Raw genomic sequence first — 60948 nt, forward strand, 5'->3', positions numbered from 1 at the left:
TGCAGATAGAAGAAGATTGTCAGGAAGTGGAAACAGGAAGAGATTGAGGTGGAAAGACAAGAGAAAAGGAGAATGTGTGTGTGTGTGTGTGTGTGTGTGTGTGTGTGTGTGTGTGTGTGTGTGTGTGTGTGTGTGTGTGTGTGTGTGTGTGTGTGTGTGTGTGTGTGTGTGTGTGTGTGTGTGTGTGTGTGTGAGGGGATGGTGCCCTAAATGTGTGTTCATCTGGGTTAATTCTCAAGGACAGAACTATTAAAGATTAACAACGAACCCCCATGTTTTATTGAGACAAGTGGCATTCAAGGCCATATGGCTCTAAACACAGACCTACTTAAAATGTGTGTGTGTGTGTGTGTGTGTGTGTGTGTGTGTGTGTGTGTGTGTGTGTGTGTGTGTGTGTGTGTGTGTGTGTGTGTGTGTGTCTGCAGGCCTTTATTTTGTCCAGACAAAAAGATCTTATTTTCTGAAAAGCCATGTCGTGACTGTAGGCATGGCGTTTTGCTGCAGTGCTGCAATGCTGCAGTCGTACCTCAATTAGATCGGCCTCACTTTATGTCCATTATGTTGGGAAATACAGTATCTGCACATATTCAATATTAGAGTGTGGACAGAAATAGATCAATAAAAACTTGCTGGGACATTAGTCTTTATATCTAAGGTTGTTACAATACAGTCCAGAATTTTAAAATCTCCATACAAAACTACTATCAAAAACAATACTTGATACCAGGGCAAAAAGTACAAAAATGACTATACATATGTTTGCATAGTGTGGAAACTCTTTCACAATCTTGGGTAGTGCTATAATAATGATAATAATAATACTAATACTACATTTGTATTGCACTTTACATTCAACACTCTCAAAGTTGAATGATGTATAAGGGAGACAGAGTGGTGTAGTTGTAGGATGGACACAGGGTGGAGAGTTGGTTTATGTAATTGATGATTGATTGGATCAGTATGAAAGAGCAGTAGGACAAGACAAGCATAGTGCTTCTTCCTACTCCTTTTCAAACATTTAATCACAAATGTATGTTGCTTAATTGTTAAACATTAACAGTGGCTACCTTATTGTTGTTTACAGAAAAAAAAAGGATTCTATTTTATTCTATTGTATAATTCTCCCGGTACCACTCAAATATGTAATACTCTCAATCTGTGTTTTCTTCCGTCGTTACTCCTTGACATCTTACTCAGTAACAGTTCCACCTCGTCGTTCCTCCAAGAAAAAAAAATCTCTATTTTTCACCATTGTTGTTCTTCTTCTAAAGTTACTTTCTGTACTTTCAACGTCAATGATCTTCAACTGCAGAATAACATTTGGCAATCTGCTTCCTGTTTACACCAGCACGTGTGGCATACAGAGCCATCAGTGGGTTAATATTACCTACATTACTACATTATTATTTACAGGTGGGTTGATATACCTTGATATACCTTAACGTGATTTGCATTTATTACAGCTCATGTTCAGAGTGTGGTGAAAATTGTCTGTGTTTTATGATAAGGAATGGTTGGTTTATCGTTTGAAAAATGTAGTTATCTAGCAGTATGCAGTGTCTAACTCTGACCAGCAGAGAGTGCATTCGCTATACTGTGTGTTCAGGGACAATGGAAGTCTCGCGTGAATATGTTTAGAGAATAAGAACACACACGAGTGTGTGTGGCGAACTGTGACGATTAAATACATATTTTGCTCTTTGCAGGTAAGAGGGGAGTTAGAATTGTGTTATTGATGGGTGAACATCTTATGTGGTAGTTTATAATCGCATTTGGACTTAATGTGGTATGGTTTATGAATGTTATTTGTTCAGCTAACGTAACTTTCTAAAACGGCTAGCCAGTAGTTAGCACTGGTTGCCTAGTTACCTTGAGCGAGTGGGAGACTGGAGAGAAGAACTATGAGATGGACTAAAGAGCCCGGACTGCTTATGTATAGTTCATAGATAAATAAATAAGTAAGTAAAATGGGAACATCATTGATTTGGGTTATGTGACAATGTTTGATACACTTGATTGTCTGACTGGATTGGAGAAACAAATTGATTATTGGATGTACATGATGAAACTGGTCTGGAATATCAATGCAACAGACATGATTATTGTTTTGATGTTGGTGCAGATGTTCATACTTTTTGTGTTAGAATATTGAATACATTCAGAGAACTATTTATTCGGAGTGTAAAGTTACTGCATGTGCCTGTGTGCGTAGCGAAATGTGATGATAAAATACATATTTTTGCTCTTTGCTGAACAAAATAAAATACTTTTAAATTAAATGTGTAGTGGAGGGAAACTTCACTTTGTACCACGCTACATATTTTGGTAGAAGAGGATTGTTGATTCAGCGCACGGCCCAGCTGCATAGAAGCGTAGACTGTCAGAGCAGAGGAGGACCATGGAGGAAACAAGGGATGAAGTAAGCAGGGTACTGCTGATGCTGGAGGAGAAGGAGCTAATTTTCTTTTGTGAGCATTTAAAGTGTAATGCACCTGTTGGGGGGTTCGCCAGCAAAACAAGACGCATCCTCATCAGGTTGATGGAGATGACGTTAGATCAAATGGAGGAGGATGAAGAGTCTGCAGAGTAATATCAGCAGTATCTGCAGCATGTACTGTCCTACCTGGCCTCTCTGGAGCCAACACCGGGGGAAACTGAGGCTGAGACAAATGAGTTAGAGAAGTTGAATATGCAGTACCAGAAGTAACAGCAGCAGATGGAAGAGGAAATCGGGGCACTGGAGGATCAGACCAAGCAGAAGACACAAGCCGCAAGGGGAGACACTGCACCTGCCATCGTGACTGCAAAGAAAGAGGACACAAAGACTGCCACCACAGCACCAACCCGACTGCCTGAGGTGACTCTTAAGAAGTTCTGGATAACTGGTCAGATTGGTGAAGCTGGTCAAAAGGACAAATTGTCCTATACAAGCCTCATAATCCAGATCGAATATTGACAGCGGAAAGGACATGCAGCAGCGGAGATCATTGAAGCAGTCACACGTGCTGTGAGCCCAGGTCTTCATCTGGGGAGATGTTGGAGATAAAGCGAAAGTTGACGCTGCACACCCTCAAGACCATACTCAAGGGTCACTACAAAGTGGACTCCTCCTCCAACCTACTGCATCGCCTGATGAACATGACACAAGATCCAAAAGAGTCAGCACAGAATTTCTTATTCAGACCAATAGAACTGAAAGAGAAGCTAATAAGAAAATCCAGTGATGATGATGCAGGTGAGGAAGGTGAGCAGGTAAGTGCAGAGTTAAAAATTCCTCCGCTCCATAGAGACTGGTCTTTACAGTGATGTGGTCAAGTTTCAGCTCGAGCCGTATCTCAGTAACCGTAGTGAGGTGATAATTGAGCAAAAACAACAGATGAGGTGTTAATTGAGTGGATCAGTGAGGCTGCAAACTTAAGTCAGGAAAGACAGAAAAAACTAAGAAAGACAGTGATAAACAAGCCCCCAAAAGTCAGTGAAGTGCAGGCAGTCATTCACAGTGAAGCAGGGGAGAAAAGTAATAAATGTCAGGGACCTAAGACAGAGACAGACTCAATAGAAGCACTCAAGGTTGAGGTTCTAGAAATGAAAAAGTTTATGTTGATGTTGTTGATGACAGACCACACAAGCTAGACCGACAGAGAAAACGTTCACAGCCAGCTGTAGTCGGCCCAAGGGTTGTAGGGCATGTCAGGAAGCTCAGATATGTGACTCCTGCAGACATTGCTTTAAGTGTGGGCAAGAGGGGCATCTCTCCAGAGGATGTCGACGGATCAGAAAGCAGGAAAACGAGACTCGGCTGCCGAGCTGGGACCCTTGGTAGCCTGTGGATCATCTAGTCTCAACATGCTGCAACCTGTCCCCCCTCACGCACTGCCTCAAACAATCAGTCAACTACCTCCCACCATGACGCACGGAAAGACTCATCAAGTTGATTGCCAAGAGACACACTGTCCATTGCACACTGGATAAAGTTCCAGGAGTAGCATTATGGGACTCAGGCGCTCAGGCAACCATCATTAATGAAGACTGGAGAAAGCAGCACTTACCACACAGCACAGTGAGACCTCTCAGTGAACTGCCAACCAGACTGAGATCCACTTTATGGGCTGGGTGGAGATAGAGTTTAGACTAGGAAAGACTAGAAAGAATCCGCCATGACAAAGCCACTTCTAGTACCTATTTTAGTGTCAAGTGACCAACACGTAGCAGCAGAGCCCATAATTGGCTACAATGTGATCGAGGAAATAACAGGAGAGGGTAGTCAGACAACAAGGACAGCGACCATTCATACTGCCTTCCAGATAACAGTCAAGACAGCACAAGCAGTGCTTTAGCTTATCCATGCCCCTATTAGTGATGAAGATGTAGGAATTGCACATACATGAAAACAAACACTCACTTTAGGCACTGGACAGGTCACCACAATGTATGTTAATGTCAACATTGGGGCGCAGTATAATGGCCAAGACCTACTTCTAGTCCCAAGTGAAGAGCCGGCATTGCCAGAGGGGGTAGTGATAGAGGAGGGTCTAGTCAGTGGCCCCAGTAAGAGGTCAGGTTATGTACCAGTCCCCAAACAAGCACAGTGTAACCCTGACCCAGCGCACTGTTTTTGGTCACCTGCAAAAAGTAAAGACTGCCTAAGCAGCCAGGGTTGAGCAGATAACCAGAGCAGAGAGATTAAAGCCACCAACTAACACAGCATTAGCCCCAGGCAACAACTTAAAGAAACATAAATCCACCTGGTGGGACCCTCCGGTCGACCTTAGTCACTTAAAGGAGGAGCAAAGAGCTACTAAGAGAGGAGTGACACGTGTTTGCATACGACGATCATGACATCGGCTCAATCCCCTCACTGAATCTCCACATCACGCTGCACCACACCACCCCAGTAAGAAAAATGTACATGGCTGTTCCAAAACCGCTGCACCAGGAGGTGAAAGAGTATATCCAGGACTTGGTGAATCAGGGCTGGATTACTTCTTCATGCTCTCCGTATGCCACACCGGTCGTGTGCGTGCGAAAGAAGGATGGGACTTTAAGACTGTGTTGCGACTACAGAGAGCTGAAATGAATGCAGGTAAACAAGTTGATTATTGGATGTACATGATGAAACTGGTCTGGAATATCAATGCGACAGACATTGTTTTGATGTTGGTGCAGAGGTTCTTCCTTTTTGTGTTAGAATATTGAATACGTTCAGAGAACGAGAAGAAGAAGAAGAATTCCTTTTATTCATCCTGCAAGGGGAAATTCAATTTTTTCACTCTGTTATTATTATTATACAGGTTACACACCCACAGGCCCGAAATACACACATGCACAAACAGGACCTATATACATGCAATTAATGGAGAGATGTCAGAGCGAGGGGGCTGCCAATGGCTCAGCGCCCACACAGGGACTCAAACCGGCGACCCTCTGGTTCCCAGCCGAGTCACCTATGGACCACTGCCACCCCTAACACACACACACACTTGAGTGTAAAGTTACTGCGTGTGTGTGTGTGGCGAACTGTGATAATAAATACATATTTTTTCTCTTTGCAGAATAAAATAAAGGAGTCTTAAATCAAATGTGTAGTGGAGGGCAACTTCACTCTGTACCACGCTACACACGCACATGCTCAGTGTACACAAATATTCCTGAGGTGGTAGAAGGAGGTCTTGCAGAGATGTTTGATGTGGGTGTCAAAAGAGAGATCAGTGTTGAATCTTACCCCCAGGTTGGTGACTGTTGATGACGGGGATGTTTCGACCAGAGAATGTGATGTGTGTTATGGGAGATGACCGGACCTGGTGTGGTGTGCCAACTAAAATAGTTTCTGTTTTGGAGGCACTGAGCTGAAGAAAGTTGTTTGTCATCTACGCCTTTATCTCCTCAAGGCAGGAGCTCAGTGTTGATGATGAAGAAGATGATGATGGTGATGAAGAAGATGATGACAGTGAGGCTGCAGATGAGAATGGTCCACAACTACATTCGTCAGTCACATATTTTGTGGGAAACATAAAACTTTAAGGCCTCCATAATTAACTTAACACACTGCACAGATCAAATAAACAAGTTTAAGGACAGAAACAGACACATAAACAAACACACACACGCACTCGGAAACAAAAAACAAACAACAACCATGTGTTTAAATTCATTGAGGTGTAGGTGGCAGAAGAACCACCGACCGTCACTCCTCCTCTCTATGTCCTCTGAGAGAAATCCTTCTTTTCTTCTACAGGAACACCCCCACGGCACTGTATCATCTACAGCTATGCCATGTTACACTGATCTCTGTTTATATATATATATATATATATATGTGTGTGTGTGTGTGTGTGTTTGTGTTTGTGTGTGTGACACACAGTGCTGCCACCAGTGCAATTAGTGAGTCATGTATGCAACCCACAGGGATTCTTGTTAATTTGAGACTTCTGAGACCCACAGGGCCTGTCTAACTTGTTTTTGTGCATTACTGTCCCTTCCTGGTTAATGGTGTATTTTGGGGCATTAAATGCTGTTCTTGTATGTACAAACTCCAGTTAATAATAGCATTGTGTCATTTGAACATTGTACCCTTTGGTTGTGCAGTGAAGTCATATACAGTAAAACCTACAACTTTCAACAACGTACAAACAGTAAAATTCAGCAGTGGTGCATAAATGACAAAACATGTCTCATTTACACAACGTCAGGAAGTTATTCAATCATTTAAAAATGTTTGATGTTCAAAACTCACAGACCCTGTATAGTCCTCACATACTGTGTCGTATGTTCTGAACTGAACTGATCCGGAGACTTTACCGATCCCCAGAGACTTTGTCTTTGTTAAAAAGCAGCAGCTCCAGCTGGGCCAAGGCCGTTTAAGCAGCCTAGCTCTGCTGCCATTGAGAGGACACTGGTCAAGTCCCTGGAAAAGACGCCTAGTTGTACGACAAGGTCACCGATCATTTTCTGGAAAAGGAACGAAGGGTAGAATTTACATATAAATAAACAAACACATTTATGATGTAGGCCGGAAAAATGAGCTTTCCCTCCTTCAAAAACCAGCAATCTTCACTGGTAGAAAATTCCTTCTCCTTGTCTCCCTAACAGTGGAGAAGCAGGACGCCGTACAGTGTGACAGGGATCTGCAGCACGGTCTGCAGCCTCCCACCGCCTCGGCTCCACCCAGGACATTTGAATGTCCCACTGATGGAAACAGTCCCACATGTTTGTTGTTGTTTACCTGTACTTTACACATGGATGGTACGTAAACACGTACGCCACGTGAGCCAGGGTGAGCAGATCAGAGCACATGTTAACATTTCCACTCTGTAGGGTGGTTTACCTTTTTTGTGTTTTTAAGCTCCAAAAACGTTGTCGCCGTCTAAACGATAAGCACATCAGATTTTCATCCGGGAGCGTTGTTGAGTAAACAGGGCCTTAGTTTCAGAGGAGGCATTCTAAAGAGGTTATTAGGAAGTCCATTTCATCAGTTGGTTCAGTTAGCTACGCACAAAAGAACATGTTTGTGTGTGCATCCCCTTAAATATTTACATTACTGCCAATAAGAAATGAGACTTTGTGGAAAAGCTTCGCTTTTTTCCGCTTTTTTTTCCTAATCCTGAACACCGCAGCATACACAGTCTTTTTAATCTTTCAGCTTTTGTTATGCATTTGCCCTAAAAGCTTTACTGATATGAACATTTATTTGTATTTTCCAAACCCTTTGGAAGAAGCTCTTTCATGCTGACAAATAATTTAGCTTGTCTCTGGTTTTAGGATCCAACATTTCAGTTCTGCTTCAATTCAGCTGTCAGTTGACTAATGTGTAATATGCTGAACAGGCTGTGCTTGAAGGTGACATCGAGGCAGACTCTGCATCTGTAGGTTGCCATGGTGATGATGGATGCATAACTCCTGCAGTGACAGCTCAGGAAAACCATGCTGGGTAAACATGGCCTCCCTTGAGAGCGGGACAACCGGTAATGACACCACAGAGGAAAACACACACACACACACACACACACACTCGCACACACGCACGCACACACACACAGAGAAAACTCACCCGGGACTGGGGTGCTTTAGTTGTTAACAACTCCATCATCCTTCCCTCCCTCTCCCTTTTCTCACTTCTATCTATATCTGTCCTTTGTAACCCCTGTCTCTTTATCAGGCCCAAAGTATTCTCCCTTATTCAGCCAAAAGTGGGCCACAGAGCAAAACCCTATCTCAGCTACAGTATGCACACACTCATGCACATACACACATACGCTCGCTCGCATGGACACAGAGAGTCAATGCTAATTAGCTCTACAAACAGGTCCCAGCTTGCTTTGCATGTGTGTGTGCGTGTCAGGGTGAATGAGGGGCAGTGTGCCGTTAACTAACTAGTGTGTCAGGATTTCTTTTTCTGTCCTCATTTACGGAAATGAAGTTTGGCCCCTGAGTGACCCATATCTCCCGACACCGGGAGGCAGAGAAGGAGGAGGGAGGAAGAGAAAGAGACATTAAAGAGACATATTTTTTTAATTTATATATGGGAGACATCAAATGGGCAGAGGAAGATGAGGAACTGCAACAAAGTGAGGTAAGGGAGGGAGGCCGACATGTGGATAGAGAGAGAGAGAGAGAGAGAGAGAGAGAGAGAGAGAGAGAGAGAGAGAGAGAGAGAGAGAGAGAGAGAGAGAGAGAGAGAGAGAGAGAGAGACAGAGACAGAGACAGAGACAGAGACAGATGATGATGACTTAGCTGTACCAGTTGGACTTTTCCTTGTAAGGCAAAGAGATGAGGCCAAATTCAGTGCTCTAAAGTCAGATGGTACATGGTTCAGTGAATACAGCTAATGAACCAGATCCTTGGTCCCCTCTCCATATACAGCCCTGGACAGCAGGGTTTCCTTTACAGATTTGTGGTAAAGCAGAAGCCATGTTCTAAATCCTGTCCCATTTTAGCATCTATCTTGTGTACCATTGCTAAAGATGTCCACTGTTGTTCAAAAACACATCAGAAATACATACATGAGCTTCACAACTGCACTGAGTGACTTGTTCCTTCATTACCATGAAATAGGCAGTGTAGTTTATTTTGAGACAATCCAGCCAAGTTGCCATTGTACGTTTCTGCGTCACTGTTTGATGCGCTGGGTAGAGACGCTCCACTGTTGCAGTTTAAACACGTGGTAACGTTGTGAATTCAATCCAAAACTACGTAGTCAGGTTTAGGCAACAAAATTACTGGGTTAGGGTTACAAAAAACAAAACCTAATCCTTAGGAAAATATTGTGTTTTTGGTTCAAGTAAGCTTCTTACGTACCTTAAGTTACACTTTCACACAGGACATGAATGGGACAATAACTGAGTGTGTACAAGTGTGTGTATGACCCATAGACGCTGCAGTATCTTTAGCCTGTACTAGAGCGAGTGGCCGGCAGGGGGCGTGTTGTTGCAGAAAGACTTCCAGTTAAATGCAAGTCAAGGGGAAAATGGCCTAGTTCTTACTTGATCCGTCGCTACAAAAAACTGGTCGCAGTGGTTTTTATTGCATCTATTGTTAGTTTGATACCTTTTACAATACCCACCGGTGTTCATTTTTTCAAATTCGGTCCCAGTTTGAGTCAAATAGGTGGCAGAAGGAGGTCTTGCAGAGATGTTTGATGTGAGTGTCAAAAGAGAGATGACTGTCGAATTTTACCCCCAGGTTGGTGACAAAAAGAGGATGAGGAGGACAATTAAAAATGGATAAAAAATACGTTTTAATACAGAGTGGAAAGTGTAAAGGGATGGCAAGGTTCTCGACTGGCTGTGTACGATGCCACAACAGAGGAGATGCACTGTGGGGAGTGGAGGAAGCAGAGGGGAGAGTCTGCTGCTCCTCCTCTTTAAGGACTCAGAGCCTCAGTCTGTGCTCTGTGCTCTGTGAAAGGGTTTTTCAATCAGTGTCTGACCTCCACGTTACAGTGGAATGTAGTTTGGTTTCTGTTAATTTTTATGATTGTTATTGTTGTTGTTTATCTAAATGTTTTTCAGTCAAAAAAGTCAAATATGTCTTATCTTGAAGAGCAACATAAACGTATATGTCATTTGTTATAAATGTAATGTTTATTGGTAATCTAAAATTAAAAAACAAATTTGATCCTGGGTATCAAGAATCAGTGACAAATGGATTACAGTTGGGTGTTAACTAAATAAATGAGACTATCAGTGAGATGATTGGCTGTTTTTATTTCTATTAATTTCTATTCTAAATGCTGCTACACCAGGTCAGACACAGCTGGAAGTCATTCTAGTCATTAATGAGATTAAGTTGGTTAATAACTCAACGACACTTTAATGTGGATTCTAGAGTTAAAGAACCATTCTTATGCATTTTTTGAGTCGTTCACCTTTATTTTAGGCACAAAAAACAAATTTGCTGGTGGCCAAAAAAGTTCCCTTCAGGCCCTGGTACCTGCCCTTCTAGATTTTACTCCTCTCCAAATATGTCTCTCAGCAATTCATGGTAGTTAAACTACATTACCCAGGGCACACTATGTGACGCTTGCCTCTGCTCTTGCCAGTAGACTATTACATGACGTGACACCCACTAGTTTGTTGTCACATTAACACTAACTCATGAGCTAAAAATAAATAAATAAATAAAAAAGGAACTCATGAGCCACAACCATGCTGGATAAACAGGAAAAGCAGAAGATTAAAAACATGACAGTAAGGTTGGCCTGGCTCCGACAGTCAAATTATACTGAGCCAGAATTTGCAGGTTAGCAGGAACAAGCTAACATTAGCTATAGCAACAGGCTGTTTGCTCATGCCGCCAACTGCGATGTTAGCAATACCCTCAATCAAGATGAATGGCCAGACTGTCAAAGGATTATGGTATTTTTTAAAACCTGACTGCCCTGTATAGTATATGGATATTAAGTGATGGAAAGTAACTAAGTACATTTACTCAAGTACTGTACTTAAGTAGAGTGTTGACGTACTTCTACATTTACTCAAGTAACATTTCAGATGCAGGACTTTTACTACACTGTGGAATTACTGTGTTAACTTAAAGTGAAATTCGGGTTTGAAATTATCCCAGGGTCTTTTTCGGCAAATACACTGATCAAATAAGCCATTGAGACAATTATTTTCGTGTAACAACTATTAACACAGAAATTCCGGAAAGTCGCCAACAGTGGAATGCAGCTATCACAGATTAGCTCGGGCGTACGTATACAAGTATGAAGATTCTTTAAGTACAGGGACTTAAAAGTTGAGTTCTCTTCTAAGCCTGGTGCATTCCTTCCCTGAAAGTATACGGGTCTCTTGACGGGAATGTTTAATTTGAATAGCTGCAACCAAAGAAGTGATTTTGTCTGCAGTAGAAGCAAATTCTCTGTCAGTGCATGACGGAGCTCATGGTAGTAATTTCTGACTCTGGCAGGTTGAGACTGTATAACTTTGTGGACAGCTTTTGAGCTGGTTTTCAACACAAGTTTAACTTTCTCTCTCTGTGTTGCAATCGGCAGATCAATTAGATTTTGATCTAATTCCCTAAAATGGTCCTCAATGTTATGATCGCAGTTGTCTGGATCAAACACGTCCATATCTTTAGCTAGAAGCTCAAGCTCCTGAAGGCGGGGACATTGTGAGGTCACCGTTTGTGAGGGCAAGACTATGCTAGCTCTGTCATCACTCTCAAAGTGATGCAGTGAGGAGATAGAGCAGGACTGAACTTTCCTAGTCTGCTCTGGAGAGGGCGTTAATCTCTCATTGAGGGATACATTTGAATCTGAAAAGCCAGAATGAGCGTGGCTGAATGACTTTGGTGTGGCAAGAGTTTCTGATCTGAGCCCTAACAATTCCTTTTTGTGTGAGAAGAGCTCTGACTCTGTTGAGTGCAACTCTTCTAAATAACGCAGGACTTTATGATTTGCTATCTGAACTTCACTAATGAGACTAGCATTTTGAGCTTTAAGGGATTCTATCTCCTTTTCTAATGCTGTTTTGCTCTGACAGACAATGTTAGTTTGTCGGTAGAAGTTCAGGAGCAAAATTCTCAACACTGACCCTTTAGATGTGTGGGTCTATTTCTTTACTGCACTCACTTAAGTTCAATGTGTTAATGAACTCAGGGTAGCCAGGCTCAAGGCTCTGTGCTAGGGAAGAAATGAAATTCTCTACACGTGAGTTCTCCATTTTGTTAAAATGGAAGGTTAGATTAAAACTTGTTGTCCAGTACAACAATGCAATTGTTTTGGCTCTGGTGTTGCCTGGCAGACACCTTGTGATATGACTTGGGCATTACACTAGCCTAAAACAACAGTTCCTCTGGTCTACACAATGTGGGTAGCTTGCTCCCTGATTCTGTGACCAGAGTTCACACTAACTGAGATGCAGGGCAGTCAGTCAGGGGATTCTATCTGTAATGTACTACTTAAGCTGAGACACGTGGAAGAAACAGCTGGGTATGTTACTTTATTTCACAGGTTTGGTAGCACACTGTGGCTCTATCTATCTCCACTCAGGTTGAAATGCAAGGTAGTTCCAACAGAGTTCAAGCTCTCTGGTTCATAGGGCCAAAAATATGACGAAATATTAGTATCATACAATTATGAATTATTGCCAACAGCCAACATAACTAAGCCTCACACAGGGCACCAATGTAGGTACTTTAGGTTAATTGGATCAAAAGTGTGACTATGAAATGAAATATTTGAAAAAGAAAATTAATAAATAAAAACTACTAGAAATTAAAAACTTTAATTTATTAAAAACTTCACACAGAGAACCAATTAAATGTAGGGCCTTGATGGTGTGAACATTTAAGTTACACAAAAGCCAGCAGGCTGAAGACCTCAGAAGTTATAATCAAGTTATAACAAAGTTACAGTTCTATCTAGCGGTTCATACAGTCCTATAACCTGTAGTAATGCCTAATTGGTGATTAGTTACCAGTCCATGAGATGGGAAAGATACGTTGGGTTACTTGAAGCCGGTGGTTGTTCCTTGTGAAGGAAGCTGGTTGAAGAAAAGGTTCATGTCTTGGTTGTTGCTCTTAGACAAAAGAGGACTCCGATCGCTCTTTGTTCTGCTCAGTTCAGTTGGTAACCGGTTGGTTAACCTGGCTGGTGATCCTACACTATACAGGCCATGTTAGGGCCTAGGGACAGCGGGGCAGCTGGTCCCTGGATCCAGCAGGAGAGGGTCGAGTTGAGTGTGGAGATTTGAAGGAAGAGAGACCAAGAGAGAGAGAGAGAGAGAGCAGGAAGTGTCCTACAGTTTTATAGACACTGATGATGTCATCACCTAAAGACGAGGCAGTCGAGGGTAACAGGAACGGGGAAACAACGGGCGGTCAGGAAACAGGACAGGGAAACAGGAACGTGGGAAACTCCGGAAAGAAACAAAGAAACAATGATTAACAAACAATCAACACAGAGCGCAAATACCAGAACGAACAAGAAACGGGAGCCAACCGACCAAGAGTTTACCAAGTAAATGACAACAACGGTTCGGCGCTGCATTCATGTCACCTGCGGCTTCTTATACTCCTGGAGGTGATCAGCGTAACTCGCTGCATCTGAGGTGAAACCACGCCTACCCGTTACTGGACAAATCCCCCCCCCCCCTCGGGCCTTCCCTGATGAGCCCGGTAGAAATCCCTGATCAGGGACGGGTCAAGGATCAGGGATGGAGAAACCCAGCTCCTCTCCTCAGGACCCTATCCCTCCCAGTCGACCAGATACTGGAACCTGCGCCCTCTGCGTCGCACGTCCAAAATAGAACTGACCGTGAACGCAATGTTGAAGAGACGTGTCAACCAAGACAGCCCCTCCAAACCCAAAGCTTTCAGCATTTCTGGACGAATCTCATCAACCCCTGGGGCTATGCCACTGTGGAGTTGTTTGACTACCTCAGAGACTTCCGCCAGGGATATTGACAATGATTCCCCATCAGCCTCCAGCTCTGCCTCTACAAAAGAGGCATATAAGTCGGATTAAGGAGTTCCTCAAAGTGCTCCTTCCACAGCCCGACTACCTCATCAGCTGAGGTCACCAGCGTCCCGTCCTTACTGTTAACAGCTTGGACGGTTCCCCGTTTCCCCCTCCTGAGATGTCGAATGGTTTTCCAGAAGCACGCTGCAGCCCTTCTGGCCTTTCAGTACCATGCAACTGCCTCCGGAGTCTTCTGGGATAACATATCCTGGAAGGCCTCCTTCTTCAGTCGGACAGCTTCCCTGACCACCGGTGTCCACCATGGTGTTCGAGGGTTACAGCCCCTTGCGGCACCTAAGACCTTGAGGCCACAGCTCACCGCTGCAGCTTCAGCAATGGAAGCTGTGAACTTTGCCCACTCCGGTTCAATGCCCCCAACCTCCACAGGGATGCCAGAAAAGCTCACCAGATGGTGATCAGTTGACAGCTCTGCCCCTCCCTTCACTCGAGTGTCCAAAACATACGGCCTCAGATCAGATGATACGATCACAAAATTGATCATCGACCTTTGGCCTAGGGTGCTCTGGTACCACATACACTTATGAGCATCCTTATGTTCGAACATGGTGTTAGTTATAGACAATCCGTGACTAGCACAGAAGTCTAATAACGGACGACAACTCGGATATAGTTCAGGGAGGCCGTTCCTCCCAATCACGCCTCTCCAGGTGTCTCCATCATTGCCCACATGGGCATTGAAGTCTCCCAGCAGAACTATGGAGTCCCCTACTGGAGCCCCATGCAGGACTCCATTCAGGGTCTCCAAGAAGGCAGAATACTCTGAACTGCTGTTCAGTGCATATGCACAAACAACAGTCAGAGTTTCCCACCTACTACCCGCAGGCGTAAGGAGGCGACCCTCTCGTCCACCGGGGTGAACTCCAACACCGCGGCGCTCAGCCCGGCACCTCACACCCTGGGCAACTCCAGAGAAGAATAGGGTCCAACCCCTATCCAGAAGTACGGTTCCAGAACCAAGACTGTGTGTGGAGGTAAGCCCCACCAGATCTAACTGGTAGCGCTCCACCTCCTGCACAAGCTCCGGCTCCTTCCCCGACAGAGAGGTGACATTCCACGTCCTCAGAGCCAGCTTCTGCGCACCCGACCCAAGTGGTTCCTCCTGCGATTGGTGGGCCCACAGGAAGGAGAGGAGGGAGGTGCCACGTCACTTTTTTGGGCTGTGCCCGGCCGGGCTCCATGGCAAACCCGGCCACCAGGCGCTCGCCGGCAAGCCCTCCATCTGGGCCTGGCTCCAGACGGGGGCCCCTGGCTTCCTCCGGGAAGGGTCTCTCTTCCTCTTCCTCGTTTGTCCATTGAGTCTTTGTGAACCATTCTTAGTCCCACTTTGCCATGGGAGACCCTACCAGGAGCACTAGGCTCCAGACAACACAGCCCTCAGGTTCACACAACACACAAACCTCTCCACCACGATAAAGTGATGGTTCCAATGGCAATGTTTTAATGCAACAGCATTTTTACCATGGTCAACTGCTAAAAAGAGCTCATATGCTAGCTTATATACTTATGAGGATGTTCCTCATAAGTTTTACTTATATAGCATCTACTCACCATCATTTTCTGGTTTTAGAAAGGCCATGATCTCACATCCTCACTACCCCAGTGTTTCTGAGCCTCTAAAACAGAGACGTCTTTTTTAGCCACTAATACTGCTCCAAATAACACCAAACATGAGAAGAGTCCTTAAACAGAAAACAAAGCGCCAACCATGTAGTTAGTGAATCCAGAATTTATTAAAAGAGTGTTTTGAGAGACTTACCTATTGGCCCAGGTACCAGCTCCTCTCATAGTAAAGTCCATTCAAGTGGATTATCAAAGTCAATCCAAAAGGAAGGAGCCCATTGATGATTTATTCCAACAAAACAGGGTGGTTTGCTGCAGACATGGTAACCTCTCTGTCTAAGCGTCTCCATTTGCCTCTCAATGTCCAGATTCAAAACCATAAGCCACTGGTTTATCAGAGCACGGTCATCGTACTACAATGGCAGCCTATTAAACGTTTCTGGATTGTAAGCTTTCATTTTTGTTTCTCAGTTGCAAAAGATACAAACACAAACCCTTCTGTCTCTCTTCACTTCAATTTGCAGGCTAGTCGGCTTTACCCGTACCTGCATTCACTGTGCGTTTTCAGGCAACACACCCCCCCCTGACCCCTGACCCTTGAGATCAGCAAGGAAAGCTGTGTGTGACTTTTCCAAAGCTTTTATTAACTATATATATTTATATATATTTCACCAACTGCCACTTGTTTTGCTGGAATAAATCATCAATGGGCTCCGTCCTTTTGGATTGACTTTGGTAATCCACTTGAATGGACTTTACTATGAGAGGAGCTGGTACAGGGGCCAGTTGGTAAGTCTTTAAAACACTCTTTTAATAAACTCTGGGTTCACTAACTACGCTGTTGGTGCTTTGTTTTCTGTGTAGGGACTCTTCTCATGCTACTGCAGAGTTTTGTTGTTATTTGGAGCAGTATTAGTGGTTAAAAAAGACGTTTTAATGTGTTAAAATGTGATGAGGTTATTAAAGTATTTCTTATTCTAATTCTGATTCTGATTAAACTCGCTGCCCAAAGCTAATACATGTCAGCCGCTGCAGGGTGTTAGTGTCTCTCCGGAAAATCTACGTTAATCATACACAAAAAAAAAATGTCTTGATGGCTTATTTGATGACCGAATTTGCCTCAAAGACCCTGGGATGATTTTACAACATGATTTCATCCTTCTTGTGCTGGTGCTCCTTTATGTTTTCCATGGCTTCCTGCGGTGATAGATAATATCAGACAGTTTAGGTATAGAAATCAGGAAGGGGAATGTAAAGCACACTGGTGGTGATATAGTTTTTTTTTTCACAATCTTGGGTAGTGCTAATATGTATAAAGGAGGCATATAGTTGTTTAGTTGAAGGATGGCAACAAGGGTGGAGAGTTGGTTTATACTATATTTATATTGATGTATTGAGTCTTTGTCATGGCTTCCTCCGGTGATGGATAATTTTTGTAATATTTCACCATATTTATTTTGTATCTTCTCTGCTCTGCTTTTCACCATTGCTGTTATTCCTCCAAAGTCTTGTCTGTATTTTCACCGTATGCATCCATGATTTTCAACCACAGAGTGATGTTAGAAAATCTGCGTCCTGTTTACACCGGCATGCACATGTCCATTGTATGCACATGATATGCATTTTCAGGTGTTTTAATATGGACCAATTTTTACAACTGTGTGGATGTAGCCTATAAAACATGATGTATTTGTATAGATTAACTACCCAACAGTATATGAAGTAGGTAATGCATTTATAATAAAGTATTAGTAGAATCCATTATTATGACAAAATCAACACTCACAGGAGTCTGTTTCTGCTGAACTACTTTTACTTTTTATACTTGGACTGTGAGAAACCCCCAACCCTCCAAAGTATATTGTGGTTGCCCCCCATTCAACCCCACCCCCCGGTGACCTGACCTCATATTTGATCTGGCTTGGTTATGTGAATTGAGCGAGTTTTCTGGGTTATTATTGATCCTGTGGTGTCGATCTCAGATTATAGCTGGGTTAATGGGGGTGGTGTTGACGTAGCTTGCAATATAACGATATTTACTTTTGGTAGATACTATCTCCATATGGAGCTTTACATCTTGCTAAGAGGCTGTTGGATTTCCAGGGTCTTTGGTAAGCTGTGATTATCTGAATAGCCTGATGGAAATTAAAGACTCTGCTTCCACCACATCATTCTTGGTTATTGTTTACAAGAATATCAACTTAGTGCTGTTCCCAGGTTTTAAATTAAATTTGTATCAGCAGTGTAGGGTCACCTACACAAGCCACCCTCCATTGTCATTTGATACATTGTTATTATAAAAATATAAATGAAAGCTGCTTTAAATCTAAATTACTAACATCATGTGGGACAGATTGAGGTGACGCTCTGTAGAAGTCATGCAAACTGCATGTTTCCTTATAGACCTGCCATTCTTTCATGCTTCGACATTTAAAATCCCCTTTTGTAATTCCAACACTTTTTCACCTTATGACAGCTGAAAGGAGAGCAAAAGTCAAATACTTCTGAGAGGTTGAGCAAATGTTCAGCAGGAACTCTCTGCTCCATGCAGGGTGTGCCACTTAATGCTGCCCAGAGCTGGCACAGACTTGTAAAAACATTTGAGTACCTTGACTACTCCATCTGGATACAGCAGAGTGTTATGTGAGTGTCTTAGCTGCAGCTCTGGTGGATTAACCCTTGCTGCGATAATGAGTGTTGATGGTAACCTAAAGACGTGGGAATCCACCACTCCGATCAGAGGATCAGCTCAGTAATCTGCATGACCAGGCAGGGAGACAGAGACAACCCACGGCCTATCTTTTGAGACACCTATGGAAGAAAGAGACAGTTAAGATTTTGAGTTAAGGGATTAGAACAAAGGAGAGACGGACTGTTTTTGAAGCCAAAAATAGCCTTCATGTAAGAGAGGAAAACAAACGAATCTAAGGTACTTCTGTAATGCAGTGATACGGAAGGTCGGCCTCAAAGCTGCCTGTGTTGCTATGGAAAAAGATAATTTAGTGGATCATTTTATGTGCATAGTTGCTATCAATCTCTGTTGTGTGATAGCATGATCTACATTACATTCTCTCTAGCTCCTAACATGGAGGTGTTCAGACAATGAAAATATGAAGTTAATTCAAGGAACCTTTAGCTTGGTTTTCATGTCTATAATTTCATTATCTTTTCTTGTGTAATTTATCAGCACTTTATGATTTGGGATCTGTAGATTGGTGTCTTATTTTCTATCACTGTAAGTATTGAAAGGAACATCAAGTGTGCGGGAGAGAGAATGGGAAAGAGAGGAAACATGCACAAAGATACTTATGCATGTACACTCACTGGCCACTTTATTAGGTACACCTTGCTAGTACCGGGTTGGACCCCCTTTTTGTCTTCAGAACTGCTTTAATCCTTTGTGGCATAGATTCAACAAGGTACTGGAAACATTCCTTAGAGAGTTTGGTCCTTATTGACAGGATAGCATCACGCTGTTGCTGCAGATTTGTCGGCTGCACATCCATGATGCCAATCTCCCGTTCCACCACATCCCAAAGGTGCTCTATTGGACTGAGATCTGGTGACTGTGGAGGCCATTGACTACAGTGAACTCATTGTTCAAGAAACCAGTCTGAGATGATTCACGCTTTATGACATTATCCTGCTGGAAGTAGCCATCAGAAGATGGGTCCACTGTGGTCATAAAGGGATGGGCTAGGTCAGCAACAATACTCAAGTAGGCTGTGGCGTTGACACGATGCTCAGTTAGTACTAATGGGCCCAAAGTGTGCCATGAAAATATCCCCCACATCATTACACCACCAGCAGCAGCCTGAACCGTTGATACTAGGCAGGATGGACCCATGCCCTCATGACGCCAAATTCTGACCCTACCATCCGAATGTCACAGCAGAAATCGAGACTCATCAGACCAGGCAACGCTTTCCAATCTTCTATTGTCCAGTTTTGGTGAGCCTTTGCGAACTGTAGCCTCAGTTTCCTGTTCTTAGCTGACAGGAGTTGCACTGGTGTGGTCTTATGCTGCTGTAGCCCATCCCCCTCAAGGTTCGATGTGTTGTGCGTTCACAGATGCTCCCCTGCATTCCTCTGTTGGAACCAGTGGATATTTGAGTTACTGTTGCTTTTCTATCAGCTCCTACCAGTCTGGCCATTCTCCTCTGACCTCTGGCATCAACAAGGCATTTGCGCCCACAGAACTGTCGGTCACTGGATATTTTCTCTTTTTGGGACCATTCTCTGTAAACCCTAGAGATGGTTGTGCGTGAAAATCAGACCTGCCCGTCTGGCACCAACAACCACGCCACATTCAAAGTCACTTCAATCACCGTTCTTCCCCGTTCTGATAGTCGTTTTGAACTGTAGCACATCCTCTTCACCATGTCTACATGCTTAAACTGAGCTGCTGCCATGTGATTTGCTGATTAGAAATCTGCGTTAACGAGCAGTTGGACAGGTGTACCTAATAAAGTGGCCGGTGAGGTATGTATGTGCTAATATCTGTTGGAATATGCCTGTGTAGCGTGTGTATTACTTTATCATTTATCAGGGACAACAAAATTAATTATTTTTGCAGGCAAAATGGAACATAACAAATGATATTGTTAGAATTTTAACATGTGCTATAGGGATGTCAAGGGAAACATTTTTTGACGGACAAAATAGGAGGTATATCCATGTATCTCATGCTGTCAATACTGCACATTACACATGTATATAGATAGATAGATAAGATAACTTTTCTCTGAAGCTCTCTTTTTCTCTATTCTTCACGCAATTACTTTGATTATCGTACTGAAAATGCCTTCAAGGAGTGACTATCCGGTGTGTCTGATATCCTTATTTATGCAATTCACAATGTCTTGCCCCTCTTTCCAACACTGTTTTCTGAGATTCAATTCAGTGTAGCGATTCAAAATACATATAAACCCTCTTGCCTTGCCTAGAAACGTGTTACAGACAACCCTTACATACTTGTTCTTTCGAAACATACTGTATAGGCTGAAGGGTGGTTTTATGTGTCAGGGACCAACTGGTAAAACAATATGTAATATGTAGCTACTGCCCACAGTCCTTTCCCGTTGAAGCACACAACAGTACATTCATGAGATGAGTGGGGGAGAGAGAGAAGGTCCCCTAAAGAGTGGATTTAAACTCTCAGATTAGATGGCATCTGGTGACCTCAGCAGCACAGAGAGCAGTCGGTCTGCTCTATGTGGTGGGTGTGAGAGAGAGGGAGAGGAAGATTATCACCACCAGCAAAATGTGCATTAGAGATTGGTTCTCTTTGTATACACTGTGTGTGTGTGTGTGTGTGTGTGTGTGTGTGTGTGTGTGTGTGTGTGTGTGTGTGTGTGTGTGTGTGTGTGTATGTGTGTGTGTGTGTGTGTGTGTGTGTGTGTGTGTGTGTGTGTGTGTGTGTGTGTGTGTGTGTGCATGTGTGTGTTAGTAGTAGTAATGGTGTTGCGGGTGGGGTGGGTTATTAATCCTAATCTACTCATGAATGCACATGCTGACGACCAACAGGCCATTAGTTCCTGTTTGTGTGTGTGCGTGTGTAAGTATATGAACACTTCCAGTGTGTGTTTAAGTCTGGTCTATGCGTTAATGTGCACATACATGCAGAGATGTACTGGTATGCAGTGTGTGTATTACTGTGTGTGCACAAGAGTGTAATCTGAGAGTGAATAGGGGGTTAGAAGACCATTAACCAGTGCATTAGCCCTGACTGCAGACAGACTGGGGAAGAGTGAGGGGAGGGGTGGTGTGTGTGTGTGCGTGTGTGTGTGGAGAGAGCTGATGGCTTGAGGATTTCAGGGGGAAAGGGACAATGGGGGTGAGGATTTAGCAGCGAGGGTGAGGGGGATTGAGTGCATTAGTGAGTGCATGTGTGTCAGTGTGTGTCGAAAGGATTGAGGGGAACTGACCCATAAAAAGCAGACCGATACAACCTGAGCAAGAGTCAGCTGTCCCACCATCTCCTCTTCCTTTTATTGAAATATACCTGACAAACAACTTGATATTGAATTAACACACCAGTGTTGAAAATGGGAACATCTAAGCAATAAATGAAAGTTGAGCTCATTCTCAGTCCCTTGAAGGTATAAACATAATTAATAAAACATAAAATCTGTTTCACACTCTGAAGCTATGTAGCCCTTTAGTTAAGAATTTCTGCTTTGTTTTTTGTTAAATAATCTGTATGTTTTCCCCAACATCATATAACAATGACAAAACATTAATCATATGGGCTTTTATTACAAAGTCTTTTTTTCTCCTATTTTTGGGAGAAATGACTGATTCATTTTGTTTGTTGGTGTATTTGCTTGTTTTCTTCATATGATAAAATGTGCCAGCTTCTAGGTTCTACTGCAAATGGGCTAAGGTAAGCTAAGTTTTAAGTCATTAAAATATACATGTACATTTAGCGGGCAGTAACATTTTTTAAAGTAATGGAACCACGTTTTTTAATGTGTCCAGATAACAGTTGTCAACTCAGCACAAGTTACATAGCCTCGCTTTAAAACACACAACAGTCACTGTGGCCACATTATAATGTATAATGGTGAGAATGTAGCATAAATAAGCTCAAGTTATAACGTCAGCAAAGTGACTCAGTGATGTTAGTTAAGCAACAAAATCTGTTTAAAGTTAGCACAGCATTAGCTAAGATTAGCCACAAGAAACTAGTGGTCATACCTATAGAAATAGAATGAGTATAAAGGAAATTCAACGTTTTTCTGTGCTCATTTGACAATTGCACAAGAAAATGGCGATTGTTGTTATATGTTCCACATGTCATTGGGGCCGTAAGGAGTGCAGCTTGCTGGGAGTAGAGTGAACTCAGCTCGTAATACGGTCTCCAGATCTGTACCTATGTTGCCTGGGTCCTATGTGTCCCGCTTTGTATGTGAACGGGGAACATAGGGCCCTTTTTTTAAAAAAAAGGTTTGATCTTCCCAAAAAGGGTCCTATGTTCCCTGATCCGTTATTTTTTCCAAAATCAGTGCTGAATTCTACGGCACTAGCCTAACACTACCCCCTCCTAACCCTAATCCTAACCTCTAACCCTAACAAAATGCTGCATTAAATCCGCAGACAAAGGTTTATGTGACCAGGGATCATAGGGATGACCCCATTTATCTGTAACCTATGTAGAATGAAAGCATGGTGGAATAAGCAAACTAGCAAGCTAACACGCATGCTTTCATGCTACACTGGTTGCAATGAAATGAATATGCTTTCCTATACTGTGAAGCAGCATCACGTTGTCCAACTTTACCCATTTAGCGGCTGGCTCTCTATGCTTGGTGATTTTCCTAATACTGCTCCACTGCCTGTTAGCCCACATAGAAAAGGCCACCACTAACCATGCTGCTACGTTGATTTGAATCGGAATGTCCTTTCTACTCATTCCATTTCTATCATCAGACCAAGTAATGCTATAGCAGCAGAATGTGTATTGAACTGAGCAAAGGTGCCTGTTTGACTTTTTATTTGTAAGGAAAAGCGTGTCTTATTTCTTCTTTCAAAATGTGAATATGCTCCCTCCAAGAGTGTCAGCTAGATTTGAAACAAGGGTTGGGTTATATTCTGTAGTCCCCAGCGGTTCAGAGGATATATTTTTGGTTTGCACACACTAGTTTATGTCAAAATAAAACAACAAAAACACTTGTTTCTGCTGCTACATACAGTTTCCTCAAAGCATACTGTGCATTAATAATAAGAGAGAAATGAGAGGGATGAGATGGAGAAAAAGGTAGCCATGGATAGAAAGGAAAAAGAAAGACTGAGAGACCAAGAGGCACTGACAGGGTGAAGAAAGTGAGTGCCCTCCTATCCAGTAGTCCTCTGTTTTCTATTATTCATGAGTTACAAGAAGCAGTGGAGGAGAAGGAGGAGAAGAGATTGGAGCTTTCCATCTTCCCTTGAGTGTAGTCTCAGGACCATATGCCTCCTCCTGTCTGTGGCTCCTTTCTTTCAGTCTCTTTCATTTCCCCTACAGGTCTCGTGGTCTATCACTCCGCGCACTCTTTGTCTTCTCTTGCTTTGAGCTACACATATCCCGGAGCTATAAGGAGGCTGAAAAAGTTAGAGATAGATAGATAGATACAATAGAAAGATAATTACTTTATTCATCCCAGAAGGGAAATTATTTTGTTGCAGCAATCTGGTAGAAATGAATAGGATGCAATATAATAGAATGAAAAAATCAGATAAAATGAAAATAAAAATATCTAGGTATAAGAAATTAAAAACACAGAACGGAACATGGGCACTAAGACATAAGCACGAGATAAAGCAAGATAAATGAATAGTAAGGTGCAGTGGCAGGGTGATGATAAAATACAAATGGTTTGATGGTAATGTGTACTATATATGTAATGATGCTGTATATATATATATATATATATATATATATATATATATATATATATATATTGTGTAAATATTAATATTTACACAATAATATGTAAACAATAATATTTACATATTAAATAACAATAATACAGATAATAACAGTGTTTAATAATGCATAATACTATTTAGTATACTATATAGTACTACTAATAGTAGCAATAGTACAACAATAACAATATATATCGACATAATCAAATGAAAACACAATGGTCAAAGCCAAAGAACTCACAGTCACACAGCTAATCAGAGAGGCACATGAGAGCAGCGGTGACCTCGCTGTGTTGTGGTTGGACGCCTATGGGTCCATCCCGCACAAACTGGTTGAGCTTGCTCTACACGGTCACCATGTTCCCAGTAAGATCAAGGACCTGATCCTGGATTATTATAACAACTTTAGGCTCAGAGTCACTTTTGACCAGTAACATCAGCCTGGCATCTCCTGGGGAAAGGGATAATAACAGGGTGTACCATCTCTGTTATCCTCTTCGCCCTAGCGATGAACATGGTGGTCAAGGCTGCTGAAGTAGAATGTAGGGGGCCCTTGTCCAAGTCAGGTGTTCGACTGCCCCCTATAAGAGCATATATGGATGATCTCACCATCACAACAACATCTGTCCCAGGGAGCAGGTGGATCTTGCAAGGTCTGGAGAGACTCATCACATGGGCAAGGATGAGTTTCAAACCCTCCAAGTGAAGGTCCATGGTGTTGAAAAAGGGGAAGGTGATTGACAAATTCCGTTTTTTCCATCTCAGGAATAGCAATCCCATCCATTACTGAACAGCCAGTCAAGAGTTTGGGTAAGCTTTTCGACTCCACCCTGAAAGACACTGCTGCCATCCAGAAGTCGAGCGAAGAGCTTAGAGCTTGGCTCACCAAGGTGGACAAGTCGGGTTTGCCTGGTAGATTTAAAGTCTGGATCTACCAGCACTCCATCCTGCCCCCAGTCTTGTGGCATCTCCGTGTCTACTCAGTCCCAATGACAACAGTGGAAACTCCCGAAAGAAAGATCAGTGGCTTTCTTCGGAAGTGGCTGGACCTCCCCCGTAGTCTCACCAGCGCTGCTTTGTATGGGACGAGTAACACCCTGCAGCTGCCCTTCAGTGGACTTGCTGAGGAGTTCAAGGTGGCACTCACAAGACAAGCCCTACCATACAGGGACTCCAGGGACCACAAGGTGTCCTCAGCTGGGATTGAAGAGAGGACAGGAAGGAAATGGAAGGCAGAGAAGGAAGTGGAGGTGGCAAAGTCACCCTGGTGGGGGCCTTGGCAACAGGAAGTGCAGGCTTGGGCTACTTTCCAAAGACCCTGGTCAGCAAGGCCCGGGGCAAGGAGAGACACTAACTACTCCAAGAAGAGCTTTGAGCTGGCATGGAAGAAGAGAGAGTGAGCAGGGCAGTGGGACTCCGGCAACAGGGAGCGTGGACAAGGTGGGAGAGCATGTTGCAGCGCAAAGTCACCTGGTTGAACATCATGCAGGCAGACTTCCATCGTGTCCGGTTCCTGGTGCAGGCATTTTATGATGCCCTCCCAAGCCCAGCAAACCTTAAAACCTAGGGGAAGAGTGAGACAGCTTCTGGTCCCCTTTGCTCCAGAAGAGGCTCCCTAGAGCATCTCCTTAGCTGCTGCCCAAAAGCCCTGGCTGACGGTTGCTCCCGTTGGCGCCGTGACCAGGTGCTCAAGGCAGTGTCTGAGAGTATAGCCTAAGCCTAAGACAGTCCCCTTCGTCAAAGACGGAGAGAGGGAACGGACTCTGCCACAGGCAACAACAGGCCTCCTCCACACAGCCCCTAATTGGGTGCTACAAGTTGACCTTGGAAAACAGCTGAGGTTCCCACAACACATTGCACAAACATCCCCCCGACCAGACATGATTATAACATCTGAGGTCTCAAAACAACTGATCATGCTGGAGCTAACCGTGCCCTGGGAAGAGCGGATTGAGGAAGCCAGCGAAAGGAAGCGCGAGAAGTACCAGGAAGGCAGAGCTGGAGGACAGTCCATGAGCCGGTAGAAGTTGGTTGCAGAGGTTTTGCAGGACGCTCACTCTGAAAAGTATTCGGTCGACTGGGCATTACAGAAGAGGGCCATTCAATCTGCTAGTGAAGCCGCAGAGAAAGCCACAAGGTGGCTGGGGATTAAGCGGGCTGATCCGTGGGCTGCTACTGGGACGCAGGCTGGGACTTGATCACCCCGGACAGGGTCGCCTGGGTGAGGGTGTCTGTTGCAAGACCCGAAACCCCCTACGACCCCAGGAAACAACACTGATGATGCGTCCCAGTGCATCCAGGTGATGTTTCTTAAAGAGCGGCTTCTCTGGCTATCATCAAATTAAAGCACAGGAAAAAGGCAAGTGGCAGAAAACATAATAAGAATTTAAAGGCTAACATGCTACCTGAAGAATAAAAACAACTATTTCATGAGAGTTTATCATGATAGCTAGTGAGCTGGTTAGCTAGATAACCTGCCTTTCCAAAACCCAGACTTTGAATGCTGATATGACCATAAATATCACTTAGCCTACATTGAAATTTTAACAAAAGCTTCTTTCTTTGGCTGTTTGTTGAGTATATCTGAGTTTACACAGGCCAAGTATGAGAGATATGGAGGGGAAAACTACTAACAACTTATAGCCTGCAAGCGGTAAGTATATTAGAACGTATGTACCACTGTGACAGGTTATCATGATAGTTAGCTCGTACTACATAGCAAGATTTTCACGCCCATGGATGCTTAAATGGTATGCTTATATGGTCAATATATATATATATATATTTTTAGCCATGCAGGTGCTGTTGAAGAGAGCTGTCTGTGAAAGAGAAAACCACCACTTTAGCCACCTTTCTAGCTTGCAGCTTAGTAGTTTTGCAGCCGCTTCCCTGAACAGTAGTTTGTTCGGCTAAGGAACATCAGACTGAAGCTGTATGTGATACAGCGAGATGCTAAACATTTGAAGGCTATAGCACTAAATGGAGTTTTCTTAACAGAGAAGAATGCAGTGTGACTCCATATATCTTACATATACTTTATTTATTTATCAAAGTGTGTATTTATCCAGGTGCTGTTGTCCATCATGGAAAAAACAACTTTTACCAGCCACCTTTTAAACCTGCAGGGGGTATTTAAAGATGAACTCCGTTAGAATTGAGATGTCTTGTTTCTAGCGGCCTCTGTGGCGGTAAGATGTAACTGCAGGTGATTCTGCTCTTTCAGAGTCTCCATCTTGTCATGTTCACGGTCAAACTTTATTGAAGCACATTCACCTCTCTACTCCCGGTCTGTCCCCTATATGTTCCCCTCTTAAATCCAAACACACACACACACACACACACACACACGTTCTTATTACATTTGTGCACTTACTACAGGCCTGACTGAGAAGTTGGAAGTTCCCTATTTCTGATTATAAGTGAATGCAGCATAAACGTTCAGATCTGGGCTGACAGACCAACTGTCAGACCAATGCGTATTTGCATTTAGGGAGGGAATGTCGCCACAGACACACACATATATTTTTATACTTTAAAAAGCAAGTAGAAGTGCTTTCATTAGTGGGTTATATGATCAATCATCATTGTCTTAAATCCCCTGAACACCCACACAGGTGTTTTCAGTGTTTGGCTGATTAGACTTCGGCATGGGTTGAAAGTGGGCGGGGCTTTGATGAGAATTTGATGGGAATTTATGAGGTCATAAATGTCCGTCTACCACTAAGAAAAATAAAAGTATACTTTGTCCGCCTTAACAGGTGAAACAAAGCTGACAGCCAGTCCAGTTCACTGAAAACAACTGTGTGGGGGCCTTTTTTGATTGACAGCTAAATGAGTGAATTAGCGATCTTGAGGAATTAACATCCAGCGGAGCATTTTCCCTCCTTCCCCTTCTTGAAAGACCAGAACCCACCACTGGTGAAAACATAGCCTTATTATTCCCTAATCAGTCTGAATTCTTGTTTCACCAATTTCTAGCTTGGAGATATGATTATTTTTTATTATTTCACCCAAACAAAACATTTGTAAGTGGCATGTCTGTCTTGCTGACATCATTTTCAGTCAACATGGAAGCTGTAAGGGATTTTTCACAATGAGAAAAAATGTAATCAACGAAAGAACATCAAAGATGTAGAGACTGATTTAAAAGTCTGGAACCAGGACACTTGTTTTGTAGCTTTGCAGTTATAATATACTTGTTGCACTCACACTGGTACATACAAAACACATAAAAATCAACCAAGACAACTGAGGTGTCTAAAAATGGTCTACTTTATTCAATAAGATAAATGTTTTTGCAAAACATTCAATACAAAATGAATTTATTGCTCATTGTCATCTTTACACTAGGACTTGATCTGATGCATAATATTTTTTCCAAAGCACTCTCACAAGGAATATGTTGCTAGATATTTAGACAAGTTTTTATGCTGTCATTATAATAGTAATAACTTACATACATACGCACGTTCAGATTATATAAAAAAAAAAAAAACAAGTAAAGTTACAGTTGCTGAACAGAAAACAGACAAGGGACAGGCGGACTCAGGAATCCTCTCGTATACTTTTGGAGCTGCTGTGAGACTGTAGCGGACAGCATTTGTTGCTTTTCCAGTGGTGTTGTAAGAGCAAAAAAGCTTTAAACCTTCGAGTCCTAAAATGTTGGAAGAGGGAATAAACTTAAAAAACACTGGAAAAGCTACAAAGCTGAAGCCCAGGACTTCAGTTCTTTGCACTGTGGAAGCCATTTTACAAGTCCCTCTACATGCATTCATTACATGAAATTGCAAGGCTATATTTTAACGCAAAGCTTTAGTTTCATTCTGTCGACTAGTTAACACGCTTTGTACTTTGCAACACCTAAACTATTAAAACAAAAAGGAAATCAAACAATGTCCAAAAGAAGGGGGTATATACTGTACATGCTAGTGAACCACGGAGCTTGGAAAATGGCTCAACTTGGAGTCGTCCTGTTGCATATAGCTTATTGTTGTACTGGATATCCGAAATTCACTGGCCTCACTTCAGCTACAGTGATGCAATTTTACATTTGCAGTTTTCATTTTATCAATAAATATGAAACATGTCAATATGACTGGATGGAATCTTTACTTGTCGGAGATGTGAAGTACAGCTCTAAGATAGATGCAAGCATTTTTCATTGAAACATAAACAATTACTTAGCACATCAGGGACCCGCTGAAATTGAGATTAAAAGAGGAAATTTAAATATTTACTATTGCACATAACAGGACCAAAGTCATCCAAGCACCAAGTAGCCTTTGGGGAACTGGGTCATCTTGAGGAGAATGTATATAATGAGACTCATTACAGTACTGAGGTGATGTGAGGCTCCCCTGTCCCAGGTCATTTAGAGAATCCCACATCCTTGCCACTCCTCTCCTCATACACATTCTCAATAAGCAGTGTGTGTGTTTCTGCTCGGCCTCAGGCCTGCCTGTGTGTGTGACACAGCTGCGTGTGCAGTATGTGTGTGTCTTTCACAATCCACAAGGGAGCCTAATGTCCAAATTTATGCACTTGAAAAAAAATGCACACATAAACACACAGTTACAGTCACATGCATGCACACACAGGCCAGTTCTGAGGTCAGTGGTTATCATGCCACATATTTACATTCTCGTTTTAAGGAAACTGTGTACAAGGCAGTAGTAGATGGTGATCTGGCAAGGTGTAGTCTTTGTTTTTTTGTGTGTGTGTGTGGTCACTTTCTGTTTTTTTTCCTTCAAGTTGGGGCATGAGGATGAGGGAGTGCACGGACAGGACGCAAAAACTAAGGTGAGAGAAAGGTCTCATCAATAAATAAATAAATAAATAAACCAAGTATTGATCAATAAGTTAATAAGTTAAGTTAAAGGGTTTGTCTGTACATGTGTGGAGAGAGATAGCGTGTGTGTGTGTGTGTGTGTGTGTTGTCTTTAGGGGCTGTAGCTAAGGAAGAGAAGGAGCCCAGAGACTCATAGTTTCATTCTGCTCTGACAACACAAACAGAGCTGCTATGAAGCTCTGATCTAATGACACCGTAGCAAAACAGCACTGGGGGCAGATCTCCGCTTCATAATGTAAAGGTGATAACCGTGCTTTGCAAGTTGTGTGAAAACAAAACTACTCCCACTTGGAAGATAGAAGTGAGAGCTGAAGACCCAATTTCACTGCGATGGTGAACCTTTCTTAACCGATGCATGTTGTGTCTTCATTAGTCGGGCAGCAGGCTGTTTGTAGGCAGCTACAAACACTTGTCTTCAGACTACACTGTGTACTAACTAGGGGTTTCCCCGATTAAGAATTCACAAAGTTGACTGTGTTGGTCAAATCTTGCCTATCGTCAGCTGATCGTCAAATCATGCTTTTCATTTGTTACTCATGGATCCATTTTCTCATTTGAGAGAGACACAGGGAGATGGCACTTCTATCACTTAACAAATGATTGGACATCCTCTTTTTGTCTTGAAAAAATCTGATCTGTAACAGTGCCATCCTTTGCTGAGTAACTTTGTGCTTAATATATCAACGTTAAGTAACTAGTCAACAATACATATGTTTGTCATTTGTAAATTCAGCATAAGAACCTATATAGATTTCAAATAGGTAATGATGGAATTAATGTTACAATGGCTTACAGTCAATGCATATATGCACATGTATTAGAACTGGCCCCATGTTGGATGAGAAATGCCTTGAATACAGACAAAGACACCATTTACGCTGATGTGTCTTCATGAGTGGATTAGACGTCTGTCAGATATCAACAAATCTAATTTTAAATTATGAAACTGTAATACATTGGCTCAAACTGCTAAATATGAATTATCAATGTGTTCGTTGGTTAGCCAGCATAAGCACGCCCTTGGTGTATAGTATACTGTATATACAAAAATTAACATTACATAAATAACTATAGGTTCTTATGGTGTGTGTTATGTGTACGGTAGTTAATGTAATTATTTTGTCAAACACAGACGTGCACAATGTATTAGTTGAAAAAAGTATTGAAACTTTGTTTTGGTTTTATGATCAATGATCATATGATAGACGTGGACCAAAATTGCCCCAGCAGATCTACAGTCAGTCTGGCAGTGAAAATGTGATGGCAGTTTATTACAACTCATCAAAAATGGGAGAAAAAAGGGCTATGCTCAGGAGAATATAGATTGTAAAAGAGGATGGAATGTGTGTGACTGGCAGCTGCATAAACAAGTCATCATATATCATACAGAGACATGGAATAGGAGCACTGATCATCATCGCCATATATAATAGTAATAATGCCGTAGCAGGAATAAACTTGCAGTGAATGTGTGGCGGTCAGGGAAAAACCCAGAGTTTTGAGTGTATGAGTGTGTGTCTCTGTGCCGTTGTGTGTTCGGGGAAGTTGGGGGACATCAGCTCTTTTACATTCACGGTGAGAGGTTAAGAGGCGCTGTCCTGCCACGGCCTTCACGGGCCGGGACAGGAGGGTCGGGTTCAGGGGTCGTCTGTACGTGTGGGTCAGCGTGGTTAAAGTTGAAAGGTGGTGGCAGGGGGGGTGGTTTCTTCTAGAGAAGGATGCACTTTCCTTTCTCCACCCATGGGTTGTTCTTCATCAGCTCCGGGTTCAGGAAGGGATCCTCTGGGACGCCGTCCTCTATCCACTTTACCAAACTTTATGGAGAGACAGAGAGAGACATTTTTCAAATTCCAGAGGAAGTTTATTGCCACAATCCATCCTCTATCCACGTCCCCTCTTTTTCCATACAAGGCAAGAAAGAGAGCTGAGAACTGAGAAGTGCATTTACTCCTGCAACTCAAGCTTTTTCTGTACTGCTACCTTTTATAGGAAGTTTTAATTTACTTATAGTGAAATGATGTCCATTTTCAGTAGTCATTATTATCAATTCATAGTTATTACAATGGTCGACTGTAACACTGCTTAAACATGTTAGCCAACACGAACAAGTTCAAATTTGTCATGTCATTAAGTATACAGTCTGAATGAATAGTGAAAGATGTTATAGATGAGACTGACAGCACCCATTAGTATATGGGGACATTTCCTGTTTCACAACTGACAACACTACAATAGAAGAAAGCTCATTTGGCTATATAAAAAAAGAAAACAAAAATCTGCCATGGAGCAGCTCCAGATCTTATACTTGTTGACATCACAAGTTTTAGGACTAAGGGCTGTCCATCCGTAACGTGCCCCGTGCTTTAGCGTGGTTGTCCCCCCTCCCTCTTTCCCCGCCCGATTGCCTCTTGCTTATATGTCATCACCCCACAGAAATTTGGTTTTGTCTCACAGACAGGAAATAGGGCGAGAGAGAGAGAGAGAGACAGAGAGCGAGAGAGAGATAAAGAGAGAGAGAGAGAGAGAGAGAGAGAGAGAGAGAGAGAGAGAGAGAGAGAGAGAGAGAGAGAGAGAGAGAGAGAGTGAGAGAGAGAGGTGGAGACACAAAGCAAAGGGCCACAGGTCGGAGTTGAACCCTTGGTCGCTGGGGCGACTGCTCTAACAACTGTGCCTAGGACGCCTTGTCTGACTGTTTTTGAATATTTTCATCTGGCCAAATCTGCAGTAAACACTCCAAATCAGACCGCCGCGAACTGTTCGGTGCATCTTTTTAAATGTCCGTCGAGGGAACAGAGGCATATAAATAGTCTCAGGACCACCGTCAATACTCGCACTCGTGCTCGTACACGTGCGCGCGCTTTTGCCCGTACATGTGCTTCCGTGCTTTACTAAAGCCCACCTCTCTCAACCGGCAATCACACTGGTCAGCGCCTTTTTCCTGAGCACTACGACTTTTTTGTGCGCCTGTAGTTGAAGTCTCTCGGAAAAGAGATGGTGTCGTCAGGGGTTCAGGAAACTAGCACAACAAAGACAGAAAAGCCCATTTGTGGTAGATCACCAAAGGTTTGTCAGCCTACCTAACTGACTGATGTGGGTGTTTACAAACGTCTCTGGTGTGGACAGCCTTACTTCTCTGTTTCAGGAATTTAAGTTTTCATTTGTAAAAAGAAAGGTTATGTTATTTCTTCTCTCAGAGGTTACAAAGTCTTGCTTTCAATTCAGTTCATTATCCATAACAGTACTCTACTTGAATAAAACAATGTACTCTTTCCATCACTGCTTCTCCTATGTTTATCATTTTTATGGTTTCAAAACACTGACCTTGGATACTTTTGTACGCTACATGAAAAACTGACTGTCGCCTCTAACAGTGCTGATGAAGCCTCAGAAGAGTTTCTTCTCCCTTAATCTAGTGGCACTGCAGTGAGAGGCTGAGACAGGCAGTGAGAGTGCTGAACACAACTTAATGATGGCTGCAGCTTTGCTTAATGATTCGATGTGCGCTGCGGCTGAGACAATAGCCTTCAAGGCAGCATTAGTTTATGAAGTCAGTATATTCATTAAATCATTGTAATGGTTACAATGAACAGCAGATATGTCTTGCCTTACACGAGTAGCATTTACATCGGTATATAAGTGAATAACCCACTGAAGACTTGAGTTCCCTTGGAAACAGCAGTTAAACAGTATCAGCTCGAGGTCCACAAGTCACTTGTTCAGGAGCTTTCAGCCATATCACAGCCTATTGTTTGGCAGATGGGGTTTGCTCGGTAGTCATGGAACTGTGATTAAAGTTGCCAACTGCTCCACTGTCCAGTAACTTTTGATCAGAATTATTTGTACAGGCCTCATTGTTGAGAAATGTGATTTTTGCCTTAAAGCCCAACAAAAGAGACGGAGCACAATTAATAAAATACATTAAAAATGTTTTTTACTCAAGTGGATGTTGGAGTCCCCAACTACACAGACAAAGACAGTGTCGAAAGACATCGTCAGAATCACTTTCAGAGGGATTTGATGAATGTTAGAAACACTGTCCATCTGAATTTACAGGGAGTCACCTTCAAACTCTGTATAATAATAAATAGTGTAATAAGGTGTGGTCTACTTACTGAAACCAACACCATCTCTCTCCTCACCTCCAGCTGAAAGACCCAGCAGCAATGCTTTCTTCATATTCTTATTAATAAGGATAATGACACATTAAAAGCTAAATCAAGTGCTTTATAAATGTTGTATCTGTCATTTCTGACCAACTCTTCTTTTGAATGTTTTCACTTTGTGTTCACTTTGAACTGCCTTGTTGCTGAGGTGTGCTATATAAACAACTGTGCCTTGCCTAAGCTGACTGATGCATTTTAGAAACACAATAATGCAGAAGACGACGGACGTGGGGCTCCGTTGCAGCTGGGGCGCTCAGCGCGTGCTTGGTTTTGCTGTTCACAGACCATTATTGTTCATTACTGTGGATGCTCACATCGTTATCTTTATTGGTATCATTATAGTTATAGTTCTTGGTGTGGATGGGCCTTAAGTCCTGCACACACTGAAAAGGAAAACAACTAATCACTCTCCATTGACTTTGTATTGCTTGAAGGTGCCTCTTCATCAATTCTGTCTGCTAGCAACTAACAGAAAAATGCTAAAAGCTGCTGTGTGGTGGGATGCACTACCAAACATGGTAAAGGACCCAGAACTAAGTTTTTATAGGCTGCCGAACTGAAAAACTGAGCCTTTAAGAAGTCAGAAGTGGATACATGGGATAGGTAGAATGGGGAAACTGATATCCTGCCACTCAGTATGCCAAATGCTGTGTAGTATTTGTTTTAGGGGCCATCCACACAAACGCGGGTATTTCCGAAACCGTGTGTTCCTCTGCACGGTTCGTCCTTTCATCCACATGTAACCACAGTTGTTGCTCCTGAAACCGGAGTTTTTTGTAACTGGAGTCCAGGGTGAACTTTTTGGAAAGGTCCAGTTTCAGCAGTCATGAGTGGACAGGAAAACCGAGGAAAACCGCAATTTCTTGTAAACATTAAGTTGTGTCCATGGAGACTCTATACATGACCAGCTGATGGAGGCGGATTTTGTGGTTTCATTTAGACGGAGATATTTTTATCACACCGGTGGTTTGGATGGGAATTATTTTTTAACCGGGGGCCATAAAAGTTCGGTTTCAGAAATACCCTTGATTGTGCGAACTAGGCCTCAGGCTAACTATATTTCTGTGAGTTAAGCTAAAGCATTTTGAAAGAATGCTGCTTGTGTTATAGCGTGGATAAATTCAGTTTTATGTTCGCAAGGGCCTTAGCTCCTAACACATCTCAAATCAGCTCAACAGCTACCTTGTCATCTCTAGTAGTCACAGGATGCTAAAATAATCCTTTGGCATGCTTAAATCTAATGTTTGTAAGTTGCTGCTGTCTGTGGCTTAATTTTTACCATACAGACATGAGAGCGGTATCTTCCATACTAACTGGGCTAAAAAGCATTGCTTTAAAATGCTGTCTTATGTGTCAGCAGGCCTTTAAATTGACACCCGCCAACCGGGTAAATATCAACAGTGCTAAGTTACTAGCCAATTTGGCTGTTGGCAGGCTGCAGAAACGATGTGACGTCAGCATTGCCAGAGTGGTCTGTTTTCCACCAAAACATTTGGGCTGTTTTATGTGTGTTTGTCTTGGAAAGCTATAACATTTATCTAGCAACTGCTTCACACTGCACTAATCCTACATTTCCCATGAACACTATGTTTTAACGTGTCATACAACTATTGGCTACTTGCCTAGCATGCGCGGTATCTATGACAAGCGAGCTATGCGGAAACAGAGAAAACAAACGGAACAGCGCCAAACTAAACAAAAGTTAACAGCTGAAAAATGAAGGTGTAAAGTTAACGAAACAAATACAATGTACTGTAGGGTTACATAGAGACTTGAACAAACAACCCTCTGGTTCCCATGCCCAGTCCCCCACGGACTGATTGAACGCACTGCCCCCTGTATGGACATTAAGGTGAATATGTGGATTTGCAGAATTCTCTTGTCTGTACAGTTTCAGATTTGCTGTTTTAATGAGCAGCATGAGATGTGCACAGATAGCATGTGACGCAGTTAGCATTAGTTTTTGGTATTGGTGTTGTTATAACATGATCATTTACAAATCATTTTCATTTCATCTGCCATCAACACAAATAAAAACAATTTAAAGAAAATTGTGAAATGTGTTCAGCGGCACTCATTGTCTGGTTTATTTTCCTTGGAAAAATTTGGCTAGTGGAAAATCTGCTTGGCTGGTAACTTTAAAACTGTAGTAGCCATGCTGACTGGTGATCAAAGAAGTTAATTTAAAGCCCTGATTGTCAGATACTCAGTTACAAACTTGATCCACTATGTAAGTGGATGAGCCACTTTTTTCATGCTGTGTCTAACTCATTTAACATTAATTACCCAGACTGTGACAGCAACCTTAAGCCCAGTTCAGACCAAAGATTTGTGACGAGACGAAACCGTTTTAGAACTTTGCAGGTGAAAGAAATACATCTAAAACAGCAAATATAGATCAACATACATGACTATAATACAATAACATATATCAAATAACAAGTCAAATAGCAAATATATATCAAAATCGAGCATTAACATGAATATATCAGTCAGAATATCTACAGCTGATGTGTCTGCCTCCAAGTTAATGTCAAATGTCTTCAAATCCTCCAATGAGAGCAGGACGTGGAGTTTCAGGTGTTTCTGTAATTAGTTCAGGTAAAGAGAGCAGCAGACTTTCTTTGTTTACACTAGATTATAAACTGTTATTAGTTGGGACTTTGTGTAACTATACAATACATCTGAATTCTATTTTATTATTTATTAAAAACCATAAGAGACTACATTAGGACTTGCTGCATCCCTCAGAGACTTGAGACTTGACTTGGACTTGCAAAAAGTGACTTGTGAGCACCGCTGACTCAAGAGGCCACACCCCTAATTATTCATAAACTTTAACCTCCGATAAAATAAAAACTAGCCTGGTACAAAAAAAATCACCCCCCTCAGTGTTGTCATGGAGATATGACCTAAACATACGGACTAGAATGTTTTGTTTTTGTCCCAGGCCTTGAACAGGCTTAATTATGCTGTGAAAATCAGCCTGTTTAAAATGTGGTTAATGAGAAACTGCTCTATTGTGCAAACTACTTCTAGTGGACACTCGGAGAACTGCAGTTTTTGGTACTTCCTTATTGGATCAACCAGGAAGTCGCTGTGGTGGGGGCTTGGTATTTAGCAAAAACAAAGCTATTTTATTTCAGAGTTACTTATCACAGTTTATTTTGGGGTCTTGAACTCTGTGCAGGTGCTGGTTGAGCTATTGTGGACTAACTACTCACTCAGTCACTGTTTTGGAGGACTTCTCTCGTTTGAAAGCCAGCTGGTACTTGAGGCTCTCCACCTCCTTCTTCATCTGGGGCAGGTCCATCTCATCCATGGCTGCAGCTTGATGTAGGGCTTCTCTACCTGTGGACAGCAGGGAGGGCAGAGTTCAATATATACAGTACATGACTCTATAAAATAGTCAAACACACACACACCATACAACTGTGACTTGCAGCAAAAACACCACAAAGTACATTTGATTTATACTTGCTGCTTCGTTGTTCCACCTACAGGATGGGAGAATAGAAGCTGTTAACATTAGAGCACAAACAAGTGCTGCCATTACTGGAAGACCCACTTATTACAACGGGATACAGGATGCCTGCCATTGGGGCAGCACGTTCAACTTTACTACAGCTTTAAAGGTCCTGTGTGTAATGTTTTACATGTATTAATCTTTTTTTATGGGTGAACAGCTTGTTATGTAACTTCAAAATTAAGATCTTCACCAACTTTCTCAGTTGTCTTTAACAGCCTGTGGACTGACTTCTATGTTAAGGATTAAGGATGGATTTTCTGGGAAAGGTAAAAAGGATATGACGTTTTGTGCTAACGTCACACATGCTGGGCTTCTGTTATACATTCTGCAATGGCAGCCCGGAGATTCAGGTTGGCTGAGGACCTGCGGCTGCCAGCCACTGCAGAGTGTGTGTGGTGGAGGAACAGCATGTGTGAACTCTGACAAAACCCTTTTCCTCAGTTCTTATAAAAAACAGGAAACACTGAACTGTGAAATGCTATATTGTGGTTTTAACTGACTGATGTTAGCCGATGCTAGCTTGATTGTTAATAAGACCAAATTGCTAGCTAGCTGATGTAAAAAACCTTCATGTCAGAGTTTTATACTGCAGAGTGAGACAGAATGACAGTAAGTGTTTACCTTCATGTCAGAGTTTTATACTGCAGAGTAAGACAGAATGACAGTAAAGTGTTTACCTTCATGTCAGAGTTTTATACTGCAGAGTGAGACAGAATGACAGTAAGTGTTTACCTTCATGTCAGAGTTTTATACTGCAGAGTAAGACAGAATGACAGTAAAGTGTTTACCTTCATGTCAGAGTTTTATACTGCAGAGTGAGACAGAATGACAGTAAAGTGTTTACCTTCATGTCAGAGTTTTATACTGCAGAGTGAGACAGAATGACAGTAAGTGTTTACCTTCATGTCAGAGTTTTATACTGCAGAGTAAGACAGAATGACATAAAGTGTTTACCTTCATGTCAGAGTTTTATACTGCAGAGTAAGACAGAATGACAGTAAAGTGTTTACCTTCATGTCAGAGTTTTATACTGCAGAGTAAGACAGAATGACAGTAAAGTGTTTACCTTCATGTCAGAGTTTTATACTGCAGAGTGAGACAGAATGACAGTAAAGTGTTTACCTTCATGTCAGAGTTTTAGACTGCAGAGTGAGACAGAATGACAGTAAAGTGTTTACCTTCATGTCAGAGTTTTAGACTGCAGAGTAAGACAGAATGACATAAAGTGTTTACCTTCATGTCAGAGTTTTATACTGCAGAGTAAGACAGAATGACAGTAAAGTGTTTACCTTCATGTCAGAGTTTTAGACTGCAGAGTAAGACAGAATGACAGTAAAGTGTTTACCTTCATGTCAGAGTTTTATACTGCAGAGTGAGACAGAATGACAGTAGTGTTTACCTTCATGTCAGAGTTTTATACTGCAGAGTGAGACAGAATGACAGTAAAGTGTTTACCTTCATGTCAGAGTTTTAGACTGCAGAGTGAGACAGAATGACAGTAAAGTGTTTACCTTCATGTCAGAGTTTTATACTGCAGAGTAAGACAGAATGACAGTAAAGTGTTTACCTTCATGTCAGAGTTTTAGACTGCAGAGTGAGACAGAATGACAGTAAAGTGTTTACCTTCATGTCAGAGTTTTAGACTGCAGAGTGAGACAGAATGACAGTAAAGTGTTAACCTTCATGTCAGAGTTTTAGACTGCAGAGTGAGACAGAATGACAGTAAAGTGTTTACCTTCATGTTAAGAGTTTTAGACTGCAGAGTGAGACAGAATGACAGTAAAGTGTTTACCTTCATGTCAGAGTTTTATACTGCAGAGTGAGACAGAATGACAGTAAAGTGTTAACCTTCATGTCAGAGTTTTAGACTGCAGAGTGAGACAGAATGACAGTAAAGTGTTTACCTTCATGTCAGAGTTTTAGACTGCAGAGTGAGACAGAATGACAGTAAAGTGTTTACCTTCATGTCAGAGTTTTAGACTGCAGAGTGAGACAGAATGACAGTAAAGTGTTTACCTTCATGTCAGAGTTTTATACTGCAGAGGGTGACAGAATGACAGTAAAGTGTTTACCTTCATGTCAGAGTTTTAGACTGCAGAGTGAGACAGAATGACAGTAAAGTGTTTACCTTCATGTCAGAGTTTTAGACTGCAGAGTGAGACAGAATGACAGTAAAGTGTTTACCTTCATGTCAGCTCCTCTGAGCAGTTTCAATGCATTTACAATAAATGTCAGAATACAGACTCACTAAAAATATAGGGCACGCTCTGGGGGGATCTGGCTGCCTCGCTGTTTGTAAATTACTTTATTAGCTAACTTTATGAAGCACAATGTCATATCCATGCAGTCTAGCTAATTTTCAACTAGCTAGCTAACTCAAGTGTTCTTGCTAATGTTAGCTCATCAGAACCTAAGCTGGCTGTGTCTCGGCTGAGCAGCATGAATCTGCCGGTGGTTGCTTTGTGGTGTTGGCTCATGGACTGATTTGCAAACAGCGAACTATTGTTACCGTAAATATGATTGTAATTAGTTTTGCAGCATTATTATTATGTTCAGTCTTACTGTTTTTGCTGGTACTTGCCACCGGTGTCGCTGATAACAAGATTTTTCTGAAAGTTACACAGAGAATCTTTAAAGTAATACTCTATATATATATACTATAAGATTTGAGACATATTGTTTCTCGTGGCCTCTTCGGCGTTAAGATGTAACTGCAGGTGAGCCTGTTCTTTCAGAGCCTCCATCTTGTCACATTCATGGTCACATTGTGTGTTGACATTTTTTTTTTCTCTCTTTTGTAAACTTTATTGAAACACATTCACCTCTCACAACAAGTGCTTCCATTAGTGGGTCAGATGATCAATCAACACTGTTTGAACTCACTCTTTGATAGATATTAACTTAAAAGACAATTAATAGATGGAAATCTTACAACTTTAAATATTATGCAAAATGTATTTACGTTTACAACCAATTCAACAGCACATCAATGTTTTATTGGTTCCTTTCCTCTATATGCCACTTGCATTGGCTGCAGGTTAAGTAAGGTTAAGTTTTCTGTTTTTAAGGCTTACAGTTCTGCAGAATTAAGGGCGTGCCGCATTGATTGATAGCTGAGTGCTGTCACAGGAGACTGTAGGCCTCATTCAGCCTGCCTATAGACTGTATCAAATATAGACCTAGTGTCTGTTACGCCCCCCCATAGGTTTCAGAAGAGCTCAATGTAGGCGGCTCCCGGTGGCTCTGGTCATTGCTATTATGGCAGTGCCTGACTCCACTTGGTCCCAGCTAATCCAAGAATGAGCGTAAAGGTAAAGCATGCCCCAGTCTGAGCTTCATTTAGTCTCTTCAGAAACCTGTAGGTAACACCACGGAGATTACGTCCATCATTTATACAGTCTGTGGCTATAGCCGGTAATACTGCTCAGAAACAAGTTGTCTGAAACATTGTACAAAACTCTATTCTCTATTGTCATTTCTGGTCATGTACACATTCAAATTATATTGTGTAAATTTGTGAGTTTTGGAGGTGTATTTTAGTTTTTTAAAACTTTGTACAGAGCCAGGCTAGCTGTTTCACCGTTACCAGTCTTTATGCTGCCATAGGCTAAACATGAGCTGACCAGGAGTTAAATTGGCCTGGGGCACATAGGCCTATGCCCCTCACTGCCATCAGGGGACACCTCACTTAACACATCTTCAACAATGTATATATTGGACACTTTTCTCTGTATTAATAATGTGTAGCTCTAGAAAAAATTAGGTAAAAACTTGCACTTATGCAATGTGTTTCCTTATAAGCTACCTAGCAGATCACCGACCTCAGTAGTGGTAATGCACCTGAACATTGGTTGCCACCCACCATAATAGGCAGGCAGCACAGATGGCACAGAGTGATAAGGTCAGAAACTTATTTTATAACAGAATATAAATGGCTCTGATATTCTGTTTAAAGGAGCACTGTGTAGGTTTTTCTCCCATCTTGTGGTAAAATTGTACATTGCATTCAAACGAATAGTGCTCTGTAGCGCTTCGCTTTTTCAAATGTGCGTTGCATCCTGGTTGGTAGGTAAACCCCTTTGTTTTATGAATTTGCCGGTCATGTTGCCTTTTTAATTCTCTTATTCTCTCATTTGACGACGAGGGTTCCTTCTGCTGTGGCATGGCATAAGTATGATCTTGCATTATGAACAAAAGTGTAGTGCAGGCATTAAATTTGCCGGGGCAGTGACAGGCGCGCCTCGCCGATGTCACGACCCACTGGCCGTGACCCTGGTCGTATGTATGAATATTCAGTTCTTTTGCTTCTTTTTGGTGTGCCTGCTGTGTGCTTGTTTAGTTTGTTTTGAGTCCGTTTCTGTGTCTCCATCTCTCCCTTATGCTCGGTTGCTCCTCCACACACCTGCAGCTCATCATCCCAATCGTCCCTGCAATCAGCACACTACAAAAGCCAGACCAGCCTTCCTGTTCACCGCCGGATCGTTGTATCTGCTAACCATCTTGCCATAAGCTTGGACCCTATTTCCGCCTTTCAGTACCGTGACACCCAGAGCCCGTACCCCTCTCCACTCTCAGTACCTTCCGAACCCCAGCCACATGAACCTTTTTGTGTTTTTCATATAAATCCTTGTTTTTGTGCTTAACTCCTGGTCTGTGTTTGAGTCCTTGTAATCAGCCCTGACAGCTCCTTCTCCAGTCTTCCACAGTCAGACTGGCTCTGAGCGAAAGTGCGTTTAGCCTTACCACCTCATAGTGCTTTATGTCCCTCTCTGCCATTTATAGATTTTTATACACCGGAAGGACATGGACGCCTCCATAGAGCTTACCCGTCCAATGGAAATACAGATAAGAAATTACTTACTCAGGAGGATCAGTCAGTTGTTGGCAGAGGCAATTGTACATCAATGACGCCTTATTTATATATGAAGACATTGATTTGAGGTAATAAATTACTTGAAACACTACACAGTCTAGCTTTAAACAACGCTTTCATAGGTTGCCTCCAATAACTGATCCTAATATAAGCCATGGGGCTGACTGAGAATGGCATCGACCTACTCATCTCACTCTCAAAAATAAAGTGAATACAGATATTTCCAAAATGTTGATATTTTCTTTTAAGCAGAATATTTAGGACTTCATATAACTCAGTGAGGCACACACACATTTGGTTGTGAAGGGTAAAAGTGAAAGGAAGGGCTTTTGTGAAATGCATTGGGCCTGACCTTTTTGTACCTGTAACTCATTTGTTAGGATCAGGAGCACAAATTAATAATTAGAATGTGTAACTCAGGATACTGCAGGCAAGAAAGCCAAACATGCCAGCGGTCAACTCTCCACAGCAGCACTGTCTTTTTTCTGTTCCACCGCTTCTTTTTCTTTGTCTGTTATTCCCTCCCTCCCTCTCTCTGCCTCACTCCCCACCCACGCTCTGTGTCCACTATACCCTCTCAACAATACTCTTCTCCTCTTGTGCATGTACTTGTGTTTGTGCACTCTTGAGTGTGTGTGTGTGTGTGTGTGTGTGTGTGTGTGTGTGTGTGTGTGTGTGTGTGTGTGTGTGTGTGTGTGTGTGTGTGTGTGTGTGTGTGTGTGTGTGTGTGTGTTCCTGCCTGTGTGAGTCATTGAGAGCTCGTCTAGTCTGCACTCAGAATCGATCTCACTGAGGTGCTTCAACACAGGAACAACACTGGGATTTTTAAGGGACATCAAATAATACTTGATATTATGCAATTGTCCTTTATGACAGTTTAGTAAGTGAGGGGGCATTGTGAGGCAGGATATAGAAGCTCTGAATTCAACACCTACTTCACCGTATGGTCAGGATGCTAATGAACTCCATCAACCATAAGAACAGCCAACAATAGGCATATGTTGAGTTTTTATTCAGATGGATCTGAAACTCCTATTTTTACCCAAATGTAGTGCAGTTACAATGGTGGTTAGAAAAAAATCATCTGTCCCATCATCTAAAATCCTTCACCGTACATGTAAATGGCTGGCAGATCTAAAGGTGCAATGAGTAAGATATGGATTATATATTATATTGAGATATAAATTTTGATTTAAATATAAAAAAATGAACTAACACTATCAACAGAGCGTGTAGACCTGTTAAAACATTTGGTCAAAGATGTCTATGTATTGTGTTGCAGAGATATCTGCTGAAATTAGCATGCTAACCAGCTAGCCCTGGCCCATGTGGGGATTTTTAAACATGAAGTGTAAAGTTTTGTTATTATTCACTGTGTACGTATAGAGGTTAAATAAAAATGATTTAGCATGCTCTCACAGTGAAGGAAGGAAGGAACCGTGTGACCAGGGGGCGGAGAATTCAACTCATGAACGAATGAGAGCAAGTCTGGGAGTGATTGACATTCCAAAGCCTGAACCAGGGACTGCCTCAGCAGCATTCTGAACCAATCACAACAACCAAATGAACTTTACTGCTGTATAAATTATTTGTGAAGGGAAGGCTCTCTGCACTCTTTTCTGGCTCATTGGTTGCAGCAACAGCTTGGCTGAAAGCCAGTGTGACTGTGATTTCTGACCCCAGAGAGACCCCTTGGCCAACAGAAAATTATTTGCTGATTTTATAATAAACTTTTTAAACTTCAAGAAGTAGTCTGGTGGGGTGGCCGGTGGCTCAGTGGTTAGAACAGTCTTCCCATGTAAAGACGCCGAAGGTCCTCGAGGCAGCAAATTCAGTAGTTCAAATCTGGAGAGGCGGTAGTGAGTCACTGTAGCATCCAGTCTGCCAACATGAGAGGATGAAGAAGTAGAGCTGCCCCGGCTCACTGTACAACTTCTAGCAGCTTTACACCTAAAACTAAAATGACCAACTCCTGAACACTCCATCTCTGTGGTTCGAGGTAGACTCTACGTCCACTGCAGCAGTCTCTTAAACGCAGAATCTTTTGACATTTTTGAGGACATTGCTGTGTGTTTCATAAGGTGAAATGTTGCCCCCTATTTTTTAGAGCATGTGGCCAGGAACTACACATTGCCCCTTTTAAACTACAAAGCTGTTTTTATTTAAACGTGCTTGTCCCATATGACAATAATTACTGCTTCATACAAAATGATTCAAGAGGAGAGACAAAAAAAAGCTTGTGGCTCAAAAAGGCAAGACTGAGACAGGAAGGGAGAGAGACATAGAGATGTTTATAATGAACTAGTGAGGTGTGTGTGTGTGTGTGTGTGTGTGTGTGTGTGTGTGTGTGTGTGTGTGTGTGTGTGTGTGTGTGTGTGTGTGTGTGTGTGTGTGTGTGTGTGTGTGTGTGTGTGTGTGTGTGTGTGTTTGTGTGTGTGTGTGTGTCCTTTTGTGAGTTTGAGGAATACGCCAGGTGCAATATTGTATGACAAAGTGTGTGTGTCTTACTAATATTAGACAGACAGAGAGAGGCAGAGCGATGGCCAGTTCCTGGCTGAGATCAGGTTTCAGCAACATCCTCTAGAGACGAGGAGGATTGAATGCTCTCCTCTTTCTCATACTATCACTCACCATCTCCTTCATCCCTGTTTCACCCTCTCCATCTTTCACTTCTATCTGTATTCTATATCTGTCTGTTTTCCAGCCTTTACCTCCTTTCCCGTCTCATTTTATTGCTTCTATTTCAACTGTCTCTGTTTGTCTTTTTCATTTTCCTCCACTAATTTGTCTAATTTTTGCCATTTTTAAAATTCCTTCTCTTTCTCTGCCTCAGTCTCTGTCGCTGTCTTTCTGAAGGAGGGATGCACCAAGCTTTGGGGTAGACTGGATTTAGGGCGTACAGGTGGTGAGTGTGGTGGCACACTGTGTACAGCTAAAAAATCACTGCATAATTGACAGAAAAGCCTCCAAAAACAAATTGTCTGAATATTCATTTAATATTATGTAACTGCAGCTTTAGACTCAGTCTTTTATCACATACATGTAAGTACCCATCAAGTGCATGCATATTTAAAGGTTTTATATTAAAATCTATATACCAAAAAAATAAAACAACCATGGGGCGTTTTGAGGGATACAGAATGAAAGTATTGCTTTTCCATTTAAAATATTATATGTTTAGTCTGAATTAATATTTTAGACGGGTTTGACAATGACTTTCTGTCCTGTTGTGTTTCCATGGTAGCAGCCAATAGCGTTGGGTGTTGCTGGTTGCCAGGGCTGTCTGTTGTTGGGTGCAGCTACCGTAGGCTGGCACTGGGTGAAATGGAGTTAGCCAATCCTGCAGCTGCTTCGGAGCCTCAGTGAAGGGGGCGTTATTTGTCCCAGCAGGTGAGTGAGCGGAGACGGGCAAACACCAGAGTCACTATAGGCCGAGCATTCACTCCATGGACTGAGAGAAAGGAGAGAAACGCCATTCAAACACACGCCCAAATGGCTACGCTTCTCCTTGATCGCTAACATCACTTTCATCTTTACTTAGCTGGAACGGCTAACGCTAGCGGCTAATGCTAACTCTCAGTCACACTCCTCTAATCCTTGTTTTTATGGTGTGATTTGCTGGAGGCGACGGGTTCAAACAGACTCAAACAGACTCCGGTCTCCTGTAGCTACTGGGGCGGGTCTGACCAATCTGGCAAGCCGACTGCTGGAATTATTTTTTGTTGTTGCAACTACTTGATCTTGAGACACTAGATGGCGGTGTTCTGCCCATTCTCCATATTCAACCTTTAAAGTCCCCCTCCACTCTTTTTCTTCTGTTTATGTCCCCTAAAATGTCTGACATTGACTGTACTGACTTGTGTCTGTGCAAAGTTTGTCACAGATGTCTGTGCACTGCCGTCAAATCTGAGATTTAAACGTGTCCCGGGCAAATTATAGTTGGAACGTGTGGGCGGGCACTGAACCCCGAATTGCTCCCCGTGCTGTGCATGGGTGTGTGAATGTGGTGTGAATTATTAGATTAGATGGTATGTAGACGTCCACTGCCATCTGTGTGAATGTCTGTGTGAATGTGACAAGTCGTGTGAAAGAGCCTTCAGTAGTCAGAAAACTAGATTTAATTTTACCATTTACCAATGTCACTAAACTGTAAACCATTCACTGTCTTAATATGCAAAAGCCAGCAAAGAAACCTGAAACCTCCAACCCAGAGCTCAGTGAGTACAGAGAGAAAAGACCATGGATGTATTATTAGAACTGGATAGGGCTCCACCGCTCAGCCATGCCTTGCAGCCAATTTTTTCCTTTCGCGGTACAGCAACAAAAATTCCCCCTGTGGCTGAAAAAGCATTTTCTCCATAGGCCACTGTTTTAAGAGAGGCATCTGTTAAACCGTTGACAGAACACCTCTAACTGCAAACAAGGTCCATTATGACTCTTTCTGTTAAGAATTTTTAAACCATGGACTTTTTATATGAGGAGGAACATGCGAACAGGGCCAGTGGGAGACACCGCTGCGCGTATTCAGTGGGCCGCATATCACAGAGTAAACCGGGAGCAAGTCCTCTTTTAATAATACATTCATGTCCAAAAAACCACTGTCATCGCAGCTGTGTCAGACGCAGCCAGCTGCTAACAAGCTAACAAACAACATAAACAAATAAAAGATGCTAACTTCCATTCTGATACATCTGCTATATGGCAATTTTAGGGTACAACAGACTGTAGACCGCTGATTGGTCAGAGAGAATCGTCAAACCCGTCATTTTTTCTCCATTGTCCTGTCTCCCTCTCCTTCTCAAATTACCCTGCATCTCATTTGCTCAAGACCCATTCATGTACAGATGTCCGTGTTTGTCTTCTGCATCTCATCTACCAGTTTATTAACACCTGAGCAAACTTTCAGCCCTAGACACCACACAATGTAACCATTTAACCAATAAAACTCTCAACTATGGAAAGAGTCTTGCCATGTGGCTTACTGTTGTCTCACACGGTGAGGTTTAAATGAAAAATATTAGTCAAGGCAGGTTTCCCCTTGAGGCATTCTCACTCTCTCCCTTTCATTGCTCTCTGATATCTGTTTCCTGTCTGTCTCCTGCTGTCTTCTACAGATGCCTCCTTACTAAGTGCTTCCTGTCCATTTTCACACATTTCAAACAGTAAAATCCTTGCTCCACACATTATAAAGCTGTCTTTATCTTTGATACCCAGCCAGGAGTTGTTGGTGGTTGGTTGTTATTTATAAAAATACATTGAAGTTACTCATGCAGTTTGTTTAAGACTAATATACAGTATAGCCTTGACAAATGTATTGATCCCTCCACAAAACAAGAACTTCATAAAACTTCATAGAACCCTCATCTGCTTACTGTCACATGGACGACATTGGCTTCCTCAAAGGTTCTCTCACTGTAGTGAAGGGGGTAAAATGTTGAAAGTCTTTTTTCCACTGGCATTCAACCATCTGCCATCAGGAGAGACTAAAAGCTTTGCTTCTTGTTCGCACAGGAGGTGGTAAGGATGTGTAGCTTATTGGCAGTAGCCTGTTTTTCTGGGGCTTTTGACATCCATGTTAATGTGTTCTCTGGATATGTGTGGATTTACAGACATACACAGTGATGATACAATGCAAGTGGTCTTAACAATAATGAGCATTGTAGCAGAGTAGACAACAGACAGTTCTGTACATACAACAATAGGTTGCTGCATATGCTGAATAAGCAGATGGCAACATTTGCGCCACTAATGGCTACAAGGATGTTTTAGTATTATTTGGACTTAAACCTAAAGACATAGCATGCTAACATTTGCTAATCAGCACTTAACACAAAGAACAGCTGAGGCTGGAATGTTTGGCAGGTATTTGCTCATAAACCAAAGTCTTGGACAAATTACATTTTTGATTAGAAGATGTCGCTCAATGAGAAGTCAAAGAATCTGGCTGGCTGCACTAGGAAGGACCTTATCTCTATAAACAGATAAAGCTGTAGGCACTGGGACAAGATTTTGCTATTGGAAGCGTTCTGGTTACCCTTAGTAAGTCCAAGTAGTATTGACCAATGTGAGTGGGCAGGCTGTGTGGAGAGCAACAGAGATGGGATGCATCAGCCGATATGCAATCCCTGTACCCATCGGCTGTCGGCTGACAATTATTTGGATACATTTTGAGGTTACCATGAATGTCTGTGCAAAAGTTCATGGCGATCCGTCAAGTAGTTGTTGAGATATTTCCGTCTGGACCAAAGTTGTGGACTGTCTAAATGACAAACCGACTGTCTACACTGCCATCCCTAGAGTCACATTGCTAGTATGGCAAAAAAGATTGAATGTTCTTCTGCTGCTGCACTGGATCACAGTGTACCGTGTGATGTATTTCCTCAGCTTGGTTGCTGAATCACTGAAATGAACTTCTAGTCAATTTATACATAATCTGTGATTGTCTGAACCAGGCTTTGTCTGCCTTTGCACCAGAACAACAGTGCCCTGTGCTTTGAATAAAATCTTACTTAGGAAACAGTGCAGTGCATTCTTCATGGCAGCAGTGTCTTTTTGCAGTATTTATCCTTAATCTGACAATAATTCACTGATGTAAATGTGCTACATTACATGTCAAAGGTAACTAATGCAGTGTATTGTAAACCTAATTCAGGCCAAACGTTCAAGCTGTTCAGTATCAGCTTACTAAATGTTGGTTGAGAGCTGAGAGTAGCAGTGTGTTATATTTGGTCAATGTCTTCTCATCAATGGCAACAAACTACAGGTAACAGGTAAGTGACAATGATGGTTAAGTTAAGGCACCAAATGGTGACGGTTAAGTTTAGGCAACAAAGGGTCCCAGCTAAGTTTAGACAAGAAAGGCTGACCGTTACGTTTAGACAACAAAGGGTGACGGTTAGGTTTAGACAGCAAACGGTAACGGTTAAGTTTAGACAACAAAGGCTGACGGTTAAGTTTAGGATACAAAGGGTGATGGTTAAGTTTAAACAAAAAAAGGGTGACGGTTACGTTTAGACAACAGAGGGTGACGGTTAACTTAAGGCAACAAAGGGTGACGGTTAACTTTAGACAACAAAGGGTGGCAGTGAAGTTTAGGCAACAAAGGCCGACGGTTACGTTTAGACAACAAAGGGTGATGGTTAAGTTTAGACAACAAAGGGTGATGGTTAAATTTAGACAACAAAGGGTGACAGTTAAGCTTAGGCAACAGAGGGTGACGGTTAAGTTTAGGCAACAAAGGGTGACGTTAAGTTTAGACAACAAAGGGTGACGGTTAAGTTTAGGCAACAAAGGTTGACGGTTAAGTTTAGACAACAAAGGGTGACGGTAAAGTTTAGACAACAAATGTTGACGGTTTAGACAACAAAGGGTGACGGTTAAGTTTAGACAACAAAGGGTGACAGTTAAGTTTAGACAATAAAGTGTGACAATTAAATTAAGGGGAGGTTAGTTTTGCCTTTTTTTCTTCTCTGCTTGAATGCAATTAAGGCCAAATCCATCCTCTGGCATGTTTTGACACAGGTAATTAATAACTCACCGGGACCTGTACATTTGTTGTTTAGTCATAGTGCGGGTTGGCATCTAACAGGCTATGGTGTATTTGTGTGTGTGTGGGTGTGTGTGTGCTGCTTGGTCTTAAAAAAACAGCACAGTGGGTGTGTGGGGTGTTTTTTGTGAGGGGTATATGTAGGTTGCATGGTGATTTGGGTCAAAAGCATCCAGAGATTAACCTCTACCCCATCTCCTCTGCTGTCTTCCCAGCCTCACACAGTAATATACTGTTTGTGTGCGTGTCAGCGGAGCAGGTGGCACTTTGCGGTGAGCTGCTACCAGTGCTTAATGTGTTGAATCGCGCTGTCTGACTTGATGATGGAACAGATAGCGGCTTGAAGGAGAAACCAAAGGTGAAAGGGACGTTAACAAAAGTCAGTGAGTGAAAGAGGCAGAGACAGAGAGAGGATGAAAAGACAGAGAGGGAGAGATGTGAGGCATAGAGACGGATGAAGGGAAACAGAGTGAGAGTGCCTCTATAGCTACTGCATTGTAAATAGAGACTAAAAATAGAAAGGAGCAGGCAGAGCTCCTCTGACCAACTGAGAGTGGAGACTAAGAAGAAAGGAAGAGGCTCCTAGCTGTTAAACTGAGGAGATGCTGCTGCTGAGAATAATAAATGCCAGACGTCGACAGACATTATTTAAGCTTTTACAACCAGCCGATCTGTTCAGCACTTCAATGAGCTCTGGGGCGACAGGGACCAGTCCAGCTGATAACACACCAGCACAGCCCTGCCTACATGGGCAGATGTCCAGTCGATCTGATCGGATCAATCGACGCCTGAACTGGATTAAAAGCAATAAATGTTTTTTTGTTTGTTTGTGTCAGGGTCAGCTGTTATGTATGTGCCACACTGTTCCCACATTGTAAGAAGCCCAAGCCCATAGGGGGCTCAGATTTGATCAGTCAGTGTTTCGGCGGCTAAGGTTCTGGAGGGTCCCCACTGGCCATATCCTCCCCCTCTTCGCTGCATTTCCTGGGCCATATACTCTGGCTTGAATGAATATGAGTGAATATCCGAGTAAACCAAACAACTGTAAAATCAACCCGTCCTTATCCCAACTTGTCCCAGGACCCTTATCAGGACCCTTTAGTGAGTATGTTTACATCCACATCAGTAACCCGAAAATGGTCAAGTATCGGATAATAATCAGGTTATTGAAGTTCCCCACGAGTATACATGAGCAGGGGTTGAATGGGAAAATGATGGAGTAACTCTTCCTCAGGTACAGTAGGTGGCGCTCCGCCAACATACAGCTGGACTGAATACATCTGTTTTTCCGGTTCACTTTTGTCAAAATCACAAGCAGTGGAAAATGGCCGACTTTTGGACAGAATTACGACAGAAACAAGTCTTCTTGGTAGTGATGTTAGTTGCCGTGGTGAAGTCCTCCCTCTGTTTGTTTTTGGCGCTGTTGCCTCGTTGGTTTATTCTATTTCCAGTTCAGAAACCACTCTCGTGGGGTGGGGAGGGGGAGTTATAACCCACGGAGCATATGCAGACAAGAAACCTGATAATAATCCTAGAATGCTGTTTACGTGCATGAATAATCAGGGAACTGAAAGAGTTCTCTAGGTATGTTAACTGGGGTATGAGAACCCCGATTTTACCTGGGGTACGGTGTTTCCATGGCGTTTAAGAAACCGGAGTATTCCCTCAACCCGATTATAATCAGGTTTTTAAACTGCATGTAAACGAGTGTCTCTTCTTCAATGAACTGGGCAGACCTGTGAATAAAGTGGTGACGCTTGACAACAATCACTGTTTCAAGCAAATGGTTAACGTTGTGAATTCAAACGTGACTACTTGGTAAGGGTTAGGAAAAGATCATGAGTGGGATGAATAAAATGCATTCGTAAGGTAAGTGCATCAAAGCAAGGGACACAAACTGCAGTGTCCTGTGTGAAAGGCCTGTGTTTGTTTGGCCCATCTACCACCCCTTCCTACACAGACTTTTTCACGCACCTGGAGCACTTCACAAAGCATCTAATATTGCTGCGGACAGGTTCACAGTTGGAAGCCTGGTGTGTTTGATACCAATGCTCAAGTCACCTTGGAATGAGAACGGGTTGCTGAATTGTACTCCCATCCATAACATCCTCTTCACTCCTATTTTGGGGGGCCATGTTCACTGTTGGAAACTTTGCATTCAAGCAAAAAGAATAAAAGAGTTGTTTTTGAGCAGCATCGAGAGCACGCACCCTGGCTCCCCAGAGAAATACGAGCTGAACCTGTTCTTCCTTTCTTTCCCACTTAATAGCACACAACTTCATTTACCATCAACACTGAATGGACATCCACATAAAAAGTGGATTTCATTTTACAAATATGCTCCCGTATTTAAAAGTTTCTAAAAGCGCCCCTGCTCAGAATTGTGACGGACATCCATCCTCCTTAAAACAGGGTCAGGTGAGGAGAGAGAGAGAGAACAGAGAGGAGGAGGACAGAGGAGAGATGTTAGTTTTATGTAATATTCGTGGGTTCATACGGCCCAGTATTGAGGGGCGTGTGCGCGCGCGCGTGCGTGTGTGTTGGGAGGCTGGGGGCGGACAGCACAAAGTGTCCATCCTGAGTTGCACTTTGTGAACTAGCCTAGGCTCCACTTAAAATAAACAGGTGATCGTATACCTGCATGTATGGTCTAAATTATTACATATCTGATCACTTATATTGAGAAATCCATTTTCGAGCCAATGGATGGACATCACATCTGGTATTTTATGCGAACTGATCATTGCTGCAGCAGGCCTGTAATTATAATATTGCAGAGGAGCCACCGTGTTGGCACAGCAGGCGCGGTGACTGACTATAACTGTTGTATAATGTGGTTAAAGGAGACAGTCGCATCTCTTACCTCACTGATGCGCCGGTGGAGGCTGTTGCTCTTTCCAAGTCTGACCGGTGCAGTTAAACCGGAGGGTGCAGATGATACGGCTGGACCGACACACGGACAGAGGGCTTTTATTTCCCAGCTATGAAACAAATAGCAGCAGGCTTAATGTCCGTACACTTTGTTTATCTCGGGTAGGCGTTGCGCACTCTCGGTATCCACTGGAACAGATCAAGGATACGATCCGCAGTCTTCCGAGTAAGACAGATGATGACGACCGATCTGAGACTGTCTGGGGTGCAGGAGGAGTCTCTCTTTAGCCTGTAGTTACTCCGGTAGTCCGATTTGGGGTTGCTGCTGCTGAGGATGCACGAGAATCAGGAGGGGAAATAGGAAGCAGACAAGTTAACGTGCTGGTCCGGTGCGCGCTCCGCCGTTCACTGCCCGCTTCTCTGCTGGGAGCCTCCTATATGAGCGTCCGTGCGTGCGCGCGCGAGTGTGTTTGAGTGAGAGAGAGAGAGAGAAAGAGAGAGAGAGAGTTCCCTGAGGATGTGGGGGGTTTAAGCAGGTCCACATTCAAGCCCTAACCCCATGTATTCTCTGCGTGTGCGTGCGTGAGTGTGTGTGTGCGTGAGTGTGTGTGTGTGTGTGTGTGTGTGTGTGTGTGTGCGTGCGTGCGTGCGTGCGTGCGTGCGTGTGTGTGTGTGTGTGTGTGTGTGTACCTTTTTTGCCCCATATCCAGACTCTGGATTTGTGCCCTAATATGGCCACTTATAGCTCCATCAGCAAAAGGCAGATTTAGGTTCTCACTCATAGAATTAGAATGAGTAGAAAGGACATTCCCATTCAAATCAGTGTAGCAGGATGGTCAGAGCCAAGATAAATTATGAGTGCCACAGTGAATGCATTTGATAATTGTATTAACATGTTGGCATGAAAAACACATTGGCATTGATGTGATGTTGGGGGGAGGGAGATAAGTCTGTCTGGGTGATGTTAACAGAATTAGGGCGCACTCACACTGTCCATCTGTACCGTGCCCCATGCTTCAGGGTACTTGTCCCCTCGCAGCCCGGGCCTGTTTGTACTCACACTACCTGGTGTGAATGAAATGCTTCTTGCTGCCTACACGTCATCACGCCGTAACACCTCACACACATTGATTGACGTCATTGCGATGCGTGGCTTTGTTTACAAATCTTTCCGTAGACCTCAGAGTTTTTGTGCGTCTTGTCGACTGTTTTTGAATCTTTTCATCGACCAAATCTGCAGTAAACACTCCACCTCCGCATCACACCAACGTGAACCTTTCACCGCCATTGTTTGAAATGTCCGCGCATGGTCCCTCCTTCTTTTTTCTATGTCCCAACAGGCGCACAGGAAATGACCTCAGAACCGCCGTAGGCCTCGTGCTCATACACGTGCGCACGCTCGTACATGTGCAAAAGTGCTTTACAAAAGCCGAACCTCTCCCAAACGGGCCGTGGTCGGCAAGCGTACCGCACCTAGACGCGGTACGGTTGCAATAACACTGGTCAAAGGAACCAGACTTTAGCCGTGGAACCTGTTTGGGCACGGTACGGATGGACAGTGTGAGTGTGCCCTTAGCCAAATTAGCTCACCGCCCGTTAGCTAGGCTAACAGACCACGTTACTAGATAAACAGGAGTGGGAGTCAATGTTGAGATTTCATCCGGAACTGGGAGGCAATGGGAAACATTTTTTCAATTTTGTAACGGGAACAGGATTTTTATAAGGGTAGAGACTGACACGGCAGTATGTCTCTAGCAGAGATTACACCGGCTCTGTGAGTCAAGTACAGGCGGCATTTATGATCTATGATTTAAACTGATATTCAACACAGTTCCATGCTCATAGACTGTAAAACACAGACCCTCACGGCCTAAATCCTCCCACTGCTCCAGATTAGCATCTAGTGTATGTCTCATAGATAGCAGGCTGTACTGCAAGTCATGGTGCACGTGCAGCTATTTAATTAGCATAACAGAGCTAACGTTAATAAGGTGTGTTACTAAACCAGCTGTTAGTAGAGTTGATCGAAAAGCAAACCATCTTGTCACTTATGCTAACACCACCACAGGAATAACCGCAGTCCAGGTGGCGGAGTAAGCTTGCTAATCCTGACAACTGAAGTCATGGACAGCAGCTAGCTGTCACTCAAGAGGCTGCGCCCCTTATTACTCATAAACTTTAACCTCCAGTAAAATAACAACTAGCCTGGTAAGAAAAATGTTTTATTTAATTATGCTGTGAAAACGGCCTATTTAACATGAGGGTCAATGAGAAACTGCTCTATTGTGCAAACACTCTGAGAACTGCAGTTTTGGGAACTTCAGTATTGAATCAACCAGGAAGTCGCTGTGGTGGGGGCTTGCTATCTAACTAGGCAACCGTGATTGATTCAACAACACAAAGGGACGAATGGATGCTAGGTGTAGTTTGTTGGATTTAACATATCAATAGAGTACTGCAGGGATGACGTTTTTTAGTAGGCCAACCCAGAAGTGAGCATCGCCCTGGTTCCTTCGACAAAAATGATTATTGACTAAATAAGCTCTGTGGCAAACAAACGTTTATAGTACTTACACATTTTGTTCAGCAAGAAAACCTTCACAAATGAATACCACTATTATGATTTTAAAACGTAAATACTGAAGTAGCTAATGTTAGACTGAAGTAGCTAATCCTAGGCTAACAAACTACACCACTGTTGCATGCCTTCAACTTCACCACGACTGGCTTCCGAATGGTTTTGCATGTTTTGCGTGATGACGTGTAATGTCCCAGACGTCGAACCTTTGTCGTCTTATTAGCCACTTGTTAGCAACCACCTTTTTAAAGGTTCTCTGTGTAACTTTGAGAAAACTCTTTTTTGTTTCAATACATCTGTCGTAAAGTAAAGAAACAGGAACAAAAACAAAAAGCCCTCTAGGATTTTTTTATCAGCCCCGGGGGAAAAGGGTTTTGTTGTACCACCACAACACATGCAAGCTGTGCCTCTGCTACACACACTCTGCAGTGGCCTGCAACCCACATACCCTCAGCCAGCCTAAACCCCAGAACCCAGAGTCTGATTCCCTGACAGATCAGCAAACTGACAGCCCCAGACCTTACCACCATCTCTGGGCTGCTGCTGCAGAATGTATAACAGAAGAATAGCATGTGTGGATAGGTTCATTTGTTAACGATAGCAGACTTCATTTAGCCTTCACTGTTGGCTGTAGGTGAGCTCAAGAGAGGCGAGGGATGTCACATCCTGGAGTTTCCCTGAAAATCTGTCCCTTTACATCGAAGTCAGTCCACAGGGTGTTAGGCAACAGAGGAAGTTGGTGAAGGTCTTAATTTCTAAATTATCTAACAACCAGTTCACCCATTGGCAATAAAAACAATTAGTACATGTTAAATGTTACAAACAGGTCCTTTACATGTCCAAGCTTCAAAATTGATATGTGGGGTATTTACTCGCGTATTTCATGTGGCAGAACAAATTGTTAAAATCTCTTATAGGCTTGTGTTAACCACACATCTTATTTAAGGCATCAAACCCAAAAGCCATTTAACCCATTGACTTTGAGACGAGGGAACCCGAAGCAGCCATGAAAAGCCAAATTTAACCTTCATTATTTGTGTTTTCTTGTTGCTGAAAATCCCTGGTTAAAACACTTGCAAAGTTGAAATACTGAAACAGTTGCAATTATAGTTGAAGGGGCAGACATGGTACAAACACTGACAGTGGCTGCATTTGCAGTTGTGTAATCACTGATTGAAGTTTTGGTCTCAGTTGAAGTGAAACTGCTGAACATAGCTGAAAATCCAATGGTATGTAGTACTGAAAGGAGTTGAAATGTCAGCAGGTGATGAATTGAAATGGACACGTCAGTTTCGGTGGAAATCCTGAAAAATATTTGTGTCATTTCAAGTGTACAAACTGAAGTGAAGAGTCTGAAAACAGTGAAGGGGTGATGTCAGCTGAAGTGTCATCTGAAGTGTGCACGGAGAGCAGTTCAAGTTTCCAACAGCAGCAACAGAAGCTTGTTCTCAATATACAGAATCAAAAATGGCTAGATAGCATGAACAGACATCTACCATGGAGGAATCAAAAAAGGGTGTCACATACAAAAGTTAAACATGGAACCCTAGGGGAAAAGACACTTGAGCACTGCTTTTGAGGAGGAAAATGGGAAAAAAGTATATATCCCTATCAGTAGATTCACCTGACTCCACCAGATGGATTGATTTGCATTGACTCAGCATATCCATCTGGGAACTCTGGTTTGGAGATCTTTTGGGAAGGGGCAAAAATACTGGTTGCTGATTGGATAAACTGTCTATTGCCAAATCAACCAATCAGGTTAAAGAAGTGTATGACGTACTAACAGCGTTGAGGCAAAGCTCAGAAAGGAAACAACATGTTGGTAAAGGATATTTTATGTTTGTGTAACGTGAATTTACGGATCAAAGGCACAATTTCAGGAGCCCGGTCCATATTCAACAGAAGGATCCAGAGAAAACAGAGTTAGTGAGCGGCTTGCTCTATAGCTGCTCATCTCATCAGTGGAAGCCTCCATGCTGTTTGCACTGGACAGTCGCTTCTCGTTTCGTCACTTAAATCCACCTCAAAACCAACGCTGATTGGTTCGGTCGCTTGGCAAACTTCTCCAAATTTACCAGACTGATCTGAGAGTAAAATATAACGGAGCTCAGAGATTGTTCATTACTTCATTCATTCATTGTTTATTCAGGGAAAGGCTGAGCACAAGGCTATTTTACAGCAATGCCCTGATAAGAGGACATAACATAACATCAGTAATTACATTGAGTAAAATTAAAGAAATCAGAGTTAAAACTAAAACTAAATTAAATAACAGTACAAGTTATGACAATTAAAATGAGTACTAAGCTACGTCCATCTCATTTAAAACAAAAGCACTGAGCTACATCTCTTAAATTTATTTACTGACTAGACACAAACGTTTTTAATTTAAGAGCTTCTTGAATAGCATTCCATCTGTAGGGGGCAAAAAAGCTAAAAGACAGTTTTCCAAAATCAGATCTTATGTATGGAATGTCTAGAGAAATGAAACTCTGTGACCTCTGTACTGTGGCAGGCAGACTTGAACTTCAACAGGTAGATAAGGTAAGGAGGCAGCTTTCCAAGCAGGGCTTTGTAAATAAATAGAAGGCAGTGCCTGTCCCTCCTAACAGACAAAGAGGGCCTTCCCACATTGATGTACAGTGCACAGTGGTGAGTTTTAAAGGGATCTCCAGTGATAAAACAAATGGCACTATGATAGACAGTGTCAAGTGGTTTTAAAACTGAATGGGCAGCATGCATACATACAGTGTCACCATAGTCCCAAACAGACAGAATTGTTGATTGAACTATCAGTTTTCTGTTTTCCAGTGTAAGACATGGCCTAATTCTATATAGTGCACACATTTATTTTTTTACCTTTTTTGCAAGGTCCTGTACATGACTTTTAAAAGACTGTCTGTCATCTAACTAAATACCCAGGTATTTATAACTAAGAAGTTGCTCAATAGAATCGAATAAGAATAGAATCCTATGGTCTGAAGCAGGGCTGGACTGGGTCCAAAAAATGGCCTGGCCTTTTGGTCCCTGGCGGCCCACCCTGGTTATTTACATGATATGTTTCAAAAATTCAAATAAAGTGCACTAGCCTGGAAGAGAGTAACCATGTTAAAAAATGGATATGCTCTTTCACTGCTCACAGAGAGCCACAATTCCCATTTTGAAGTGAAAGTGGGTGTCAAAGAAACACTGCTAGAGATGTCTTTTCAGTGTTTATTAAACATACAATTTACACAAGGCAATTAGGCCTACAGTGAGAAAGAGAGACAGGTAGATGCAGAGACAGGCAGACAGGAAAGAGAGAGAGAGGCAGGGATGTTAGTGTCACTAGTGTTTCTTCCCTGTTTACCAATGATTAATCATCCGTTTCAATCATCCATCCTGACTTTATATTCAGACCGGTGGGGGCAGCCGTCCTTCCTGGTACGTCCTCAGTGCTATTATCCACTCCTGGCTCTCAGCACCACTTTTTCAGATAGGAATCCTGTACAGACAGCTCTCCTCAGCAGAACTTCATTCCTGCTGTGATAACATCACACAAAATTACTTTTAGCTTGATGTTGGGCCCAAACTGTCCATCTTCAAATCTGGCCTGTGCTGAATCAGAAGATTTGAGCACCATCTGTCAGAAGAGGTCTTGTAATATGAGACAGCATGATGGACTAGAATTTAACATTTCTTAATAAGATGAGGAATTATCCTGCATTCAAGGAACGGCTGATAAAGGAATACAGTAACCTCAAAATGACCATGTATATATCAATTACTCACTGAATGTTGCCTTGAACTGAGAAAAGTCTTGATGAATTAAAGTAATAAAGGGCCGCGTTTAACAACAGCAAAACTATATCAATACAAACTCTCACACAACTTGTGTGAGAGTTTGTATTGATGTAGTTTTGCTGTTAAACACAGTCCACTATTACTTAAATGCATCAAGACTTTACTCAGGTTTTTAGTGGAGCCATGTAACGAAAACGAAGTTTTAAACACAGTAATTGATACTACTGTGCTTGAGATTCAGAAAACGTTATTGTCTGTCCTAACAAAAATCCTTCTTTGACGTGGCTCAACATACCAACAGACAATGCACTGATAAGCAGGTATACAACGCAGATTTCTTTTAAAAGTATAAAGATTAAAAACTGTAAAAAGAGACAAGGTGTAAAGTGACAGTGTGTCGGGTTAATTTGTCCATTGTTCATTGTTTATTTAAGCTCTTTATGGTAATGGGTATTAATATGTTTCTGTGGATGTTTTTCTTGGGTAGGGGGACTTTATATAGGCGGCCTGATGGCAGAAGGTGGAAGGACTTGTGCAGGTCAAGTCAGCCAAGTCTGTTCTTCGTTTTATGTGTAGGGCCTATTATCATGCTATTGCATAGGTTTGGTGTTATCATGAGTATGAGTATGAGTATTAGTGGTTAAAAAAGACGTTTTAATGCATTCACCATGCTGCCCCGAGCTAATCGGTGTTAGCCACGTTTGGCTGTTAGAGACTGTCCCAGATTTCTCCGTTAATAGTTGTTACACAAAAAAAATTGTCTCGATGGCTTATTTGATGAGTGTATTTGCCGAAACAGACCCTGGGACGTCTTTCACTGTAAGTGGTGTGTGTAAACCACCACCACCAAGACACTGACATTTGACAGGTCATGTTAATACCTATTAAGAAATACTAAAGGGCAGCATTAAAACGAAATGTGTAAGAATATTTAATCCACTTTTTCACAAATGAATGAAACAAATAAATGAAACATTTAAAAACAAAAAATAAAAACCACTTATGACATAAATGCCAATAGGCCAAGATCATTTGACAATATAAGAGAAGTGATGGTGCAGAATGTAGCATCCACAATGTCTGACCCTGACCTTTAACCTAACAGCAGTACAAACAGTACTATCATTATTAAAACATCTGATAAACCCACCATACGCCACTTTAAAATATTATGAACCAGAACACACACGTTTTCATTATTTTTGTTTTGTTTTACTGAGCATTATAGTTCCTAATAATCTCATCTAATTATTCAGTTATGTTGAGGAGAGTCAATCCAGAATGGAAGCTGCAAAAACAGGACTAACAGAGACGAAGAGATGAGTTCCGATGGAAAATGTGGAAAAGTGTTATCACACATGCCCCGAGCCCCGTAAGAGATCTGACACTTTATAGGCTCCATTAAGAGGCGAGGGATGTCACATCCTGGACTTTCCCTGAAAATCTGTCCCTTTATATCGAAGTCAGAGTCAGTAGGGTGTTATAGGCTCCATTAAGAGCTGTGACCATCTCAGGGAGTAGAGATACCAGAATACGGGCTAGATGACATTAGTCCCCTTGACCTCTTAGGGCCATGGTCCAACACTCTTTATAGTCTCGCTGGAAAGTAAAAATAAAAAATCCATTTATATTCATCGGCAGATCATTTCCTGTACCTGCCGTTGCTGTGCTGCTGGAGCCAGAGTGCATGCTGGGACCAGAGGCGGTCAACCACTTACTTAGAAGGTGTGAAATGACAGGGAAATTGGCTGCCTCACTGTCCTAGAAAAACCTTGAGGGTTCCTTTTTTTCCTTCCCCATAGC

At 42.5% G+C, this 60948-nt stretch overlaps 1 protein-coding gene across 1 annotated transcript; it reads right to left on the bottom strand.

The window, feature by feature from the left end:
• Positions 1-31278: 31278 nt before the first annotated feature.
• Positions 31279-53063, bottom strand: gng13b (guanine nucleotide binding protein (G protein), gamma 13b). Its single transcript, XM_083932008.1, has 3 exons — positions 52774-53063; positions 37187-37313; positions 31279-31613 (listed from the first exon to the last, which is right to left on the bottom strand). Exons 2-3 carry the CDS (start codon positions 37282-37284, stop codon positions 31508-31510), a joined length of 204 nt encoding a protein of 67 aa, XP_083788134.1. The 5' UTR covers positions 37285-37313; positions 52774-53063; the 3' UTR covers positions 31279-31507.
• Between the last annotated feature and the right edge of the window lie 7885 nt (positions 53064-60948).

Source organism: Echiichthys vipera, assembly GCF_963691815.1.
Source record: "Echiichthys vipera genome assembly, chromosome: 17".
Classification (NCBI taxonomy): Eukaryota; Metazoa; Chordata; class Actinopteri; order Perciformes; family Trachinidae; genus Echiichthys; species Echiichthys vipera.

Bases quoted from the DNA above. Each gene is read 5' to 3' on its own strand.
- gng13b (XM_083932008.1), bottom strand. From the start codon at position 37,284: ATGGATGAGATGGACCTGCCCCAGATGAAGAAGGAGGTGGAGAGCCTC. The intron at 31,614-37,186 runs GTGAGTAGTTAG...CTCTCCATAAAG, and splicing joins TCCTCCAAAACAGTGACTGA to TTTGGTAAAGTGGATAGAGG.